The sequence below is a fragment of the Ictidomys tridecemlineatus genome, chromosome 14 (assembly GCF_052094955.1).
Source record: "Ictidomys tridecemlineatus isolate mIctTri1 chromosome 14, mIctTri1.hap1, whole genome shotgun sequence".
Lineage (NCBI taxonomy): Eukaryota > Metazoa > Chordata > Mammalia > Rodentia > Sciuridae > Ictidomys > Ictidomys tridecemlineatus.
The window spans coordinates 63,944,174-64,016,262 of NC_135490.1; the positions used below are offsets into that span (position 1 = coordinate 63,944,174).

The following is a 72,089-nucleotide window of genomic DNA, read 5'->3' on the forward strand; positions in this document are numbered from 1 at the left end:
TTAAATTTGAACCACATATTTTAGAGGAAAGCCTCATCTTCACCACGGTATGGAATGTAATCTCCCATCGAACAGCATGGTCCAGTGCTGCCTGAGAATCTGGGCTAAGCACTGTGTGTCCTGGGCTCACTAGGTCACTTCTGGTCATCATTACTGGGGGGTGGATGTGGGAACATGTATAGATTGGGACCTGGAAGATAATGTAGCTTTCCATCTCTGTTTAAGACAAGCGAGTGGCCAATGAGCCAGGTGGCCCTTGTGACTCTCAAAGCATCTAAACAAAATCCTCACCATGTACTGTCTTAACCTGAAAAATTTAGTGGCTTTCTGACTTGTCTTGAACATTTAGCTTGAACATTGCTTAAACTCTGATGTTTTAAGGCAGCTCAATGAGAGATTCTTAGAACCTAGCATCAGGAAGACCAAAAACCAAGTTCTAAGAGGTGAAAGAAACTCAGGCAGCTACTGTCTCTCCCAGAACAGTGGCTTCTCTTCTGTAAATGTGTCTGCTTTTCTCTCTGTATTGAGGGAAGGAGGTGATTCACAAAGAGGGGAATGGCCAGCAGAGTTAGAGGTTGCAGAGGTATCCTTTAGAACCCAGCAGGCTTTGAATGGAGCTACTGGGCTCAGTGTCAAGGAGAAGCTCAGGCAAGATAGCTTCAGTGGGTTGGGGAGGCAAGGAACTCTCCTGGAAAGGCTTGAGAAATGTCTGATAGGTTGCCAGATGGCTTTTTTTTATTTTAATATTTTTAGTTGTAGATGGACACAATACCTTTATTTTGTTTTAGTTGTTTTTTTTTTTTTTTTTTTTTTTTTTAATATGGTGCTGGGGATCAAACCCAGTGCCTCTCCTGTGCTAGGCAAATGCTGTACCACTGAGACACAGTCCAAGCCCCAGATGGCTTTTTGATACTTGATTATATTTTATCATTCTCTAGCTAACCAAAATTTTTTAAAAGGACTTTAGAGAGATATAAGACCTTTCCTGGGGTTATGTATCTAGTATGTGGCAAAGACAGGAGTCAAATGCAGGAATGTCTGCCCTTGAGCTCTTTATCATGGTGGTTTTACTATCACTTTCTTTAGGACCACACATGTGCAGTCACTTAGCCAGTCTTCTTGATATATTTGAGTCGAGAGTGCAGAGTACCACAGGTACTCCACAGAGGAACCAGATTCCAGGTTTTTTCCGCCTCACAAAAAAAAAGCACAGCACAAAGAAGGAGTTTTTATTCTTAATCCAGCTATTTAGCTGGACTTGCTACAGATGTAATTGTCTCTTTGGTCCCAGGACCCACTTGAAGTAAATCTACTATTTTGGTGGCTTACTGTCCCTTATCAGAGAATGCACAATGATAGAGTATTTTGCTATTTCACTTATACATTCTATCTGTAGCTTCCAGAATAAAAGAATAATAGAGACAATTAGTTCTGCTAAATGCATTTTGGAGCCATGTGTTAACTTATCTATGAATTTTCTCCTTAGATGTTTAAATAATCCCCCCTGCAATTTAGGTTTCATCAAACAAAGGAGATCTGGTTTAAGATAATTCTCTTGGTAAGAAAGCAATTGCTGCTGCAATCTGCCATTCACCTAGAGCCACTGATCCCAGGATAAACATTCATTTATCAAAGAATTCAAAATAAAACAACATATGCTGTCGTTTGAAGCACATTGATGGGTAGAATTCCATATTCTTTGAGGTTCTCCTATGTAAGCCTTGCTTCATTTACTTCAGTGAAAATTACTGTAAAATATTAGTTTCATCTTCTTTTACCATTATTTTTAATTCAAACTACAAGCTGGTTAACATTTTAGAAGGTTAGTCCATTACCTTAACCTCATTGTAGTGTCATGTTATTTGAAATTGTCTTTTCAAAGCACTAATGGACATTGAAAAATAGTCTCTTTTTGTAAACCTCTGGAGCCATTCATTCTGCATTATGTTAGTAAGGTGCTTGTGGGGAATCCAGGCATCTGACGGTAACTTTGGCCTTGTATGGTGACCTTCTTGTAGCAACCATATAATCATCTTCTGAAAGCGATAGTCCAGGTGTGAAAGGGTGGTGGCCATGAAGAAATGCTCTTCATTAGAGTTGTTATTGGATTTCAAATCTGCACGTCGCAAGCAAAATGACCATGAGATGATAATTAAGTGGTCCCTTTATTATCTCAGACAGGAAAAAAAAATTGCAATTCTGGTGATTGCAGAGCCTCTGCATTAGAGATTAAAAAAAAAATACAACATAAAACACTTGCATGAGCACAGATTCTGTTCTTTCATTTTTTAAATGTAGATGATATTTTTTCTTGAATAATGAGTGTCTTGTAGGACAAGAGGCTCTTGACTGAAGGGTGGTGTTGAAATACTTGCTACCTAACAGCAGTATGAGCAGATTGCACAAAGGAGACCACTGTTTCATCACTGAAGTTCAAAACCAAGGTTTCTCTCCAGGAGGGGTGTTTGGAGCCTCTAAAAATTGCAACAGATGGGTATCTCAATTTTAAATTCTTTTGATAATGATTAAGGATTTTTTTTTTGCTTAAAAATGATGAAAATAAAAGTTTCAGTGACAGTCTTTGAAGATGACAGGAAAAGATCTATCAGAAAATTATAAATTTTTTGTGAGATTCATTTTAAAGCAAGTGGTTTTTGCTTCTCTGTACTATGTGATGTGAATTTTTTGCATTTTAATATAAGTTTTCACTTGGGTTCACCTAAAAATCAGAACGAAACTATAGTTGTTAGCAAGGGTATGTCCAACATTTTTGTAATCGGACTGCACCCAAAGCTTGAAAAAAAAAATTTTAAATCTCCAGTGCAAAAAATAGAGATGATTTCAACAAAACTATAATTGTTAGGTTCTATCTTTTCTCTCTCAATGATTTCAATAGATATCACCACTAAAAATAAACAAGACCAATGGCCAACTCATAGGTTACGATAATGGTGATCATATCTACCTGCCAGTTGTTTTTTTTTTTCTGGATGTAATTATACAAAATTCCATAAACAATATTATGAAGAGATTTTTGTTAATTTCTAACAAATTCTTGAGTTGTTTCTCCTATGTCACTGTCACTAAGTCATTTTGAAAACTTTGCTTTGGAGCCTTAAAGTGTTTCCAGGGATCTGGCTCCCTGACTCAGGCAAAGGCTCTCTTGAATTGTTGAACACTTCATCTTGAATTGTGCTCAATGTGTTGGACTAATGTGATGTACATTGTCTCTCTTAGAAAAGTTGTTATTTTGGTTTTACACTAATGGTTTACTAATTCAATAGCCATGTATCAAATAAATTAATTAAATATCTTTATTGAATCTCAAAAAAAAAAAAAAAAAAAAAAAAAACCTCTGAAAGCCTTCTCAGGGCTAGCAGCACTGAGCAGCCACCAGCAGCGCGTCCTTCCGCAGAGGTTTCCTTCTCTCTGTTCTCAGATCATCGCCTTCCTGTGGGGCTTCTCGCGCTGCCGCTGCCTGGCGCGAGCTGCTCCTGCACTTGCTTCAACGTCTCAACTGCTGTTACACAGACGGGCTCCATGACACCGGAGCCATGTTACTTCTTGTGGTGCTTCTCACCGGACTTGGTGGGCTGCACGCAGGCCGCAGTGAGTGCACACACTTGTCCCCCTCTCCCAGCCTGGGCTTCTGAGTGTGGACTGTGTTCATTTAGCGGTGGGGGGGGGGGGAGGTGTCTCCCTTCCCATCCCAGATCCAGGCCAGATCTTATTGCTTTATGATCTCCCATGCGATTTCTCCTTGCCACTTGCTTCTACCAAAAAGTGAAACCAGAAAGGCTGCCTCTGGTGGAGAATACTTTCACTTCTCTGGGACAGCGTTCTTATGTGCAAAATGGACAAAACTGTGCCTCCCTCACCCACCTTCCCATACAAAATTCTGCTAATCACCATGAAGAAACTCAATGATTTTCTGGTTTGGAAATTGCAGATTATTCCTATATCTGAAAATCTACATGCTTTCCTGCAAATGACCTCCCTTTTTTAATCAGTTTGTTTTCTCATTTCTGCTCCTGTCACAACACTAATTTGGTACTAAGTACTTTAGCTAGCTGAATTGTGTGTGTGTGTGTGTGTGTGTGTGTGTGTGTGTGTGTGTGTGTGTGTGAGAGAGAGAGAGAGAGAGAGAGAGAGAATAAAACTTGAGATATTGACAAGAAAGGGTTTAGAAATTTGGAGATAAAAAGGACTAGAAAAATGGTAAAAAGGAAGAGATGTGTAGATTATTTAATGTAAAGAAAGAAATGCAGAAATAGACTTAGGAATAAATAATGTAAAATCACAGGTACTAAAATAAAATCACTTCTTTTTATTTTTAGAGTCGCACAAAAGCTTTCTTCACACCACTGTTCCTGAAAGGATTTCATCAACAGATGCAAAACACGATCGAGAAAATAGAGTAATTGCGGATTATATAATTATTATATCATATTATTATATATTCAAATTTTATTAATATTTTAGTTACACATTAGGATGCATTTGATATAATTATAAAAGCATGGAATATAATTTACTTGAATTATAAGAGGTCTCAGTAATATACGAAGTATTTCTACTTTTCCTTCCCTCTCCTCTTTCTCCTGTTCCCTTCCCTCAATTCTACTGACCTGGGAATAATATTTTTAAACCTTAGATTTTGTTAAGTTGCCTTTTTAATGTGACACCACTGCTGCAGGAGGCAGAGATGACAGCTTAGAATAGTTTCACAGCAGAACATTTCAATGTGTGTGAATATGCATGAGACTTTATTTCTTTGAAGATGAAGGACTTTAGGGATAAGAATCCAAAAATATGGAAATTAAGTGGATAACAAAACTGAATTTCCCCCAAGACAGGATTAAGGTAATGTGAGTGAAGTGAATCATGAAATTTGTCTTTGGCATGGGTGAACTGGTGGATTCTAAGTCAAAAGATAACAGTTGACATCAGGTAAGTGTTCCCCCAGAAATGTAATGATGCAAAATAATGGGTGCTTTATTACTGGTACAGACTCCTGAAGCCTCAGATATACACATAGAGAAGCAAATAAAATGGTTACATATTATTGTTAATTCTGTCAATCTTTTAAAATATAAGTACTAGAGTAGGGAGGATAGGAAGGGGAACAAAATAGAATAGACATTATGACTGATGTATGTACATTCCATGTATGTATTATATATGTCAAAATACATTCTGCTGTTATGTATGACTAAAAAAAATAAAAATAAATCGTATGGTAAAAAAATATAAGTACTAAAAAGTACATAATTTAACATATATTATTTATAAATCTAACTGAAATTTTTGGATACTCTTGTTATAGATTGCTTATATCATTACAATAGAAGGAAAACCATATTTTGTTCATCTTAAAAAGCAGTAAGTAATTATTTCATCTTTTCAAATTTTAATTCTTTGTTTTCATGATTGTAAAACTTAGTTATGATTAGAATCATTTCAATTCAAATATATAGATACCTATTGTAAATTGGGTATTGAGCAAAGTACTAGGCAGAAAAAAGAATAAAATATGATACATAGTCAAATGTATAGTTCAAGGAGATACATTAATAGAGAAAAAATTTTATTATAGTATTTTATTATGATAAATGTATAAGTCGTATTGTTTGGAAATCAAAGAAATCTTATTAGAAAGAGGTAAGAGATAACTTGTGCATTGAGAGAAGATATATAGCTATATATATATATGTGAAGAATAGCAGTAGGAATGGGGTGCGGGAGTGGTGCTGGCATTCCATAAAGAGAGAAAATCATTTTCAAAATAAGTACATGTGAGACAGAGTAGTGGTGTTGTTGTTTTTGATATGCAAAAAGTCAATGTGAATTACTAAATAATAAATTTTTCTGAAGGATAGAGGTAACAGATTCTGAAAAATAAGGTTGGAGTCTGTTTGAGGATATTGGGAGACAAAAATAGCTTTACTCATGTACTTGTATAGTCAAATTGAGTCTTATAGGGGTGAAAAACCAAAGGTCGGGTGACTGATAACGTAACTAATAGTTTAGGTGAGTGATGATGGTGCATCACCAATTATAGCACTGCAAAAAAATATTCAGTGAACCTCAAGACAGATTTGATAGAATGATTGAGAAACAGTGGGGAACCTCAGATATAATTTAGTTGTTGCTCAAGTAAATGGATAGCTTATGATGTAACCAAGTGAGGGATATGAACAGAGGATATGAACAAGGGAGATATTTGTATGAGGAAAGAGTGAGCTTTAGTGCTTATAACATATCCAAGTGGATTTTTTCCTACTGGACAGATAAATATAGGCATAGGGATATAGATTTACCAGTAAGTGATAATTTGGCTATATTGAAATTTTTGATGAGAGTTATGTCTATGAACAGATTAGTGGCTAAAGTCTAAGCCTAGAGAAAGACCAATATTTCTGTGAAAGGTAGAAAAAAATGTAGCTAATATGGAAGATGAAACTGGAGCAGCCAGTGAAGTAGGAAGAGAAGCAGAAGAATGAAGTGAATGTAAATTAAATGATTGGACTGAGTGGTCCTGATTTTCAAATAGAAGTCAGAAGTTGAATATGGCAGTGCATTTTAAATCTTTTGGATTTGACCTATACATGGCTATGAATATTTTACAGAGCAGTTTCAGGGTGACTAATAATTGACAAAGTGGAGTATATGTATTAGACTACTGATTTAGTCAGCTTTTTCACTGTTGTAACCAAAAGACATGACAAGGACAATTTTAAGGGGAGACGTTTATTAGGGGGTTCACGTGTCAGAGGTCTCAGTAATACACAATTGGCTCTATTCTGGTGCGGGGAGGGCGTGCTGAGGTGAGGCAGAACATCAAGGCAGAAGACTGTGGGGAAGGAAAACAGGTCAGACACGACAATTAGGAAGGGGGGAGGAGGAGATAGATAGATAGATATGGGGAGAATGCTATACTCACCATGGACAAATTATATATACTAAAGCCATGAACCCAAAAACCTACCACCTACACACCCTACCTACCTACAGTTAACACACAGTTAATCCCTATTATGGCATTATTCCACTGATTGAGTGTAAGACTCTCATAACCCAATCATTTCACCTCTAAGCTTTCTTGCATTGTTTCATACATGAGCTTTTTGGGGACACCTCACATCCAAACCATAACAATTATTCTTTTGATAAAATTTGTTAAGAATTGAAAAATATAGGGCAAAGGGTCAAGGGAGAGTTATTTAGGATGGTAATGACTTGAAAATGCCATATTCAACTTCTGACAATAGATGTTTTTTTAAAGATAGAGTGAGAGAGGGAGAGAGAATTTTTTAATATTTATTTTTAGTTATTGGCGGACAAAACATCTTTGTTTTGTATGTGGTGCTGAGGATTGAACCCAGGCCACACGCATGCCAGGCGAGCGCGCTACCGCTTGAGCCACATCCCCAGCACCTAAAGAACTGCTTTAAATAAAAAGAAGTAATCCTCTGGAAGTGAAGGAGTGAGGACTGGCACATGGAGTGTTTCTGGAATGATTGATAGGAGTGGTGTTGAGTTTTTGAATGATTACTGAGAGGAATAAAAGAAAATTTAACCAATATCTAAATGAATTTTGTGCATAGCTAAGCTTAGTTTATATGAATTTGTAGTGAAAGAAAACAAATCTTTTAAAATGCTACATTTCAATTTTGAGATTCAAGAGTAACATATGAAATCAATGAATGATAAAGACATAGATTCGAAAGTTCTATGCTAGAAATGGGGCCTACATGATTTTTCTTTTATATGTTTAGTGATTTGTTTTTTCATGGACTTGCATTTTAGTATTATAACGCTAGTTGGAAATATTTGGAGAACAGTCTATAAACAGTTGATTGGTCATACTTTGAATTCCTCAACCCATAGACAATTTGCGTATGAAGAGTATGTTTTGTACTTTTTCTGTTTCATTTGAGCTTGTTTTTATTTTTGCCTAGATCGTTTTTATCTCCATCATCTCTTATTTATTCTTATGACAAAAATGGCACCGAACATTCTGAGCCTTTGTTAGCTCAGGTAAGTCTTAGGATTTTTTAATATGAATAAATATAAATGTCATACTGGGAAGTAAATTTTAAAAATGAATTTATCCACTTGTTTTACTTTATGTATTTTTGTTTTTCAGATGAACTGCAATTATAATGGATATGTTGCAGGTTTTATAAATTCTCTTGTGACACTCAACACTTGTTCAGGACTCAGGTTGTTCATAATTTAAAGATATTCAATTTGCCACTCTTTCAATTACAAATTAATTCTTCATATATGTTTTCTCACTCTATAATCACTTTTATATTTCAATTCCCTAAGGATGAATCAGAATAACTAATAAAACCACATTGGGACCCTAGCAGCTTTGCTTCCTGATGAGAGGCTTTGTTGATACCAAAAGGATCTGCTGCTTATTGACTTTGATGAGTCTGGAGTTTAGGGAGTGTTGATCTCTCCATAACTTTTTTAGTTTGCCCAAATTCTGTTTTTGTCCTTTTAAAATTTTTTAAAAATTCTAATTTGTTATATATGATAGCAGAATATATTACAATTCATATCACACATATAGAGCACAATTTTTCATATCTCTGGTTGTACACAAAGTATATTCTCACCATTCATGTCTTCTTACATGTACTTAGGGTCATGATGTCCATCTCATTCCAACATCTTTTCTACCCCCATTCCCCCTCCCTTCTCCTCCCACCCCTTTGCCCTATCTAGAATTTGTCTAATCTTCCCATGCCCTCCCTCCCAACCTCACTATGAATTATTCTCCTTATATCAGAGAAAACATTTGGCTTTTGGTTTTTTCGGATTGGCTAAAACTTCACTTAGCATTATATTCTCTAACTCCATCCATTTACCTGCAAATGCCTTGATTTTATTCTCTTTTATTTCTGAGTAATATTCCATTGTGTATATATGCTAAATTTTCTTTATCCATTCATCTACTGAAGGGCATCTAGGTTGGTTCCACAGTTTACCTATTGTGAATTGTGCTGCTATAAACATTGATGTGGCTGTATACTTCTCTAAGATTTCATCTCACTCCAGTCAGAATGGCAGCTATTAAGAATACAAACAACAATAAGTGTTGAGGAGGATGTGGGGGAAAAGGCACACTTGTGCATTGCTGGTGGAACTGCAAAATGGTGCCACCAATATGGAAAACAGTATGGAGATTCCTTGGAAAACTGGGAATAGAACCACCTTTGACCCAGCTATATCCCACTCCTCAGTCTATACCTATTTCTTAATTTTCTACAATAATTGCCAATTGTACAACGCCTTAGACCAATAGACAGTTTGGCTCTGCATGCAATCATTTTTAGACATGTAGTTCCTTCAGTTCAGCACACATGAACATTAGGTATCAGAGTTAGTGTTTCGGAGAAAAGGGACACAAGACTAACAGACCCTGCAGATATGCTCTGAAAATCTACACACTAGAAAGGGTGTCCCTTGCCTGTGTAAGAACACAAATCCATGCCACTGTGTGCTTTTGGTAAAATAATTAAAAAATATTTGTAACAGAAAGCAAAATACATTGTGATATAGTAGTCTGTTTCTGATATGAAACCTCAAAGACCAAAGGAATAAAGTTGAAAAACAAAGGTAACATTTAAATCTTAAAAAAAAAATCGAAAAACAAATCTGGCCAAAATTTCTCATTAGAATTATAGTTTTGGGTAGAATAATTTCAGACTTTCTTTGAATTATTTTAACATTCAGGGGAATAATGCAATTCAAAGATGTTTCGTATGGAATTGAACCAATTGATGCTCTATCAGGATTTATACACATGATTTATGAAGAAAAAAGTAATCAAATTAATATTCCTCACTCGGGAAAAAGAGTCATTTACGCTGAGTCTGATGAGTCACCGCATGAAGGAAAAAAAGCTATACCCGTAAGTGTTAACTCTTTTATTTCCACTTATTTCATATAATTTTGTTACAAAGTGCTTTCAGAGCTGAATTTGTGACTTGCAAAAATTATTAGAGAATGAATTTGTGTTCATTGGTATGCTTGAAAAAAGGGAGATGTGAATATAGGACTGAAAACATTAATTTTCATTCATGGGCTTATACATAAGTAATATAAAATATGCTGTTTCCTCCATTATAGATAATTTAGATAAAAACAGAAGTCTTTGTTTCAAGAGAATTCAAAATGGAAAATTTTAGTGATTTACATAAGGTACATGTAAAACAAAGTGATGAACTTTTCCTCCACAGAGACCTATAAACTTGCCACAAATAACACAAGAGGCTGTAGTGAACTGCCACTGATGGTAAACTTTAGTAATTTTTTTCTAAACTAAAAGTAGTTTCTTAAAAATTGGTAGTAGAAAATGTGCCCACATTGATGGTTAATAGGATAATTATCACAAGGATAAGAAAAATAATTCTCTACATTATAGACCTATATTTTCATTTTAATTATTACAAAAGTAAGATGCCTAAATATATAGCTTGGAAAGTCTAACTGAAAACTCTTGCTATCACAACACTTTTTGAACTGTAATCCTCTGAATAATACATAAATTTTCCATTTGTAAACTGAGCCTGACATTATAGTTAGCAGTTACACATTATAACCTCTGGATATAATTTCAGTGCAATGTAAAGTTTCATAATTTTCTCAAGACTCATGTTGTGTGTTTTTCAGAAAGATGAATATGCCTCATCATTATTCCCTCGGTATCTTGAATTGCATATTGTTGTGGATAAAAATCTGGTATGTCTTATTTTATACATTATTATTTTCAAATTATTTGACATTTATCTTTAACTTAAGTTCAGTGATAACTGTGAAAAATTTCATCCATTTATTTTGCATTTTAATTAATTCATTTAAAAAATATATGTAAGCAGTTTTTGTTAATCTACTTTGAATATATAGATAGGATCTGTTACTTTTGCAAGATAAGCATCTTATTTCCTGAAGCTTGTTGGCTACTTTTTTTATTGATTCTTTTAAGTTATACATGACTATATGATTCATTTTGATGTTAAGTATAAAAGCATGAAATATAATTTGTTCTGATTCAGTTCCCAGGGCTTCCCTTTTTCCTCCCCTCCCCCCTTCTTATGTTCCCTTCCCTTTTTTCTACTGATCTGTTATTTCAAATTGGGTGTTTTTTTTTTTTTTTTTTGTACTGTGGATTGAACAGAGGGGGCACTCGAACACTGAGCCATATCCCCATCATTATTTTGTATTTTATTTGGAGACAGGGTCTCACTGAGTTTCTTAGTGCCTTGCTTTTGCTGAGGCTGGCTTTGAACTTGTAATCTTCCTGCCTCAGCCTCTGGAGTCTTAGGGCTCCCAGCACTCTTTTTAAAAATAATTGGCTACTTTTCTTTTGTCAGAGGATTATACCCTCCAGGAACAGATATGTTACAACTCCCTCAAAACTCTCAACCCCTACCTAATAGTAATATTTAACTGCATTAGTCTAATTGGAAGAGAAGTCTACACAACAAATATGCCACTTATTTCAAGCAAAGGGAGAAAACAAGTTATCTGTTTTCTTCTTAGTTCTAGATATATTAAAGGAAAAGCAAAACAAATGAACAAAATTCTCATATTGAGAATTCATGACTATACTTCAAATCTTATATAGATTTAGATTTTGATTATATATTAATCCATGAGGTTACATTTTTCCAAGATTGGTAAGAACTGAGGGCGTCTGATGGAAGAAAATTGTATTTTTTTTCTTGAAAATAAAAGAATAAATATTTTTTTTAAAAAAAGTTCGTGTATGACCTTGAGAGAAGCTGGCCAAGGAATCCCAGGTGAATTTCTGGCCCATAACTGATGACATTAATGATTTTTAAAAAATGCAGCTTTTAAGAAGGATACCTCATGATTCCTACAGATTAGTATCAGCAATATATGAACTCATAATCCATAAGGAAATAATTTACCTTGAAAAGTGGTTAGCAAAACAAAAAAACAATGGATTTTTTTTTTTTTTAGTACCAGGGATTGAATCCAGAGGCATTTAACCATTGAGCCACATCATAAAGCCCTATTTTTATTTTTTATTTTGAGACAGAATCTTGTTAAGTAAGATTAGAGCCTTGCTAAATTGCTAAAACTTGCCTTGACTTATGATCCACCTACCTCAGCCTCTCATGCTTCTGGGATTACATGCGTGAACCACCAAGCCCAGAAAAACAGTGGACTTAGATCCACAAAACAATCAGATATTAAAAATTGAAGATAAAGCTTATCAAATCTTTTCTTTCCCTATCTCTCCTATCTCCCTATCAATCCACTTCCTCTATTTTACTGAAGTCTGTTTTATTTCCATAGAATTCCCTCACTTTCTCTCCCTTAGATTGTTCTAGCTTTCACAAATGAGAGAAAACATTTGAGCTGGGATCAGGCCACAAGCCTATAATCCCAGCAGCTTGGGAGGCTGAGATGGGAGGATTGTGAGTTCAAAGCCAGCCCTAGCTATGATGAGGCGCTAAGCAACTCAGTGAGACCTTGTCTCTTAATAAAACACAAAATAGAGGTGGGGATGTGGCTCAGTGGTCAAGTGCCCCTGAGTTAATCCCTGGTACCAAAAAAAGAAAAAAATAGAAAGAAAAAGAAAACATTTGACCCTTGAGTTCTGGGTCTGGCTTATTTCATTTAGCATGGTGTTTCATCCATTTACTAGAAGATGCCATAAATTTTCTTCTTTATGACAGAATAGAACTCCAATGTGTATATATGCACCACATTTTCTTTCTTTTCTGTTGGTGACAGAAGCCTCTGTGTGGTGTAGCTCATGGGCTTTTTATCTGTCATCACTGATGAAGATGGAATGTCAGCTGTGGTTGTCTGAGCCCCCATGCAGGTTGTGTTGGGTGCTTGGTCAGGGCTAACACTCCCTGGGAGTGATGAGCTCTCAGCTCTGGTGCTTCCTATTCCCCTTGTCTGCTGTGATGGGGAGGGGGTTCAGTAACTTTCAGATAGTAGTTATCTCTGCAAGTTTCTTTTAGACTGTTCATTGAGATATGCCATCTCAGAGGTATTCCTGCTGGTTTTATTTGTTGCTGACTGAAGGTGGGGAGGAGCTGTATTGATTTAATTTCTTCTAGGGTTGCTGGCTAGCTGTGGTCACTGCAAAATGGTTGCCGTGCCCAGCATAGCTTTCAGAACCCAATTTGAGTTAAGCTGCTTGATCTTCTTCACTGTATTTGCTTATCCTATCATGTTTTAACTTGGTCTGCTTTTCTTTTGAACTGTTGTTAAGGGAGTTAGCTTATGTGCTTTTCCTCTTCTTCTTTCTTTCTTTGTTACTCCTTTTATCTGATCCCAACCTGGTCTAGATTCAGGGTTCAGGAATTTTGTTCTTATTTTCTTCTCTGGTAACCAAACTTCAAGTCTCAAACTGTCCAGTCATAACCCCACTAGGTAGTTGTTCTTTCACTGCTTCCTTTCTGGACTGTGAGGGGTTGGGGTTTGCTACTTAGATCTGCTCTGCCATCTTCCTCAATTCTTAAAAAAACAAACAAACAAACAAAAAACAACTCCACCCTTTCTTGTAATCAAGTGGGGTTGAGGGTCATCAGTAGAATCCCTCTTGTTTCTGTGTACTGGCCTTTCCTGGATGCTTGGTTGGTCTAGCCCAAGGTGGTTTGGCCTCTCCCTGAATACTCAGTCTTCACCAAGGAACCCAGAATTGAAGTAAAATGAAGAGTCAGACAACACTGGGACTGTGGAGTTGCGGGGAATGAGTCTAAGATTTAAATCCTGGGGTGCAGTCAAAGTTCAAGAGCTGGAGCTAAGATAAATGGAGACGTTCCATGGAAGGTGGGGGAAAGATAGGCAGCTGCCCAGCTTCTGGAACAGGATTCCTACAGGATCTCCAGCTCTGTGGTCCATGGTCAGTTGTTTTTGCAACTTGTCCAGCCCAAGCCCAGGTTTTTCCCAACTCTATAGTTGATGTGTTGTTCAAAATGAATTGGGGGAGGGGATCTAGAAAGGGTAGTCTGTGCCTACAAACGTCTCCCTGGAGAAAGGGTAGTCCAAATACCTCACCCACAATCATTGTCTTGTGGTCAGGAACTGAGGAACTCTAGCCCCAGGCTCCTGAGTTATGCTTATGGCCAGGAATGTGGCAATTTTGTGTCACACACTGAAGTCCATGGCCTGCTGAGACCAGCTCAGCATTGGTTATGTCCAAAGTCCATATTGCTATGGTTCTTACTGCTGAGGTATTGTAGTGGCCTAAGACCACTATAATTGGCCACATGTGATGCCAACCATAACAGCCATAATTAACCATAACCATGTGTTAGTATGTTTATAGTATGTGTTCTCTTACTGCAGTGGATTTATGCTAGAAAGTATTATCAAAAAGATTATTATTATTATTATTATTAATATTATCAAAAGATTCATGTCTTTTGGGAATTAAACTTCTTAATAACCCATGATCAGAGAAAAGAGTAGAAACTAGAAAAAATATGTGTCCAGTATTAATATCAATTTCATAAGCTCAGTTAAAGCCTTCACTGGCCATTAAGTGAATACTGGGAAAATAGGAATAGTGAGAATAAATAATCAAGACATTATGTCAAGACAGTAAAAAGAAAAGAACAAGTTAAACCAAAAGAAAGTAGAATACAGGAAATAAGGTTAGGGAGCACAAGTTATGGATATAGAAAAAAGAGACATCATTTGAAATCTGAAGTTTGGTACAGTAGAAAACTAATAAGATTGATAAACCTATGGTGAGATTAGTCAAGAAATTTATCCTTTTCTATTAAAAAAATGGGAAATAAAAATGGGAAAATGAGTACAGATCCTGTAGTCTATGAAGAATGTCAAGGTTTATGATTAGCATTTCTTTTTTGGTGGGGAAAACTTGAAGATTTAGAAATGATGAGAAGAGTCCTTGAAAATTACAGTTTACAAGGGCTGATAGTGAGACAGGATCTCACTGAGTTGTTTAGCACCTTGCTCTGGTGAGGTTGGCTTTGAACTTGTGATCCTCATGCCTCAATCTCTGGAGCCACTGGGATTACAGGTGTGCATCACTGCGCCTGGCTCTTCTCTCACTTTTATTATACTAAAACCAAACACTGTGGTCTCTTACCTGGCTTCCTCATCTTCTTGTGAAGCTAGATTGGTACATGAATAGCTGTTTGAATTCATGTCTGTATGAGAATGTAATAGACCTAGCACCTTGTTTACCATCTTGTTCCCAATGTTAAGAGCATTGAACATTGCTACAATTATGTTATTGAATTTTTTGTTATTAATTATGTATCATTATTTTCTAGATTACAGTTGGAAGGGATGTGATATATTAATTACATCCACCAGTTTAAAAAAAATTTTATGGGTACATTATACATAAAGAAGAATTCACTGTGTTGTATTATAAGTGAACATAAACATAAACTCATTTTTAAAAATAATTTATCTTTTTCAGTTTGATTACATGGGCTCTGACGTAAAGACTGTAACACAGAAGGTCATTCATGTCATTGGCCTTGTTAACACTGTAAGTTTTAAAAAGTTATTTCATTTATATATTTTTTAAAAATATAGGTAATATGAATTAATGTGTATAGTAGCTTGTTGTGCCCTTGAAGACTTTCTGTAACCAAAATATCATATTAAATATGCTTTTATAAAAGTTCAATTGAATGTTCAAATTTACTTAAAATTTCTCATTTGTCTTTGACCCTTAGATGCTTGCCCAGTTAAAACTGACTGTCATACTATCTTCTATTGAAATCTGGTCATATAAAAACAAAATTTCTACTGTAGGAGCTCCTGAGAATGTGTTATTTAGATTTTTAAATTGGAAACATGACAACTTTAAATTTCATAATAACATTTCATATTTATTTGCGTAAGTACAGTGTTTTACATTTCATAAGACTAAAGGGATAAGCCAAGGTTACCTTATATGTTAATAAGGAAAATAAGCATGTTTCACATATATATATTGTTCTACTAATTTGATGGATGTCATGGGATATGAAAAAACATAAGCTAAAGCCCTTGTCATCAAATTAATATGAGATAAACTTAAAATTTTTATTGAAAAATATGAAACTACCAAATGTACAATATTTGTAAAGTACTGTAATGGACACTTGAAATTTTGATGAGAAGGGAGTCACTACATGTTATTAGTGCCACAATAAAATTAAAAAACTGAGCAATAATGAAAAAAGTAAAATCACATAAAAGGAAATGAAATAACTAAAAGAGCTTAAGCATGAGCGATACAATTTCTTTGATTTCCTTTGGCTTATAAACATTTACTACCTGTTATCATATCTCTCTATTCTTGTCACTTATCTAATTAATTCTTATATTTTTATTTTCTAATGAAATGAATATATTAAATTATCATACTATCTAATCTCTAATATAAAAATATCTATTCATCTTTAGTGAATAATTAAAAATTAGGTCAGAGAAAATTGAATTTTTAGGCTGCAAGTATAAAGTGAACCAGAATGAACACTATAACATTAGTGCAATGACATTTTGCATAAATTATTATCATCCTTTATATTTCTAGATGTTTCAAAATTGATATATGTTCTTAACGTTGAAACTTGGAAAAAAAGTTTATTAAGCGTAATTGAGGGTAGCATGTTGTTTGACAACAGTAAATATTCAATAATATTTACTATTATCTTTAGTAATACTACTTTAAATACACTTATGAGTAAACTTATTGTTTTTTAGCTTTGTGAAACATTCTGCCTCTGTAGGTATTACATTTCCAGGAAAAGTATGTGAAAATAATTTTGATGCAGGAATTGCTCTGGTATGTAATCATTATCTAATTTGCTTCCACTATTTTTATGTTCAAAATTTCCTAAGTATTTTAAATCTTGAATAAATATATTGCTAATATTTTACAAATTCTTGTATAGCTTTTATATTAGTACTTGGGAACACTAAGATTAAACTTTAAACATAGCTTTAAAAAGATAATATTGGAAAGTCCATCTGCTCCTCAATATCAGATTTTTTTTTTTTTTAAAAAAGCATATTTGGTCTTTAAGTCAAATTTTCAAATTTTAACTTTTTGAACATTGGTATGCTAGTCCTCAATATTAATTATATAACCACTGCAATTTTAGGTTCATCCTTTAATTTTGATTTTCTAGTTTAATTATTGGTATACATTATATACTATTTATTTTAAAAAATTAGTATTTTTAATAGGTAATTAGTATATTATTGCATTATGTTTGGGAGGAGCAGAAAGTTGTACTAAAGATCTACTATTGAATATTACTATTTTGTGAGGTTATGTTTTACTATGTTTAAAGAATAATCTGACACTTCCTAGACAGTTGTTTTTATTTCTCCATCTTTGCTCTTGGTTATCTCTCAAACCAGTATTTGAGAAGTAACCATCAGCACTTGTTTGGATTATTGGTGCCATTGAAAATAATGTTTTTAATTGTTTTGAGGTCTGATTTCTAAAAATTTGTTATTAGTTATGCATGATAGTAGAATGTAGTTTTGCATATCATACATGCATGGAATATAACTTCCCATTCTTGTGATTGTACTTTATGTGAAGTTACACTGATTGTGTATTCACATATGAACATAGGACAGCTAGGTTACATTCATTCTACTGTGTTTCTCATTTTGACCCCCCTTAATTCCTCCTATTTCCCCCATCCAATTCAGTGAACTGTCACTCCTACCTCTCACCACCTATTGTGATTCAGCATTCTCATATCAGAGAGAATATTTGGCTTTTGGCATTTTGGGATTGGTTTACATCACTTAGCATGATAATCTTCATTTCCATCCATTTATCAGCAGATGCCATAATTTCATTCTTCTTTGAGGCTGAGTAATGTTTCATTGTATATATGTACCACATTTTCCTTATCCATTCATTTGTTCAAGGAACCTAGATTGATTCCATAGCTTGGCTATTGTGAATTGAGCTGCTATAAACATTGATGTGGCTGCATCAGTGTACTATACTGTTTTTAAGTCCTTTGGATATAAACTGAGGAGTGGGATAGCTGGGTCAAATTGTGGTTCTATTCCAGGTTTTGTGAGGAATCTCCAAACTGCTTTCCATGTTGGCTGCACCAATTTTCAGTCCCACCACCAATGTATGAGTGCACCTTTTCCCCACATCCTCACCAACATTGATTGTTACTTGTATTTTTTCTTTGAGTGACACATTTATTATTTTAATTAGGTATATATGACAACAGAATGCATTTTGATTCATTATACACAAATGCAGCACAACTTTTCATTTTTCTGCTTGTATAAGATATAGTGTCGTACCATATGTGCAGTCATACATGTACCTAGGGTAATAAAGTTCATCTCATTCCACCATCTTTTCTGCCCCTATGCAAGCTCCCCAACCCTCCACTTTGACTAATCACAGTTTCTCCATTTTCCCATGTCCCCCGCCTCCCATTATGGATCAGCATCCACTTATCAGAGAGAACATTTGGCCTTTGATTGTCTGCATTGTCTAACTTCACTTAGCATGGTATTCTCCAACTCCATCCACTTACCTGCACGTGCCATAATTTTATTCTCTTTTAATGCTGAGTGATATCTCATTGAGTATATACACCATAGTTTCCTTATCCATTCATCAATTGAAGGGCACATAGGTTGCTTCCATAGTTTAACTATTGTGAATTGAGCTGCTATAAACATTCGTTTGGTTACTATAGTGTGCTGATTTTAAGTACCTGGGTTGTATAAATGGAAAAGGTTAGCTGCTTCAAATGGTGGTTCCATTCCAAGTTTCCTAAGGAATCTCCATACTGCTTTCCAGATTGATTGCACCAAATTGCAATCATATATGCATATAGGGTAATAATGTCCAATTTATTCTATTATCATTCTTATCTCTGCTCCCTTTATTCCCTACTGTCTAGTCTCAAATACCTCTATTCTATCCACCCCCACACCATTGTGCCTCTGCATATCAGAGAAAACATTCGGTCTTTGGTTCTTTGGCCCGGCTTATTTCACTTAGCATATATTCTCCAGTTCCATCCATTTTCTGGCAAATGCCATAATTTCATTCTTTTTAAAAGTGGAGTACTATTCCATTGTGTATACCTCTGAGTTCTTGATTATTTATTTTGCTGTGAAGAAGCTTTTTAATTTTATAAAATCTCATTTATTAATTCTCAATTTTACTTCTTTTGCCTTAGGAGTGTTGTTGAGGAATTTGGTTCCTAAGCTGATATGATGGAGATTTCGGCCTAGTTTTTCTTTTATTACGTGTAGTTTCTCTAGGTCCTTGATCCATTTTGAGAAGAGTTTTGTTCACTGTGAGAGACAGGGTTCTTTTTTTTTTATTTATTGGTTGTTCACAACGTTACAAAGCTCTTGACATATCATATTTCATACATTAGATTGAAGTGGGTTATGAACTCCCAATTTTTACCCCAAATGCAGATTGCAGAATTGCGTCGGTTACACATCCACAATTTTACATAATGCCCTATTAGTAACTGTTGTATTCTGCTACCTTACCTATCCCCTACTATCCCCCCTCCCCTTCCCTCACATCTTCTCTCTCTACCCCATCTACTGTAATTCATTTCTCTCCTTGTTTATTTTCCCATTCCTCTCACAATCTCTTATATGTAATTTTGTATAACAATGAGGGTCTCTGAAGAGAGCAGGGAGGAAAAGCAGGAAGAAAAGATTAACATTAAACAGAGTCATGAGATGGGAGGGAAAGGGAGAGAAAAGGAAAACAGGGTTCTAATTTTATTTTATTACACAAGGATTTCTAGTTTCCCCAGCACCATTTGTTGAAAAGGCTATCTTTTTTCCAATGTATGTGTATGGCACTTTTGTCTAGTATGAGATAACTGTATTTATGTGGTTCTGTCTGTGAGTCTTATCTTCTATGCCATTGTATAATTTAAAGTCTGGTATTTGGATGCTTCCTGCTTTACTTGCTGAAGATTGCTTTGGCTATTCTGGGTATCTTATATTCCAAATGAATTTCATGACTGCTTTTTCTGTTTCTCTGAAGAATGTCATCAGAACCTCAATAGTAATTGCATTAAATGTGTATAGATAGTACTTTTGGTAGCATGGCCATTTTGACAATATTAATTCTGCCTATTCAAAATCATGGGAGATCTTTCCATCTTCTAAGGCCTTCTTGGATTTTTTCTTTAGTGTTCTGTAGTTTTTATTGTAGAGGTTTTTCACCTCTTTTGTTAGATTGATTCCCATATATTTTATTTTCTTTGAGGCTATTGAGAATGGGATAATTTTCCATCAGTTGATTCATCACTGATATATTGGAATGGAATGATTTATGAGTGTTAATTTTATATCCTGATACATTGCTGAATTTATTTTGAGTTCTAGAAGCTTTCTGGTGGAGATTTATGGTGTTCTACATGTAGGGAATTACATAGTCAGCAAATAAGGATAATTTGAGTTTTTCTTTTCATCTTTCTTCTAATTGCTCTGGTAGGATTTTCAGTACTGTGTTGAACAGAAGTGGTGAAAGAGGGTCCCCCTGTCTTGTTCCAGTTTGCAGAGGAAATGCTTCCAATTTTTCTCCTTCTAGAATGGTGTTTGCCTTGGGTTTATAATATATAGCTTTTACCATGTTAAGGTATGGTCCTATCATCCCTAATTTTTCTAGTGTTGTGGTCATGAATGGATGCTGTAGTTTGTCAAATGCTTTTCCTGCATCTATTTATTGAATCATGTAATTCTTGTCATTAAGTCTATTGATGTTTACATTTATTGACTTCTGTATGTTGAACCAACCTTGCATGCTTGAGATGAACCCCATTTGAGTATGGTGCACTATCTTCTTAATATATTTTTGTATGCAATTTGCCAGTATTGTATTAAGAATTTTTGTATCTAGGTACATTGGGGATAATGGTCTGAAGTTTTCTTTCCTGATGCATATTTGTCTGGTTTTGGTATCATGGTGATCAAATGAACTTGGAAGTGTTCCTTACTTTTCCGTTTCATGGAATAATTTCAGTAGGATGGTGTTAGTTCTCTTTAAAGGTCAGGTAGAACTCAGGTGAGAATCCCTCTGGTCCTAGGCTTTTGTTTGCTGGTAGGCTTTGATGACATGTTGAATTTCATTGCTTAAAATTGATTAAATTTTCTTTGTCTTCCTGATTCAATTTGTGTAGGTCATATGTCTCTAAAAATTTGTTAATGTCTTCCAAGATTTTCTAATTTATTAGAGTGTATATTTTCAAAATAGTCTGATTATTTTTTGATATTTCAGTGGTTTCTTTTTCATTATAAATTTCAGTAAGTTTTCTCTCACATTATTAGGTTGGTTAAGGTTTTACCAATTTTATTAACATTTATAACATTTTGTTTCATTAATTTTTTGTTTCAGTTTCTTTATTTCTTCTCTGATTTTCATTATTTGCTGTCTTCTGCTGCTTTGGGTGTTGATTAGTTCTACTTTTTCTAGGACTTTGAGATATAATGTTAGGTTATTTATTTGGTGACTTTCTATTCGTTTAGTGAATGAGCTCAATACAATGAACTTTCCTCTTAGACCTGCCTTCATAGTGTCCCAGAGATTTTGATATACTGTATCACTATTTTCATTTATATTTAAGTAAAATTTCATCCCTGATTTCTTCTGCTATTCATTGGTCATTGAATATGGTATCATTTTGTCTCCAGGTATTGGAGTAGGTTCTATTGTTTATTTTATTGGTGGTTTCAGATTTCAATTCATAAGATCTGATAATAATGAAGGTATTCTCTCTCTCTCTCTCTCTCTCTCTCTCTCTCTCTCTCTCTCTCTCTTTTGGTGTACTTGCTAAGAGTTTCTTTGTGGCCTAAGATATGGTCTATTTTATGGAGATCAATTTGTTACTTAGATGGTTTTCAGTCACTGATGGATGAAATTTTCTATATGTATCTGTTATGTTGTGTCTAAATTATTAATTGTATTTTGGGGTTCTATAGCTTCTTCTTTTTTTTTAGTTTTTCTTTAGAGAATCTATCCAGTGGTGAGGGAGTTTTGTTAAAGTCATCCAGTTTTATTGTGTTGTTGTCTATTTGATTCTTGAAATTGAGAAAGGTTTGTTTGATGTATGTAGAATCTCCATTGTTTGGGGCATAAATATTTACAATTGTTATGTCTGGTTGATGTATAATTCCCTGAAGCAGTATAAATGTCTTTCTTTGTCTCTTCTGTTTAACTTTGGCTTGAAGTCCACTTTATCTGATATGAGGATAATAAACCCTGTTTGTTTACAAAATCCATGTGAATGATATGTTTTTCCCATCATTTTAGCTTCAGTCTGGATGTCATTATCTATGGAGATGAGTCTTTTGGAGACAGCATATTGTTGCACCTCAGTTTTTAATCCAATCTGCTAGCCTATGTCTTTTGATTGATGTGTTTGGACTATTTATATTCAATATTTTTATTGAGAAAATATTTTTATTCTATGTCATTTTGAGTTATTTTTGGTTTTTAGTTTGAATTAGTTTCTTCTTTGATTGACTATTCTTCTAGTGTACTTCCTCCCTTTGGTAGTTTTCACTTTTATGTTTCATTTCTTCATGTAATATTTTATTAGGTATGTTTTGTAATGCAGGCTTTCTAGTTGTGAATTCTTTTAACTTTTGTTTATCACAGAAGGTTTTTATTGCTTCATCAATTCTGTAGCTTAATTTTGCTTGGTGTAATATTCTTGGCTGGCTTTCATTTTCATTCAGAGATTGGGTGTATATTATTACAAGATGACCTCTTAGATTTGAGGTCTTGGAATAATATATACCAATTTCATTCCTTATACCATCTGTTACTTAGCAGATCAGTTTAACTATGTCCATTCTAAACACCTTTCTTTGACATTTCTTTCAGTGTGGTGTCAGTGGATTCTGTTATTAGAGCATCTTGATTTGTTAGGGATGATTTGTTCTTTTGCTTTTTCATGTTGTTTGTATGTCTACCCATCTATGAATGTGGACTTGACATAGTAGTGTTTCTGCCTTTTGGACTTATAGTGTCCCTGATAGTTTCCAGTACCTCACCATTTAGGGTGGGTACAAATAATAGCAACAACCAATGCAAACAATATGCAGCATTAATCCAAATAGTTCCTGCTATGACATCTACAATGTTAATTGTCACAATGAACAGAAATTACATGATCAGTTATTGCCTACAATGATCAGTTATTGCCTACAATAAAACAGTAAGTTTGCAAAAGAGTTTACAATTTCAAATGGTGGACAGGGAGACAGTAGAAGAGATGTAGGTTGTAATGTTTATGAGGAAGAAGGAGAGAAGATAGAAGTAAAAAATTAAAGCTACAATGAAAGGAAGAATAGTAGAGATTGGTAGCAGAAAAGAAGAAAGAAAGAGAATGAAGGGAAACAGATTAGTGAGAGAAAAAATATACATAAGTTAAAAATTTTAAAAATTAAAAATAAAAATAAAATAATCAAACATCTTTGTCTTCAAAATACTGGTCAATGGAAAATAACTGGCTTCAAATAGGCTAGAAATGAGAAAAAACAAATATGCATATGTACAAAGGTCCATGAATCATTAAGATCATAATTAAATAGAGAAAAGAAAAAAAGGAAAAAAAAGATCTCAATGAAAAATTAAGGAATTTTTGTTTTTGGACTTCAGAATATTATCAGCTTCCCTTCTCAACAGTGTTACATGGGCTTGTCTGGATCTGAAGCTTGCCTCCACCCTTGGGGGCCGGGGTTGCTAGAGTGAGAGAGGTAATCTCCAAGGTGAAACTCCTGGAGGTGGTTTAGGCTTAGGTAGGCTCCAGGCACTTTGATGAATGCCAGTTGGTCTGGAGATTTTAAATCAGTGCACCTCTAGGACCCAGAAATTGCTGGTCCACCCTGGAAGACTGCACCATAGGGATCTCCCCTAGGTTCCACTCATATGGTGAAGGAGTGAATTCTTAGGCCACTCTGTTATCTGTGGATCTCATGTTTCTTGGTCTCTGGTTCAGTCTTCTGTCCCTGCTCTTTCCAATTCCCAGCCAGGCATGCCTCTCCCAAGTCATTCCTGCAAGCAGCCATATTGGAGTGGAAGGGCAAATGCAGGTGGGTTTCCACAACCAGTATTCTATGTAAACCCCTTTCCATGTTTGAGTTTTTTCTCCTGGTTACATAAGTACACTGTATGTCCTGCAGTATGATTTTGCCAGGCCTGTATTTCAGACCAAACTCAGGTTTGCTAGGATTTGGCTCCCCTCGTTTCCAGCCCCAATTCCTTGGCTGCAAAATGGTTCTTTCCTGTGTCCTCTGCACACAGTTGGGAGAAAAGCAGGTTCTTTCCTGCACAAGGATATTGTGCATCATGCCTTTCAGTTCAGTTTGGCTGTGTCTTTGATCTCTAAACTCTTCATATCCAGACATGATTCTGGCTTCCTAAAAATGTGGATTCCTTTAATTCTCCCTTATCCCCTCACTTTGCTTGTGGAGGGACTGCTCTGGCTATTGCTTCCCACTGTGGCGTGGATGTGGCACTGGAGGTTTCTTCCTTATTTAATTATATCCAACCTCCTGAGTCCTTAATATTCTTTATGCTGAGTATTAAATTACAGTAAAGTTCTCTGCTCCCTTTTTTGTTTACCCACCTTGTTGAGAAGCTGCCTATCTGTTTTTTGGTTTCGCACCATGGAGCAACCAACTTGTTCCACCTTGAAAGCCCCATTGGATGTGTTTTATTTATTTTTTTCTTGTCTGATTGCTCTTGTTTGTATTTCCAACACTATGCTGAAGAGAACTGGTGAATGTGGATATCCCTGCCTTGTATCTGATATCAGAGGAAAAGTTTTCAGTTTTTGTCATTGATTATGATGTTACTTGTGGGTTTTTCAAAAGTTGCCAGTGGAGGCAGAAGTGGTGTCTCCAGCTACTGCTACTTTTAAAATCTAGGATTGGATGGGTTATGATAGAACTAGAAGGCACTATATCTGTGAAACTATTGTTCCTGAATTTAGCTGAAATTACTGGAATAAACTTCTACTTTAGAGGCAAAATGCTGCTGCTAGTTGGAAAAGACTGACAAAAGCAACAGTATATGAGAAGAAAACAATCTCTTCTTCCTTCCAACTGTCAATAATTTGGTGACAAAAACATAGGAAACATAATCTTCAGTATCTTTATCTCATCAAATATAGAGTATAGAAGGGTGAATTTGGAATCTGCTTTGCTCTCTTTTCTAGTGCTTGTAACTAATTTTATGTATTTTATATATTATTTTTTTTCCTTGAGATTCCTTGGGATCCTAGCTAATTTGTATTTTTTACCAATCAAAAGTGAACAATATTTTCTTTTTTTGGAGAGTAGAAGAAATGGAGTGTGCAAGGTTTGGTAAAAAAAAATATTTCCTGTACTCTATTTTTTTCTTAAGTAATTTTAATCAGAAGCTTGGATGGGAAAGGAGGGCTTGCATGGGTTCAACAGCTTTCCAGAATATGAAATAACTAACTCTCCTTTGAGGGTAGATGGAAATGTTTAATGCATTAATAAAATCTTGGAGTAGAATTACACAAGATGTGAATACAATGAGGCAAGGATGATTGAGACCCATTTTAGAAGCTGCCTATCGGAGAGGGAATGTAAAACTGATTATTAAAATGAAATTTTAAAGTAATGCCAATGTGATATTTGAGGTCATTGGATTTTCTGGGATCACTTATGTTGTCAGTAATTAATAGTGTTTTGAAATTAAATTTAATTATTGTTTTGACTCATTCATTACCATTGGGTGGCCAGCACCTCACCATGGAACTCTTGCCTGCTCAGAGGAATAAAACCTCTGAAGAAGTTAAAATCTAAAATAATTAGTAAAGAACAAAAGACAGAGTCAGAATTAAAGTTTTAAAGGATGGAGCACCTGATAGGTTCAGCCCACACAGGAGCTGGAGCTGGACAACTAAAAAATGGCTCCTGTGGCTGATTTAAGACAGTACATCAAAGGCAGGGATATGATTTTAGGGGCAGAGTCTTGCTTAGTGGTGTCTGGCAGTCAGCATATTGATTGGCATCTTGGCAGGTCATACCCATCTCTGAGAGGCTGTGGGCTGCAGCAGGTCACCCCATCTCCCATGTTGTGTGGGACCTGGGGCAGGGCTGAATATGACTTACAATGTAGCTGGGTGGTCTTGTCCAGAGGAAATTTCCACTGGACATTCCCAGACACAAGATTCCCCTATTCACTAGGCTGTGGTGCTAGTGTAGTCCACACATAGCCCATGGATGGCTCTCAACAATTCAGGTTGAATAAGTCTACCTGAAAAGTTTATATAACCCTACTATAACTTACATCTACACAGGGGCCTTGAATATGTTAATAAGTTTAAAAATGAGCTTTAAATATACTGATTTTTTATTATAGTTAATATTGCTTTATTTTATAACATCATAATTCTTAATAAAAGTTTTTTTTTCTTCATGTTTTTAGTATTCAGAGGGTTTATCCTGGGAGTCATTTGCTGTCACTATTGTTCAGTTGCTCGGAGTTACTATTGGATTGGATTATGATAATAGTGCGCACTGCTATTGCTCAGGAGAAACATGCACAATGACACCAAAAGCAGTGTAAGATAATGTTCTTTGTTATATGTCTTTTTAGTATTATATTTGTACTAATCAAATTAAAGTGATTTGCAATGATAGAACACTATCCAAAATGACTTTAGAATTAAATTTCTTTTCAAATGTGAATAGAACACTTACCAAAATAGGCCATGTGCTGTCAGGATTCTCTACGCCTGGGGAAACTCTTCATCTTTCCTGTTTGCTGGAATCTGGATTGTACTTTTTTCTTGTGACCAGTTCAAGGACACCCTCTATAATCAAACAATGTAAATTTTGAAATTGTAATTATTGTGAAAGATCCATATACTGAAAACTATAATTCATTGGTGAAAGTATTTGAAGAACACAAATAAATGGAAACACAGTCTTTGCTCATTAAAATTCTCATTAAAATGTCTTTATATCCAAACAGTCTACAGATTTAATTCAATCCATATTAAAATTCCAATGACATTTTGTTTTTTATTTGTGGCTGAGTAGTATTTTCATATACATATGACATAGTTTCTTAATTTATGTATCCATTGAACACAAGTTGATCCTGGATATTCTTGGTTATTATGAATAATGCTGCAGTAAACATGTGAGTGCAGATATCTCTTCAGCAAACTAATTTCATTTCCTTTGGATGTAAACCCAGTAGTGAGATTTCTGTGTCATATGGTAGTTCTATTTTTAACTTTTTGGGGAACCTCTGTACTATTTACAATAATGGTTACACTAGTTTTAGTTTTCACCAACAGAGTACAACAGTACATCCAACCCAACATTCTCATTTATACTGTTTGCCTTTTGTGTTTTCTTCTTGATATTTATTTTATTATTATTTTGATATAAACATAGTGTTTGTACAAATTTATGAGGTACATTATGATGTTTTGTTTTCTCCCTATATTGGGCATTGTTCAACTTTGAGTAATTGGCATATCCTTCATCTTAGACTTTTCTTGTTTATTTATGGTGAATGCATACAAAAATCCTCTCTTCTAAGTGTTGAGATATATTAATCCATTGTTTTTCATTATATTCACCATTCCATGCCAGAGAAGATGAGAACTTATTCTTTCTATCAAACTGTAAAATTGTATTCATTAATGAGCCTTTTACTACCTCCCCTTTCCTCTATACTTCCAATATCTGCTAACCACTATTCTACTCTGAACTTCTGTGACATATTTTTTGTATTCTACTAAAAAATAAGATGACATGATGTTTGCCTTTCAATGCCTCACTCATTTAACATAATGTCCTACATTGTAAAAGAATTTCATGCTTTCTATAGCTGAATAATATTCCATTGCAAAAATATGCTATATTTTCTTTACAACTTCATCTATTGATTAATATTTAGATTGATTCTATATTATGGGAAGTGGAGAATAGTGATTTAATAAACATGGGAGTACAGGTATTATTATTATTGCTATCATCATTATTATTTTCATTGGTACATTATGGTCATACAGAGTAGTGGAATTCATTATGCCCTGTTCATATGTATACATGCACATGACATAATTTGATCCATCTCAACCTAGTATCTTTCCTTTCACAACCCATGATCCACTTACTCTACTGATCTTGCTTTTTGTTTTTCAAACTTGTATTAATACATGATGGTAGAATGCATTTATGCATTATATCACACATAGATGTGATATAATTTCTTATTTTTATGAGTATATATGTTGCAGAATCATTTTGGTCATGTAGTCACATATACACATAAAGTAATAATGTCTGTTTCATTCTACTCTCTTTAGTATCCCCACATCCCCTCTTCTCCTGATCCTATCACTTCCCTCTACCTAATAATCTAAGGTAATGATATTTTTCCCTAGTGCCCACCACCTTATTGTGAATTAGCATCCACATATTAGAGAAAACATTTGGCCTTTGGTTTTGTGGGATTGGCTTATTTCATTTAGTATGATATTCTCCAACTCCTACCATTTACTGGCAAATTCCATAATTTCACTCTTCTTTAGAGCTGAGTAATATTCCATTGAGTATATATACCACATTTTCTTTATACATTCATCTATTGAGGGACACATAGGATGGTTCAATAGTTTAGTTATTGTGATCAAGCTGGTATAAACATTGATGTGGTGGTAGTATGCTGATTTTAAGTCCTTTGGGTATAAACCAAGGAGTGGGATAGCTGGGTCAAATGGTGGTTCCATTCCCAGTTTTGTGAGGCATCTTCATACTGCTTTCCATATTGGCTGCACCAATTTGCAATCCTACCAGCAATGTATGAGTGTACCCTTTTCCTCATGCCCTTGCCAACATTTATTGTTTCCTGTATTCTTGATGATTGCCTTTCTCACAAGAGTGAGATGAAATCTTACAGTAGTTTTGATTTGCATTTCTCTAATTGCTGAAGAGGTTGAACACTTTTTTTATATATCTGTTGATCAATTGTATTTCTTCTCCTGTGAAGTGTTCTGTTCAGTTCCTTAGTCCATTTATTGATTGGGTTATTTTTGTGTGTGTGTTTTTTGAGTTCTTTATATATCTAGAGATTAATCCTTTATCAGAGGTGCATGTGGTAAAGATTGTCTCACAGTCTGTAGGCTCTCTCCTCACATTATTGATTGTGTCCTTTGCTGAAAATTAATTTGAATTCATTCCATTTATTAATTCTTGATTCTACTTCTTGCACTTTAGAAATCTTGTTAAAGAAGTCAAATCCTAGGCCAACATGGTGAAGATATTTTTTCTTCTATTATGTCCATGGTCTCTGTTCTAGTGCCTAAGTCTTTGGTCAACTTTGAGTTGATTTATGTGCAAGGTGAGAGATAGAGGTTTAATTTTATTTTTGCTACATATGGATTTCCAGTTTTGCCAGCATCATTAGTTGAATAGGCTATCTTTTCTCCAGTGAATGTTTTTGGCACCCTTGTCTGTTATGAGATAACTGTATTTATGTGGGTTTCTCTCTGTGTCCTCTATTCTGTACCATTGGTCTCCAAGTCTGTTTGGTACCAGTACCATGTCATTTTTGTTATTATAGTTCTGAGGTATAGTTTGAGTTCTGGTGTTGTGATGTCTCCTGACTCACTTTTCTTGCTAAGGATTGCTTTAGATATTCAGGGTCTCTTGTTTTTCCAAATTTTGTGATTGCTTTTTCTATTTCTATATGAAGTATGTCTTTGGGATTTTAATAGAAATTGCATTAAATCTGTATAACACTTTTTGTAGTATGGTCATTTTGACATTAATTCTGCCTATTCAGGAGTAGAGGAGATCTTTCCATCTTCTGAGGTTTTTTTTCAATTTCTTTCTTTAGTGTTCTGTTGTTTATGTTGTAGAGGTCTTTCACCTCTTTCATTGATTACCAAGTATTTTTTTTTGAGGTTGAGTAAATGGTGTAGTTTTACTCATACATTTTCAGAGGGTTTGTCACTGATATACAGAAATGCCTTTGATTTATGGGTGTTAATTTTATATTCTGTTACTTTGCTGAGTTCATTTATTAGTTCTAGAAGTTTTCTGGTGGAATTTTTTTTGCATTCCTCGGATGAACTCCCCTTACTCATGGTGCACTGTCTTTTTGATATGTTTTTGTATTTGATTTCCCAGAGTTATATTGAGAATTTTTGCATCTATGTTCATCAGAGATATTGGTCTGAAATTTTCTTTCTTTTATGTGTCTTTGTCTGGTTTTGGTATCAGAGTGATATTAGCCTCATAGAATGTGTTTAGAAGGGTTCCCTCCTTTTCTATTTCATGGAATACTTTGAGGAGTATTGGTGTTAATTTTTCTTCAAAAGCCTAATAGAACTTGGCTGAGAATCCATCTGTTTCTGGGATTTTCTTGGTTGGTAGGTTTCTGATGGTGTTTTCTACTTCATTACTTGAAATTGATCTGTTTAAATCATCTATGACCTCCTCATTCAGTTTGGGTAGGTTATCTGTCTCTAGAAATTTGTTGATGTCTTTGAGATTTTCTATTTTATTAGAGTATAAATTTTCAAAATTATTTCTAATTATCTTCTGTACTTCAAGCATTTCTGTTGTGACATTTCCTTCTTCATCTTGTATTTTAGTAATTTGAGTTTTCTTTCCTTTTCTCTTTGTTATCATGGCCAGGGGTTTACCTATTTTATTTATTTTTTTCAAAGAACTAACTTTTTGTTTTGTCAATTTTTTCAATTGTTTCTTTTGTTTCAATTTCATTGCTTTTAGCTCTGATTTTAATTATTTCCTATCTTCTATTGCTTTTGGTGTTGATTTGTTCTTCTTTTTCTAGGGCTTTGAGATGAAGTGTTAGGTCAAAAAGTGACTTTTTATTCTTTTAATGAATGCACTCAGTGCAAAAACTTTCCTCTTAGTACGGCCTTCATAGTGTCCCAGAGATTTTGATATGCTGATCTTCCTTCTATTATGAACACCATGCTGATGTCTTTTGACACAGTAATTTAGTTTACTTTGAGTATATACCCAGTAATGAGATTTCTGAATCTCATGGTCATTCTATTTTTTGTTTTCTGAGGAACCACAGTGTTTTCTGTAGTAGTTGTACTAATGTACAATCTCACCCATAGTGGATAAGCAGTTATTCTAATTGATCTGTCATTCTAGTTGTGCCAGGATTACCTTGTGCTTTCACTTGGATTTACATTTGGTCTTGGGAAAGAGGGAAGGTATCTGAGCTACGTTTTGTTGCCAGGTTGTGATTCTGAAAATATTAAACCTGGATCATCTTTTATTTAGTGGGGAGATATAAGATACCCTGGTACTACACCCTTCCTCTTGTCCTATGAGTCAAAACATGTTTATCTATCAATTGATTTTTCTGAATTCTTCATAGATTCTTATATTATTTTCAGAGTTTATACTTACCAAGGAGAAGCAGGGAAAATAAGTCTATGCCATGTTTTCTCAATGATAAATCTATAACCAATTTTTATTTGAAAATTTAAAATTATGAAGGGCAAAAAATATGCTCTTAATTTTTACACTAACATTCTTATATTTACACAAACAGCAAAAATGTAATTAAATATATAAAATATATTAAATATTAAGGCCAAAAGTTAAAAATTCAATTGTTTGGCACTAGAAAGAGAAATAAGAATGATGTAGTTCATGTATTTAAAAACTCCAAGGCCATAGGATATTTTATTTATATACATATGTTAAAATTTATATATTTAAATATATTTAAAGGATTTTCACATTTATGGATTTTGATATTTGAGTCTAGAATACAGGGAGACCCAGGATAAATCCCTTACAGATACTGGGGGATCACCAACACTAGTTCTTATTTATGACAGAAAATAATTTTTAGTATATATATATATATATATATAATATATATATGTTAGTTCTGCCTATCCATGAACAGGGTATATTTTTCCATCTTCTAAGATCTTTTTCTATTTCTCTCTTTAGGGTTCTGTAGTTTTCATTGTATAAATATTTCACCTCTTTTGTTGGGTTGATTCCCAAGTATTTTATTTTTTTGAGGATATTGTGAATGGGGTGTTTTTCCTCATTTCCATTTCAGAAGTTTTGTTGCTGATATACAGAAATGCATTTGATTTCTGCATGTTGATTTTATATCCTGCCACTTTACTGAATTCATTTATTAGTTCTAGTAGTTTCTTTGTAGACCCTTTTGTGTCTTCTAGGTATTGGATCATGTCATCTGCAAATAATGATAATTTAAGTTCTTCTTTTCCTATTTCTATGCCTTTAATTTCTTTTGTCTGTCTAATTGCTCTGGCCAGTGTTTTGAGAACTATATTGAATAGAAGTGGTGATAGAAGGCATCCCTGACTTGTTCCAGATTTTAGAAGGAATGCCTTCAATTTTTCTCCATTCAGAATGGTGCTAGCCTGAGGCTTAGCATAGATAGCTTTTACAATGTTGAGGTAAGTTCCTGTTATCCCTAGTTTTTCTAATGTTTTGAACATAAAGGGATGCTGTACTTTGTCGAATGCTTTTTCTGAGTCTAATGAGATGATCATATGGTTCTTATCTTTAAGTCTATTGATGTGGTGAATAACATTTATTAATTTCCATATATTGAACCATCCTTGCATCCCAGGGATGAATCCTACTTGATCATGGTGCACAATTTTTTTGATGTGTTTTTGTATCTGATTTGCCAGAATTTTATTGAGGATTTTTGCATCTAGGTTCATTAGAGATATTGGTCTGTAGTTTTCTTTCTTTGAGGTGTCTTTGTCTGGTATTGGAATCAGGGTGATTTTGGCCTCATAGAATGAATTTGGAAGAGCTCCCTTTTTTTCTATTTCCTGAAATAACTTGAAAAGTATTGGTATTAATTCTTCTTTAAAGGTTTTGTTAAACTCTGCTGTATACCCATCTGGTCCTGGGCTTTTCTTGGTTGGTAGTCTTTAGATTGCTTCTTCTATTTCATCCATTGTTATCAGTCTGTTCAAATTGTGTGTATCCTCCTGACTCAGTCTGGGCAAATCATATGACTTAAGAAATTTATCAATATCTTCACTATGTTCTATTTTATTGGAATATAGGGTTTCAAAATACTTTCTAATTATCTTCTGTATTTCTGTAGTGTCTGTTGTGATATTGCCTTTTTCATCCCGTATGTTAGTAATTTGAGTTCTCTCTCTTCTTCTCTTCATTAGCATGGCTAAGGGTCTGTTGATCTTATTTATTTTTTCAAAGAACCAACTATTAGTTTTGTCAATTTTTTCAATAGTTTCTTTTGTTTCAATTTCGTTGATTTCCACTCTGATTTTATTATTTCTTGCCTTCTGCTACATTTGCTGTTGTTTTGCTCTTCCTTTTCTAGGGCTTTGAGATGAAGTGTGAGCTCATTGATTTTTTGGTTTTTTTTTTTTTTTTTTTTTTGAGGAATGACCACCAGGCGATGAATTTCCCTCTTAAAATTGCTTTCATTGTGTCCCATAGATTCTGATATGTTGTGTCTGTATTTTCATTTATCTCTAAGAATTTTTTGATTTCCTCCTTTATGTCTTCTGTAACCCATTGATCATTCAGTAACATATTGTTCATTTTTCATGTTTTGTAGGATTTTTCCTTCCTTCTTTTATCAATGATTTCCAGTTTTATTCCATTATGATCAGATAAAATGCATGGTATTATCTCCACCCCTTTATATTTACTGAGGGTTGCCCTATGGCATAATATATGGTCTATTTTTGAGAAGGATCCATGTGCTGCTGAGAAAGAACTATATCCCCTTGATGATGGTTGATATATTCTATATATGTCAGTTAAATCTAGGTTATTGATTGTGATATTGAGTTCTATAGTTTCTTTATTCAACTTTTGTTTGGAGGATCTGTCCAATGGTGAGAGGTGTGTTGAAGTCACCCATAGTTATTGTGTTGTGGTCTATTTGATTCTTGAACTTGAGGAGAGTTTGTTTTATGAACCTCGCAGCACCATTATTTGGTGCATAAATATTGATAATTGTTATGTCTTGTTGGTGAATGGTTCCTTTTAGCAGTATATAATGTCCTTCCTTATCCCTTTTGATTAACTTAGTCTTTAAGTCAATTTTATTTGATATGAGGATGGCCACCCCTGCTTGCTTACGAGGACCTTATGTGTGGTATATTTTTTCCCAACCTTTCACCTTCAGCCTATATATGTCTTTTCCAATCAGATGTGTCTCCTGGAGGCCGCATATTGTTGGATTTGTTTTTTTAATCCATGTTACCAGCCTATGTCGCTTTATTGGAGAGTTTAAGCCATTAATGTTTAGAGTTACTATTTATATATGGTTTGTACTTCCAGCCATGTTTGATTATTTATCTTTTTTCTTAATTTAGTTTGTTTCTCCATAATTAGCTTTCCTCCCACCCTCTGTCTTTACTGAGGCACTTCCCACTGTTGGTTTTTGTTATTGTTTTTCATTTCTTCCTCATGTAGTGTTTTGTTCAAGTGCTTTGTAATGCTGGTTGTCTGGCTGCAAATTCTTTTAACTTTTGTTTATCATGAAAGGTTATTATTTCATTGTTGTACTTGAAGCTTAATTTTGCCGAATTCAAAATTCTTGGTTGGCATCCATTGTCTTTCAGTGTTTGAAATACTTTGATCCTGGATCTTCTTGCTTTCAGCGTCTGTGATGATGAAAAATCCATTGTTAACCTTATTGGTTCACCCCTGAATGTAATCTGTCTCCTTTCTCTTGTAGCTTTTAATATTTTATCTTTGTTCTGTATATTGAATATCTTCATAACAATGTGTCTTGGCGTTGGTCTACTGTGATTTTGTATGCTCGGTGTCCTGTGTGCATCTACAATTTGTATATCCATTTCCTTTTTTATTTCTGGAAAGTTTTCTATAATTATTTCATTCAGCAGGTTGCTCATTCCCTTGGTTTGAACCTCTATACCTTCCTCTATCCCAATGAGTCTTAAGTTTGTTTTTTTTTATGTTATCCCATATCTCTTTGATGTTTTTCTCATGATTTTTTACCAGCCTTTCTGAGTTGGCTGGGTTCTTTTCAAGCTGATATATTTTGTCTTCAGTGTCTGATGTTCTGGCTTCTACTTGCTCCACTCTGTTAGTGATACTCTCATTTGAGTTTTTAATTTGGTTTATTGTTTCCTTCATTTCTAGAATTATTATTTGATTTTTTAATAATCTCTATCTCCTGATAAAGATGCTTATTTGCTTCTTTTATCTGTTTATGTAATTCATTTTCAATGTGTTCTTTCACTGTTTGAATTTGCGGTCTCATATCCTCTTTAAGGTTCCATTCCATCTGTCTAAGGTATTCCTTGAGTTCTTTATTTGACCATTTTTCTGATGTCTCTAGGTCCTCCTGAATATTTAGGCTGTCCTGCATTGTTTGTACTCCATTTCTTCCTTGCTTTTTCATGCTACTCATGTTACTTCTTGTTCTGTTTGACTGCTGAGGTACTGTTTACTCCTATAAATTTATTTTATGTTCTCATCACCAGTTTCAATGAAGTTATTTTCTCCGCTGCATTCTGGTGACGTCAATTCTCTGCCATGGTGGTATCCCATGCAAATGGTGACAGTTAGTTCCTTTTGCCAGTGACCAATGCAACGGGTTGGTCCTGACTGGCTCTCCCAAGCTCTGTCTCAATCCTGTGGCCACTGCCTATGAGGGCTTGGTTGGTATTAACCTCTGCAGGTTCAGAAGGGCTGACCAGTTGTTTCAGTGGGATCATTTAGTGCTGAGTCACAGCGGTTAGTCTGTGAGACGCAGGCGAACAGGAGCTTGAATTCAGCTGATCTGGGCTCTGTGTATGTTCTGAAAGGCCCAGACTGTTCGCCCCAGATTCACGTCAGCTCAGCATTTCCTAGTGATTATGAGCAAACAGCATTTAGATGGTTTACGACTCCCTATGCCCGCACAGCTGAAGAGGTCAGAGACTTGATCTCTCCGTGCCTGCCGCCATGTTGGATCTGGATATAAAATTTTAAATTTCATATATTTTTTCATTATAAAATATTCTTTTCCTTTTTTTCCTTAGGCATTCAAAATTTTCAGCCAATAAAATTAGAAAAACAACTCTTGCTCATGGGGCATATAAAAAGATATAGCTGGTTGGATTTGGCCCACAAGCCAATTGGTCAACTATGGCAACTTAGCACAACTGCTTTCTGCATCTCAAACCTCAGTGACTTCCTTTTATTGTTCAGGGAGCTTTTAGTATTCTCCAGGAGTGATGTGCTACAGAAGGGAGGAAAATTAGTTCTTGCCTTCATGCTTCTTCAGGAAAGGCTCTTGGCTCAACAGCAAGCACAGAGTGAGCCAGGTCCAACCAGTGCAGTCAGGTGTGTGGAAGTTTCTCTTAGGTTCAGAGTGGAAGGAAGAATGTAACCTGACGTCAAGTAAGAGAGCATGATGAACTTCAACTGTTTTTCCACAACAGATCTGATACATCCTATTTTGCCTTTCAGCAAAGATGCCCTGAGGAATGCCCTTCTAAAATTACAGCTTGTTACTGAAAGAAAAGGCTTTAAAATGGAGGGTGAGTGAAGAGGGAAAGGAATATTGAGCAGATCTTTGGAGCCACGTAGGCAATTTGATAAGGGATTTTCTAGAGACACACTGCTTAATCTTTTCTACTTGCTTCTTTTCACAGTCTATCAAGAAAGTTTTCCTATCCTGAAAACTTGTAGAAGTAAGTTGGAAGCATAGACCTCCTACCCTGCTGGGGCCACCAGTCGTGCATGCAAAAGATCTGAGGCCAGCCAGCAAGCTGCCTGATGGACTGGAAATGAAGCCAGGTTCTTCCTATGGAGTCTAGGTTTTCTTTAAGGGAGAAAATTTCCCTGGCTTTGTCAGCAAGCTGCTGTAGTTCACTGTGGCCAATTCTTGACAGATATGAACTCAAATGAAGTTTTTCAGCAAAAGAAAATGAAACAGAAAATGAGTTTCAATCATAGCTTATGATACATCCAAAGTTGGTTTGTGCCTTGATATTTTGCCAGAATCTGTCATTTGACTTTGATTGAGACTTTAGAGAGTAGAATAGCTCCATACTGACTTTGGTGTCATTTCTGCTCTCTCTGAATTTGTGTGCAATCAATGATTGTGTGATTGTCTAGGTTAACAATATATTTAATGTTATTCAGATGCACATGGAATATGCTTTGAATTTTTTATTCATATGTAAACATTCACTTTCATAAAAAAGAAAGCATTTAAGATGTAACCTGGAATGAAAAATCTCTTAATGTGTTTATATGTTGAAATTCTATCAACCAAATGCTGAGAGAATTATTTGTTAATGCTGTTCATTCGATACAAACACTATCAATTACTTTCAAACTTTTGAACAAGCAGGGAAATGGATTGATGGTTATACAAATTTAAGTATTATAGATTAGTTGGATAACATTAGGAAGGATTCTTATACATGTTTTGAGGCAGAAAATCTTATAAACATTTAAATAGTAATACTGCAAAGCAGGATAGTGATGATTATATTATATTGTATTACAATGTTTATATAATTGATTCATGTTATAACCTTCAAAGCATTTAAAAATCTTAAAAAACTTTGTAATTTTTTGTCATTTAATTACTTTTAGGTCATGAAATCTTTTAAGACTAAATACTGTTTGGAATTCTTTCACATTTTGTGAAGAACATTTCAAAGAAGATTGTCATCTTTATGAACACAAAACTTCATGAGATGAAAAACTCAAAAGTCATGTTCTATGATTGCCACAATAGATCTTATTTGATCCAAACATAATAAAAAGTTTTAAAAGTATGTAGAAAAGAATAAAGTGCGACAGCAATAAGAGATGCTCACAAAATCTTGCTTCTTTCTTAACTAGTCTTGATTGAAAGTGAACATCAATTTAGCAGCTGCTAAAACATCTAATGATAAAAATGTAATATTTAAAAAATAATATTCCAAATCTCATAAATTCATTATCTGAGAAAGTATTTTGACTTTAGTCGAAAGTTGATTTTTAACACTTGGCCATTTGGTATTGGGCCAAAATACTTGTGGTTTCATTTATGGACTTCAGTATTCTCTTCTGTATTTCAGAGGCTGAAAGCCTGAAAACTGTATTTCTAAGACATCCACTGATGGGAGATGAGAACATAAAACAAGGAGAGATTCTGCTTGTTAGATTTTGCTCTTAGCTATCATTACTAATGAGAACATGGGGCACATGGCCTGTTGATTCTTGCAGCAACAACAGCAACTGGGAGCTGCTGCAACCATCCACAGTGATGGCAGGAGGGGATCACAGGCTGCAGAAGTGTCAGCAATGAATCTTGCAGTGTCTGTGCAGAGAGGGTTAGTGGGTGTGGGGCGGGAGAGCAGGGCTGCTTTTTTAAATTTCATATAGAAAATGAGTGGAAAATAAAGTTGTAAATTAAGATGGGCTAGACATTAGAGATCCTGTAAACTGTTCCAAAATGTTGATGTTTCTGCTGTAATGGCGATATTTGTTAGGTCTATGTGGAGGGCCACCTATTATAGATAGCATCTTCACTCGACCTTGAGCCAAGAAGGTCTCAATGTGGCATTGCTCTGTGACTCCTCCCACTTTGCAGCAGGCAGAGATCCCTGCCTACCCTAGGTTGGGGAGTCTGCTTTCTTTTTTTTTAATGTAAATTTTAAAAATTTATATATGACAGCAGAATGCATTACAATTCTTATTACATATATAGAGCACAATTTTTCATATCTCTGGTTGTATACATAGTGTATTCACACCAATTCATGTCTTCATACCTATACTTTGGAGAGTAATGATCATCATATTCCACCATCATTAATTACCCCATGCCCCCTCCTTCCCCTCCAATCCCTCTGCCCTATCTAAAGTTCATCTATTCCTCCCATGCTCCAGCTCCCTATCCCACTATTGCAGGTAAATGGGTGGAGTTAGAGAAGATAATGCTAAGTGAAGTTAGCCAATCCCGTAAAACCTAATGCCCATGTTTTCTTTGATATAAGGAGGAAGTCTGCTTTCTTATAGCTCCGGACTTGGGCATAACCCATTAGGCTTGGACAGCCTACCTCCTACCTTATTTGGCAAAAGAACATTCCATCGAAATCCTTTTGAAGACTTTTTTATATAAATAAAGAAAATGTGGGTTCTCATTTCTTCTCGGGGCTCTCATTCCTTCCAGTGTAGAAGAAGCAGGACCCCTAAGGTTGCAGAGTGGTCCCGCCCTTGCTTTTCAAAATTATTTCTGTGTTGTGTGATTTTTTTGCGATATTTATCAGTCAGCACATTTCACACAAAGGAAACCTAAATTTCATAGCCTGTGTGGAATGTGGGAGAGAAGTATAGGAATTGAGAAGAATAAGAATAGAGGGATTTAGCTGTTTTTTTTTTTGTTAGATGCAAAATGATTTGAACATCCAATGGGGTAATTCTTTTCTCCTATGTAACATATTTTTTCACCTTTATTTTTCTTATTCATAGAGAGAAGACAAAATGTTATAAAAGAGGTCACATTCCTAGCATTCTTAGAAAGAACAGATAAGTCTATTTTGAGCTCTTGTTAGAGAACTTGGAAGCACAAATATGAATGCCCCTATTATTGATCTTAACATTTGTATACATTTTAAAAAGCATTATTTAATTTATGCTTCAAGTAGACCAATGAGGTACGTTTAATTGTTATCCTGATTTTATAAATGAAGGAATGAACGATCATTCTGCTAGATGATTTTCTCAGACAAGTTAAGGGAGTGCCAGTATTCATTCTTGGATTATCTGACTTCTGGTTTCTATTTTCTCACTAATTTAGTTTTCTCATGAGGAAGGTGTACTTTTCCTTCTCTAAAGTTTAACATAGATTACTTTCTCTGTCAAGTCTGTTGTGCTACTAAGATTTCACAGATTCATAAATATACAGGTTGAAACCAGACATAGGAAACTGCTCTTTCTTTGTTTCTTTTTAAAAAAATTGGTTCTTTTTAGTCATACATGACATTAGAGTCCATTTTGTTATAATTATACAAGCATGGAATGTATCTTATTCTAATTAGGATCCCAATCTTGTGGATATACACAATGTTGAGATTCACTGTGGTGTCTATAAATCTACATAGGAAAGTTATGTCCAATTCATTCCACTGTCTTTCATTTTTCTCTTTCTTCCCTTCCCTTCAGTCCCCTCTGTTCCCCTTTCTACTCATAGTGGGTTAGCTTCCATATATCGGAGAAAACAGATGATCTTTGGTGGTTTGGGATTGGCATATTTCACTTTGCATGATAATCTCCAGATCTGTCCACTTATAGATAATGCCATAAAGTCATTCTTCATTATGATTGAGTAATATCCTATTGTGTATATATGCCATATTTTCTTTCTTTATTAATCTGTTGAAGGATACCTAGGTTGGCTCCATAGCTTAGCTCTAGTGAATTGTGCTGCTGTAAACATTGATGTGGCTGTGTCACTATAGCATGCTGACTTTAAAATCCTGGGTACATACACCGAGGAGTGGGATAACTGGGTCAAATTGTTCCATTTCTAGTTTTTTGAGAAATTTTTGTACTGCTTTCCAGAGTGGTCGCACCAATTTTTAGTCCCCCACCTACAGTAAGTGTATCCTTTTCCACACATCCTTGCCAACATTTATTGTTACTTGTATTCTTGATAATTGCCATTCTGGCTGGAGTGTGCTTAGACCAGAATTCCTGAATCTACTAGAAGAAAATGTAGGCCCAAAACTCCATCATGTCAGCTTAGCAATGGACTCCCTCAAATAAGATCCTAAAGCACAGAATTAAAATAAAAGCATCAATAAGTTGGGAGGCATCAAACTAAAACGCTTCTTCACAATAGACAATCATGAGCACGAAGAGTGAGCCTACAGAATGGGAGAAAATCTTTGCCACCTATACCTCAGATAAAGCATTCATCTCTAGGACATAGAAAGAGCACAAAAGACTTAATATCAAAAAAACAAATAATCCATTCAATAAATGGGCAAAGGAACTACACAGGCACTTCTTAAAAGAAGAAATGTGTACAGTCAAAAAATAAATGAAAAAAATGTTCAACATCTCTAGCAACTAGAGAAATGCAAACCAAAACTACACTGAAATTTCATTCTCACTCCTCGGTTTCTTTTTGTTTTTTTTTTCTTCCTCCTCCCCGCCCCTCTTCCTTTTCCTCCTCCTCCTCCTCCTCTTCCTACTCCTCCTTCTGGTACTGGCAATTTAATGCAGGAGCAGTTTATTGATTTTTCTTTTTTTTTTCCAAGACAGAATCTTGCTATGGTGCTTAGGGCCTTGCTAACTTGCTAAGGCTGGCCTCAAACTTGCAATCCTCCTAGCTCTGTCTCCCAAGTAGCTGGGATTACAGGTATGCATTTCTGCACCCGGTTAGTTATTGATTTTTATTCATTAAAATATTTCTTCAAATTAGTTAATTTTAAATAAACATATTAGGGAATATATATAAATATATATGTATATATATATATATTTGTATGTTTCTACATATCTAAAAGATCTTTCACATGTGCAAAACAAAAGGGCTATTTAAAAACTCTTTGCACATAGACTTCTCCCTCAGAAGTTGATACGTGGTTGTACTGTTTTCTGGTATTTATTTTTGTTGAGAAATACAAAGTGAACTGGATATTGTTTAATTTTTATATCATTTTTAAAAGTTTATATTTTTTTCTGGATGGAAGTTTTAAATGCTATTTTTTAAAACTTTTTGCATAAAGCTGAAAATGTCTGTCTGCATATTAATGTCTTTTCACTAATCTCTGTTGTGGAGACTTTTTTTTAAGCTGTAGATGAAGACAATACCTTTATTTTGTTTATTTATTTTTACGTGGTGCTGAGGATCAAACCCAGTGCCTCACACATGCAAGGTAAGAGTTCTATTGCTGAACTACAACCCCAGTCCCTGTCGTGTAGACTTTACTCTGCATGGACATTATGTTTGTCTAGATTTACTAAAGAATAGTCTGAGACCAAGAGAATACGTTCAGGCTTCATAATCCCAGAAAGGCAAAGTTGAGAGTAAGGCAAAAAGGTGGGCAAATATGGTGTGTGAGTTACTGAGCTGGCCGTAGACTCATAAAATATGTAACTGATTCATCAATTGTGAATATCTCTTCTAGAGAGGTGCTACGGAACCCCTGTACCTTAGAACTATCCTTCTGGGCAGAAAGAGAGGAACTTGCCTGCTGATCCTTAAAGACTCTTGTCTTTTGTAGCTCAATGTTCCCCCTAGTTGGGTGTTTGCTTTCCATCATTTCCAGATTCTGATATTTTGCCTCTTCCAAAAGGCACTGGAAGAACACATTCTGTGCTCTCCAGCAAGGTGCTGGAGATCAGAAGTGTGGAAAGAAGGGTCAACACTTTTAGGGTCTATGGGACTTGGTCTGGCTAAGAGCAGCGCTGGCTTCAAGCACAATGGGTCTGATGCCACACTCATCATGAGGGGCCCCTTCAAGGCAATAGTGGTGTCAGGAGATAAGACCCCAAAGTAAAGGCCCCCATTCAACAAGTGGCCAAAGGACTGAGGGGCCATTGGCTCCAAACAGAGGGGGGCATAGACCAGATTGAATATAATCATAAACCATATTTACTTTGGGTTCAAAATTTTTTCTTTACTTTTTATTTACAATCTTAATTTTAATTAATTTTTTTCTTAGTCCTTTTTGTTTAGAACTTGGGGGCATTATTTAAATTTGCTTGAATAACTATTTAATTGCTTCCCCAGTGGTGTTTCTCTTTTTTACTGCCTATGAAGACATCTTAACTCTAATATAGCATTTTTAGTCTCTTTGAAGTCTTCATTTCTTCTAGAAAATCCTGTCACTTTTTGTGGGTCACAATCTGTTTTCCCCTAAATTAATTTTCTAAAGTTTTTTTTAACTTAGTTCTAATAGTAAACAATTTTTGAAGTAGTTTTTTAATCTAAATTTTTATTTTCATTTTTTTTTCATCTCAGCATTCCCATCCCATGGATTTTCTTTTTAATTTTTTTTGTGATGCTGGGGATTGAACCCAGGGCCTTGTGCATGCAAGGTAAGCAGCCTACCAACTGAGCTATATCCCCAGCCTATATTTTTATTAGAGCAGTATAATTTTACTTAGTATTTGGTTCATTTTGACAAAATCACACATGCAAGGCAATTTGCATTTTCCAACCCCTCTTCTTCCCCTCTTCCCTCCCCCAATTCTTCCTCTACTAAACTTCTTTTCTTCTACTTATACATAAAACTGAAATTCCCTTTGGTATCTTTATATGTGAATATAGAAAAGTTTGTTGAATCCATTTCATTTTTCTTCCCCTTTTCCTTCCTCCTTCATTCTCTTTCTCCTTCTTTGGCTCTTCTGGTCTTCCCTCTATCTTTATGATATATAATCTCCTCCAAATACCTTCTGTTCCTTATTTTGCTCTGGCTTTCACATATGAGAGAAAATATCTAATCCTTGATTTTATAGTCTGTATATAATGATCAATGTTGGTGAATAAGGTACCTTGTTACACTGTTGATGCAAATTAGTAAACCACTCTGGAAGGCAGTATGGAGATTCCCCAAAAAACTAGGAATGGAACCACCAATTGACTCAGCTATCCTGCTCCTCAGTATATATCCAAGAAATTTAAACATTGACATACTGCAGTGATGCAGCCACATCATTGTTTATAGCAGCGCAATTCACAAGTCAAATTACAGAATCAACCCAGATGCCTGTTAATAGATGAATGGATTAAGGAAATGTGGATATATATGTACATGTTTTAGTCATCTTTTTCACCACTGTGACTAAAGGATCTGACCAGAACATTTATAAAGGAGGAAAAGTTTATTTGAGGGCTCACGTTTTCAGAGGTCTCAATCCATAGACAGTAGGTTCCATTCCTCGGGGCTCAAGGTGAGGCAGAACATCATGGCAGAAGAGTGTGGCAGAGGGAAGCAGCTCACATGTGATCAGGAAGCAGAAATACTCCACTTGTCAGATAGAAATATATACCCCAAAGGCACTCCCCCAATGCCTCAGCTCCTCCAGCCACACTCCACCTGCCTTCAGTTACTACTCAATCTCACCAGGTGATTAATTCACCAAATGGATTAAGGCTGTCACCACCCAACTATTTCCCCTCTGAACTCTCTGGCATTGTCTCACACATGAGCTTTTAGGGGACACCTCACATCCAAATCAGAACAACACACAATGGAGTCCATACATTGATGGTGATTTTTTTATCTTCTTCACTCCAACAAGAGTCAACCCATCCCGATAACGTTTGTGAATTGTCTTTGGGCCCATTTTCTGTCTCTACTATGTTCTGGTTAAACTGTATCTGGAACAACAAATTTCAGTGTTTGCAGGCTTTCCTGTACTGCTGCTTATCTAGACTGATGTAGAATTTCTCTGATTTCTCTGTCCCAAGCTGTCACACAAGCTCCCTGTCTCCCTCACACACAGTTCCTCAAGATGCATGATTAGAAGCATTCCTTAAGTTTCCATCTTCTCCTTTAGTGCTTTACTAGAGCCCATCTCCCCAAGACACCATTCTCAAGCCTCTTCTTCCTCCTGACATGTTTTCTGTATGCTCCAGTCCTTAGTCAGATAGAGAGAGAGAAAGGATCCATCCAAAAATGTAGGTGCAATGAATAGCTAGGTACCTGGTATTCTTGTGTTTTCTTAGCCAGGGGCCCCCCAAACAGGATAGAGGACTCTAACTACCTTCTTTTAAGAGAATAGGATGACCTGGTTACTGTTAGCATACTATGGGAAAGGTATTTTTCAGTTCAGTGCCATTCGGTTTATAGTTAATGGAAATTTCTATCATGTTCTGGAAGTAGAATAGAAACTGTCAGTTCTAGTTTTCAGTGTTAAGCTTTCATCTTTTTCTATGTTTCTGTGGGCATTTTGGGAGGACATTGTGAGAGACTGTGTCAGAGGCTGTGGCTCCAGGGCACTTTCAGGTGGATTTCCTTTGAGTCTACCATGGACCCCAGCCAACACCCCCATATCCATGCCCACTCTTACTTAGATTAGATATCTTCTCACCATTGATAAACCCTTTCCTCCTGGTTTCTACACAGGTACATACATTTTTTAACTTAACTTTTCATCACTATGACTAAATACCTGACAAGGAAAAGTTTATTTTGGATCAGGTTTTCAGAGGTCCAGTTCATGACTGACTTCATAGCTCTGGGACCCAGGTAAGGCAGGACATCATGGCAGAAAGGGCATAGTGGAGGAAAGCAGCTCAGCACACAACAACAAGAAAGTAGGAGAGAGCTCTGTTCATGAGGGACAAACTATAAACCCCAGAGGCAGACCCCAGTGACCCACCTCCTCCAGCCACACCCGACCTATCTACAGTTACTACCCAGTTAATCCATATTAATGGATTAATGAACTGATTAGGTTAAGGCTCTCACAACCCAATCATTTTACCTCTAAACTTTCTTACATTTTCTTACACATGAGCTTTTGGGGAACACCTGATATCTAAACCATAACATACCTCTTCTTCCTGTGCTGTCCCAAACTCAGGTCATACCTCAAGTTTCTCTTTTTGCATGAAGCTCTTCTGAGGACAACAGGCTCAGATGCCCTCTCTTAAATTCCTAGGCTTCTTGGATTTGTACTGTGCATCTTACCAGGTAGTGATAAAGGTTCTAGTCCTGTGAGAGGGATTGAATTTCTTTCACTATACTATAGGCTTTTCCAGGGAAGAGGTTGGGTTTTATTTATCTGTGTCTTATTTATCTTCTTACAGTTCTAGACATGTAGAGGATGAAATATTTTTGTGATAGTTGCTTATGGGTACTATCTAGAAGCCATATTGATGCTCACATTTGCTCCAAAATATTCAATATTTCCATGTCAATGATTCTTTGGGGGTAAAGGGAGAGCAAATCATCTGTAGGACAAGTTCTATTGCCTACGCATGGATCAATGCATATGAATGAACTCTTCACTGGAAAACATGTAGCATCATAATGTGCAGATGAATGTTGTGATTGAGAGCATAGATTCTGGCAATAGGTGATTTGGGTGGAAGCGTGTATCTGATATTGCCTAGCTGTATGATCTTTCTGTTTATTTCCTTGTTTGCATAGGGGACACATACAATAAATGCTCCATAATGTTTTGTAAGGATTGAATAATTTTTTCCATTTATTTGTGAATATTTAGCAGTGCTGATGCATGATTTGTATTATGTAAGCTTGTTTTTTGTCTTTCAAAAAACACTCATATTTGGATGTTTTCTTCCTACTGCCAAGGGTCTCTAAGAAAACACATAAACTTCCTCCTCTCCCCTCAATGACATGACCATCTTTACCTAGGACTTGCTTCTCCAGGGATTCTCCAGGGATTCTGTCAATAGGAAGCCTATCCACATTTCATTCAGAGTTCTTTAGATCTTTCCTTTAGGCATTCTGACACATGGAATAGGCATAGTGCAACATGGCAAGACTTGGTGGAGAGCTCTCAGGCAATATTTTGTTAGGTAACATCTTTTATTTTTCCACTTGGCAAGAATTCCCTATTAGCCTGCTGTGGGATGGATTCTGTGCCAAGCCTAGGAGACCTCAGAGACCTCTGACTTTGCTGTGCATGTGGGTTATGGTTTTGGTCTCCCACATCCCCCTTTGCATACATCTGGGAGCAGCATGATAAAGAGCAACCTTCCCTCTAATGTGGATCATTTCTAGAAGGTAGGCAGACATGGCATTAAATTGGATAACATAACCTCTTCATTATTTCTCTGTTAGTTCTTCCAGTTATTTTGGGTAGAAAACTTTAGTCTGATGCTGCCAACATTTCTCTAGCCCTGGCCAATTTTCCTTCTGAAAAATGGAAGAGAAGGCCTGAGGTTTGGCTCATTAGGCAGGTAACTGTATGTAACTAGCAAATAATAACCTTAGTTCATTTTCATTATGTATACCTTTAAGGGTTATATCCTAATTATGGTGAGTGATCCTCAAATAGCTTTCTATTTCTGGAATAAATATGTTGCCTCTAAATTATGATACATATTTATATATGTTAAACACAACTACATCTAAACACATTAATATATAATGCATATGTGTTAAAAAGGAGTCCAGTAGAAAAAGAATATCCAGCGAGTGATAATGCATATGCAGGCAAAGATGGCAAAACCCCATGAAGGAGTGCTCAAATAACCATTTGGGAAACAATGAGAGGTAGAAGGAACTTTGGAAATGATCTTGGTTTTGTTCTTTATTAACAGTGTGATCTTAGCACATTATTCAATGGACTCTTCCAATGGGAGCTAATGGTATTTCTCTTTCAAAGTTATTGTGAAACTTAAATGGTTTGTTCTACATTGCAACAACATGGAAATCTTAGTGTTCTCTTCTCTACTTTTCACTTGGCCCTGATTCTACGGTGTGTACATCTTCTCTGCCAGTGGTGACCTCTACTCTCTGCTGCTTCCCTCCCTAAGAAGAACCTACTAAAGGTTTATGCCTAATCAACAGTAAATTATCAGATGTCTTTAAGAAACTTCCTGAGAAAGAATCTCTACTGAGCACAAGGATAAGAGAGCCATGCCTGCTCCATAGTCCTGGGTCTGGGTATTTTACCCCTGTTTCTAGTCCAATTTAAGACTATGAGGTCAGCAGCATATTTCTTCCAGGTTTCAGAGTGATAAGGAGGTCACACTGGCCAAAATATCTACCTGATGACATTGTTATCATGCAGTTTGGGGAGCTACTTCACTCAGACCCCAGTCCTATAGGACTGGTTTAGAGTTGACTGGTTTAGAGTTTAGTCTTGCAGGAGTGTAGGGAGTATTATTGTAAGGAGGCATCCTTAAAGACAAAGAAAAATAAGGATGAAGTGAGACATCTCTGTGTCCTAGGACAGAAAGAACAGATGACTTCTCGTCTCCTCTTACCTTCCTGATGCAGCTGGTACATGCTCAAATACTCAAAGGGGAGATAGAACTTTGGGTAGGATAGCAGAAAGGTTCTGTGTCTTTCTTGGTTGGAAACTTTGATTCCTGGCTCTCAGTTTCCATCTCTCTCTCTCTCCTTTCATCTTTTTGGAAAAGAATACCTACCACCAAAGAGCATCTTCTGGGAAATTATGAAGCTCAGTGTAGAATGTATGAGCTGGTCTTATTTCCATGATGGTGACAAAATACCTGAGATCATCAACTTATAAAGAGGAAAGATATTTTTTGGCTTTCAGTTTCAGAGGCTTCAGACTAAAGCCACTTGACCCCATTGCTTTGGACCTGTGGTGGCACATTTCATTATGGTGGAAGTGTGTGGCTGGGAAGCTCTGTTCACCTCATGGTGGCTGGGCAGTAAAGAGAGAGATGAAGGGACTGGGGTCCCCATTATACCATTTAAGGTAATGCTCCCCAATGACCTGACTTCCTTCTACAAGAATCCACCTCTTCAAGCTTCCATTACCTCCAGTGGTGCCACCGACTGGAGGTGAAAGCCTTCAATACCTTGGTTGGGAGATACATATCCAAACCACAGCCACTTATAAGAGAGAAACTGCCTGTCAAATACCTCTTCTGTATTCAAGGGGGAAATGTTAAGAGTATCTCCATGAGTCCTTATCATTTATCTGACACAACTTTTTTCAGGCAGTGGGGACTACCAGTGAGGTTTCAGAATAGAACCTGTGTTGAGGGGTCAAGAGTGTGAATTTTACCGATTCATTAATTCACGTACACACTCACTTTCAAATCAGTCCTCCTATAATGCAGAAGGTATGGTGCTTCATATGGTCCCCTTTGCTAGAGTGAATGCCTGAGGTAGAACTTGTAGCTCCTGATGTTTTCATGATAGAAGCAAATGCTATCTTGGACTCTTTCCAATGGAATCAGAAAACAAAGACTTTTTCTCAGGTTTGGTGTTGACACTCTACCTCCTGGAGAAGCTCACCATGAATGTTACAGTTTATTGGCACTCATGCTTATTTGGAGCACTCGGCATGTGTTGTCATGTGGAGTCTTATATTTTCCATTGCTATTCTTGCCCTTCCATAGTTATGAAAGTTCCCCAAAGAGAAAGTGAATAGGTATTTATTGGGTAATTCCAGGTTCCATGCTTTATTCATTAATCTGTATCAGGTAGTTTAATTCATATTCTGAGTCAGAGGTGTGTTTTCTATATTTTCCAGCTGAGAAAATAAAGGCTTTAAGGAATTGTGTTTTCTGAGATCACATTGACATGGGCCAAGTCTAGTGGAACAAAGCACCTAGCATGGAATTTTACATGCAGAAGAGCTTATTAAAAAACCATTGATTTGCCTCTAAAAACAATGCAAAATAAGTTAACTTTTGGATGGGTTGTAGCCACATGGCTGCACACATGTGAGTTTTCTCCCTTTACTTCTGAGTTCAAATCCTCCTTTTCTTTCTTCCTGAGGAAGATGATAGTTTGGTACAATACTGAGATCACCTGCATCAGCATTTGTTTTTCTTTTTTTTGAGACAGGGTCTTGCCAAGTTGCTGAGGTTGGTCTCAAACTTGTGATCCTCCTGCCTCAGCCTCCCAAGTTGCTGAGATTGTAGGTGTGAGCCACCATACAGAAGAAGAAGTAGTATTCTTTGGGGAAAGTTTCTAAGGAAGTATAATACTACTCACCTATACATAATGGCACTACTCTCTTCAGGAAGCTCCTACAGATCAGTTATTGGGGACAATTGCCTGTCCATCTGGGCAAATAGTGCACTTGCTGTCTGAGACCATTCAGGCTACTATAACAGAATATCATAGACTGGGTGATTTACAAAAAAAAAAAAAAAACAGAGCTTTATTTCTCACAGTTCTGAAAGCTGAAAGTCCAAGATCCAAGTGGTGGTAGATTTAGTGTACAAGGAAGACCTGCTTCTTAGTATTTATATGATACCTTCTGACCATAACCTCCTTGGTGAAGGGTCAAAGCAGCTCTCTCCTGTGTCTTCATGAGGGAGCCATCCTTATAACCTGGTCACCTCCCAAGAGCTCCACCTCCTAACACCATCACATTGATAATTAATAATTTAGTTTTTTTTAAATTGTAGATGTACACAATAGCTTTATTTTATTTATTTATTTTTATGTGGTGCTGAGTATCAAACCCAGGGCCTCACACATACTAGGCAAGTGCTCTACCACTGAGTCATAAAGACAGCCCAATAATTAGGTTTTAACATCTGAATTTCAGGGAGACACAAACACATTCAGAACAAAGCACATATCAAATACTTCAGGAGTCTTGATTTGTTATTTTATACAAAACCTTAATCATTTCCCTGCCAGTGACATTTCCAGGAATTAAACATTTCCCCACTTTTAGACTTTTTTTAAAATCTTCAAAGGCATAATAATTTTGGGTTGGCTATGTGGAATACGAGGTTCTGGTATAAACCTTAAGATACTCAAAATGCTGGTGATGACTCCATTTGACTTCATATTCATCAGTTAGGCAAAAGCCACATAGCTTCTTTGTGTCTAGCTTTGTAGGTAACAAGGGACTGTGGAGTACAGAACAAGTCAAAGCCATGGATTCTAATTTCTCAGAGTTGAAATATCATATAAGCATTTGTACTCTCAAGGTTGCAATGATGTGGAAATATACTTCATGAATATAGACTCCCATGTATGGAAATTTTAAAGTAGTTGCTAATGTTATTTATATTATTATATTAGATTTGCATTATTATATTTAGCTTTAGAAACCAAAAATCCTGAATGAACTATCTTAAATAAAGAAAATTTATTACAATACATCTGGGTGAGTCAGGTGCCAGGTGTGATATCAGGGCCAGATGCTGCTTCTCAGTGATGCTCTTGGCTCATCTGCCTTCATTGTGTTGGATCATCCTCAGGCTGGGGCATGGTGGCTGGGGCACTTCCAGGTCTTGCTTCTAAACATGACAAAAAGGGGTATTGCTTCCTTCATCTCATTCTTGGGAGTGAGAGATTCCTTCTCAGGGGTGCTCCAGCATACTTTTCATTATGTATTGTTGGCAAAAGTTAAAGTGTGTGTCTTGTATCTAGCCAATCACTGGCAAGAGGATGGAGTTAACAAGAATTGGTTTAAACCAGTTGGACTATCCTTGGGAACAGAATCTCTTTCCCCTGAATTACAAGAACATATACTTAATTCAAATAGCAAGAAAACAAAGAGAAATAGATACTGGGTGGGTAACTAATAGTATACAGTCAATATACATTATTCAATCCCTTGGTATCCATAAACCCCTTACCCAGGGATACCGAAATCCAAGGATGCTCAAGTCCCTTACATAAAATGATGTAGTATTAGCATAGAATATACACATCCTCCAATGTCCTGGGTTTTTTTTTGTTTCTTTTTTTGGTACAGAGGATTGAACCCAGGGTACTTAACCACTGAGCCACATCCCCAGCCCTTTTTATTTTTTATTTTTAGACAGGTCTTGCTAAGTTGCTTAGGGCCTTGCTAAGTTGCTGAGTTTGGCCTTGAACTTGTGACCTTCCTGCTTCAGCATCTACATTTGTTTGAATCTGTAGATGCAGGACCCTTAAATAAGAAGGGCTGACTGTATATAGCATACAACACTATATGTATAACACGTGGCTATATTGTCATCTGTAAACTGCCTAGGACAATAGCAGAGAAGAGGATTAATTAAAAGCATCAAGGATATTGAATATGGACATATTTCCCAGAGGAAATATTCCTATGACAATAATAAAAATCTGTTAAATTGGATGGTTCCAGAGCTCAAAGATGTTTGGTGGCCCTAGGGACATGTAGAGAGGACAAGGTAGAGGTTTCTGACTGTCACTTTGCATATCAGTTCATAAATAAATGATGGATACAATCCTCAAGCAGGGGACTCTGAAGCCAAGTGCTGTTTCGACCTTGCTTCTGAGAATTCCATCAAACGCCACACTCGCTGTTCATTTGTCTCATAGCCTAGAAAAACAAGAACCAGAGAAGAGGCTACAACCTTTTCCAATTACCATTTTATATTCTCAAAGTAAATATAAATGGGGGCTAGAAGAGATAATAAAAATATTTTTAAAGAGGCCAAAACAGCTACCTTTTTTCACAGTTTGGTCCCCAAATGGCAGAGTACAAAACAGTCTGTTGGGGCTGGGGATGTGGCTCAAGCGATAGCGCGCTCGCCTGGCATGCGTGCAGCCCGGGTTCAATCCTCAGCACCACATACCAACAAAGATGTGTCCGCCCAGAACTTAAAAATAAATATTAAAAATTCTCTCTCTCTCTCTCTCTCTCTCTCTCTCTCTCTCTCTCTCTCTCTCTCTCTCTCACTCTCTCTTTTAAAAAAAACAGTCTATTGCCTGAGGAAACTACTATAAACCTATTTTAGAGTTTTGTGATTCAAAAGGTGCTCCAAGGTACTTATGAGATACTCCAAATGATATTAAAGTCCACAGTGAAGTTAGTGATTTCTTCATTCCCTCACCTCTTTTTTTTCCATTGCCAAAGCCTAGAATAATAATTCCTCATTCAGTTGGTTACTAATCTTACTAGAATGGATGATATGATGGGATCTATATGTTTGTCTCTAAATTATGTAAAATTTGTTCATATTTTATGGCATTTTATACTCTTAAATGAACCTTTTGCAGGTTGGGGTTGTGGCTCAGTGGTAGAGCACTGGCCTTGTACATGTGAGGTGCTAGGTTCAATCCTTAGCACCGCATAAAAATAAATAGATAAAATAAAGGTATTGTGTCTAACTACAACTAAAAAAATATTTTAGAAAAGAAACTTTTGTTTCATACTAGGTTTTATAAAGCTGTCTGAGGTAAGATAACTATCCCGTAGCTGTGCACCACGGAACATGCCTGTTAACCCAGTTACTCATGAGACTGAAGCAGGTGGATTGCAAGTTCAAGACCATCCTCAGCAACTGAACAAGGTCCAAAGCAATTTAACAAGACCCTGTTTCAAGATAAAAAATGAAAAGGGCTGGAGATGTGGCTCCGTGGCAAAACACCCCTGGGTTCAATCCTCAGTACTGGTAAAAAAAAGAAAAGAAAACCATGCCAGCTTTCTCTATGAACCACATATATAAAGGTTAGTGAGTTCCTTGTGCTCCATAGCATAGAATTCAGGGAGGTAAGTGGCTTCTTAGGGACATGTAACTGGATGGTTGTCAGGGAAAAACAGAGCTGAGTCTAACCTCTGCCCTCGATCTTGATACACTACCCCCTACAGGTAGCATGTCTCATTTGACCCCCACTGTAAGGAGAATGTGTCCTCCCAGTTTTAATGATGAGGAGAATGATTATTTGGGAGCTGAGGAATAGGAGAGGCTAAGGATATGGAGTTAAAAATTTTTGTGAGCTCTTTGGACCCTCCAAATGGTCTGAGAATAGAAATTTTCCCTTAACTACCTCTAGGTTAGGGGATAGCTGAATCAAACCATTTTACATAGCTTCTAGTTTTTTTTTAACCATTTGTTACATTTTTATAAGTGGTGCCAAGTTAAGACATTTCAGTAAGTTTTAAAGGTGTAAAAAGGAGTCTTTAAGAGTGAGTCAAATACTGGGCACCGTGGCACATGCCTTTAATCCCAGAGGCTAGGGAGGCTGAGACAGGAGGATTGAAAGTTCAAAGCCAGCCTCAGCAAAAGTGAGATGCTAAGCAATTCTGTGAGACCCTAAATAAATACAAAATAAAATACAATAGGGCTGAGGATGTGGTTCAGTGGTCACCCTGAGTTCAATCCCTGGTAATAAAAAAAAAAAGAGAGAGACAAAGGAAATTTGTTTCCTCAAGTGCTGAGTTTGTGGCTCTCTGCAAGAGAATACTAATATACAAAAAATATCTATTGTATTGTCACTATTAATGAACAATCTGAAATTGAAATAAATACAACTATTTAATTTATTAATGCATCCAAAAATAAGAGAAATAAATTTACAAAAGAAATGTTAATACTTTGACAATGAAATCTACATGACATCCTTGGGAAAAAAAAAAGAAAGACATCCTATGTTTGTCAATTGCAAAACTTAATATTGCTAAAGTGGCAAAAATTCTTAAAATGTCAGGGAAAAACAGAGCTGAGTCTACAGAACTGACAAAATGCCTTTCAAAAATATCAGCTGACTTTTTAATGGAAATTGACATGTAATCCTCAGTTTTATATGAATACACAAAAAACCTAGACTATCTAAAAATATTTTTGAAAAAATAAGAACAAAATCGGAGGACTCATACTTCCACATTTCTAACTTAATGGAAAATGACAGTAATGAATAGTGCTGCCCTTGCATAAAGACAGATAAGTAGAAAAATAATTGAGAGTCCAGAAATAAACTCATATATTGATGGTAAATTGATTTTTGGCAAGTATGTGTAGAAGAAAATATATGAGCAAATCTTTTTTTTTTTTTTTTTTTTTTTTTTAGATAGAGTCTCACTATGTTGCTCAGGCTGGGCTTGAACTTGCCATCCTCCAGTCTTAGCCTCCCAAGTAGCTGGCATTACAGGCATGCAACACTGTGCCTCGTTAATGAGCAAATCTTGATTGGCTTGAAGGCACTTGTTTCTTAGATATGATACTAAAAACCCAAACAAACAAGATAAATTTGATTTTATCAAAATTAAAAACTTTTATTCTTTAAAGGACACATTCAAGACAACCCACAATAAAAGAGAATATATTTGAAAATCATGTATCTTGTAAGTGGCTAGTATTCAGAATATATAAAAAACACAACAATAAAAAGAAAAATATCCCAATCAAAAATTGGCAAAGGATCTGAATAGATATTTCTCCAAAAAAAAAGAGAATAGCTAATGAACACATAAAAAGATGCTCCACTTCATTAGTCATTATGGAGAGGCTAATCAAAACCATAGTTAGATACCATTTCACACCCACTAGGATGGCTATAACCAAAAAGATAACAATAACATGTTAGTGAGAACATGGAAAAATTGGGACCCTTGAGTATTGCTATAGGAATATAAAATTATGTAGTCACTTTGGAAAACAGCTGGGCAGTTCCTCAATTAGTTAAATAAAGACTTACTATATTGAGCAATAATTCCCCTTCTAAGAATATCCTCAATAGAATTGAAAACAAGCATTCACACAAAAACTTGTCCACATGTATCCATATCAGCATTATTAGCCAAAAAGAGGAAGCAATCCAAATGTCCATCAACTGATGAGTAAATAAACAAAATGTGTTATACAGACAATGGAATATTGTATTCAAACACATTTAAAAAAATGAAGTACTAATAAATGCTACAAAATGGATAAACCTTTACATCATTACTTACTTAAGAGAAGCAAGACTTAAAATACATTAATATGATATAATTTTATTTATATTAAATTCCAGAATAGGAAAACATCCTTGATTATGACACTTTGTAAATATACTAAACCATTGGATAGTACCCTTCAAAGTGTGACTTTCACAGTATGTGAATAATGTATCAATATAGATATTAATTAAAATTATCATGAAAACACTATGTATCAGAATTTATAAAATATAATTAAAGTTGTGATCAGAGGCATATTCATCAACTTAGATATTTGTATCTATACAGATATAATGATTAAATTAAATAGATGAAGTCTGTAGCTCAAAAAGCTAGAGAACAAACAGCAAAGTAAATTAAAAGTAAATGGAAAAAAGAAATCATAAAATCAAAGCAAACAGTAATGAGATAGAAAATGGGAAAATCGTAGAAAGAATAAATTAAAACTATGTATTTGAATAGAACAATAAAACATATAACACACGAGTTAACCTAAAAAAGGGAGAGGATGCATTAATATTCAAATAAGAAATAAATAAGAGACAAATAATCATTGAGGGGACTAATTCACTACTTTATGCTAATAAGTTTTAAAATGCAGATGTAATAGAAAATTCCCCAGGAAAACTCAACTTCCCAAGGAAAACTCAACTTCCCAAAACCAATTTCAATAGAGATAGAATGTTAAAATGGACTAAATTTCATTAAAAAAATGAAAAAAGAAAAAAATTTGGGGGCAAGGTGGTGCACACCTATAACCCCAGAGGTTTGGGAGGCTGAGGCAGGAGGATTACAAATTCAAAGTGAGTCTCAGCAATTTAGCTAGGCCCTAGGCAACTTTAGGAAATCCTGTCTCAAAATAAAATATAAAAAAAGCTGTGGATGTGGCTCAATGGTAAAACATCCATGGGTTCAATCCCCAATACCCAAAACAAACCAACCAAAACTAACAATAAAACAACATCAAGAACTACTTCATTAAAAAAAATCACCTTTCAAAGGTGATTGCCTTTAGAGACCAGTTTTAACATTATATCTTTTTTTCCCCAGAGCTTAAAAAGGATTACTTTCAAATTGTTTTTGTGAAGCCATACAATATCACTACTAAATGTATTAAAGATATTACAAAAGGAGGAAACTGTAGACCAATCCCAAAATGAATAGATAGGCAAAAATCTAGAATTCAATACCATGTTAAGGAAAAAATACATCATAACCAGATGGCATTATTTTATGAATGCAAAGATGGTTCAATATTTAGAACTGTCTTTATATAATTCACATATTAAATAACATAGGAAAATAATGTTCATGTATGTCCATGGATGGGTATAGGCCTTTGTATTAGTCAGCTTTCTCTTGCTGGGACAAAGTACTTGAGGTAAACAATTTATATAAGGAGGAAGTTTTATTTGGGTTGACAGTTTCAGAGGTTTCAGTTCACAGTTGGTTGCCCTGTTGCTTTTTGGGCCTGTGGAAAGGCAGTACACCATGGCAGGGAGCACATGGTGGAACCCTGCTCACCTTATGGTAGCAGAAAGCAGAGAGAGAAAGGAAGGTCCAGGCTCCCAATGTCCCCTTCAATAGTGCACCCCCAGTGACCTCACTTCCTCCCACTGGAACCATCTCAAAGGTTTTACCACCTTGAAATAACACTATAGGCTGGTGGCCAAGCCTTTAGCATAATGGGCTTTGGGGGAAATATTTAAAATCTGAATGATAATACCCTTCAATAAAATCTTCCTTATAAAAATTTATTGTACCTTATTGTTCCTCACAAGACTTAGAAAAGCAGGAGAGAGATTCTGTGTCGGTTTGTCTGCAAATCTTTTACATTAAGGCAAAGATCAAAAACATGTTTAACCACTAGCAATCAAGCCACAGGCCTTAGTTCATGTTTCCTCAACTGTACAATGAACTATTCTCATGAAAAATGTCTAAAGAAATTATATTCTGTTCTATTGCTTGGGTAAAAATGAATACGTTTGTGTCCAACTGAAATATAATTGTCATATAATATAATTAAAATAATTTCAAATGGGCTTGAAGAAAATAATGTGAAAAGCTATTGGTTGTACATGTTATGAAACGTTTTTTCTTAAACTTTGTCATGGTAAATTATAACCATTTTCACTTGTATTCCACTGTATACAGTGGAAAAAAGTCTTTATTTTTACGTTTGACCAGTTAATCTTTATTCTTACATTTAATTTCTTACTGCCCAATGAACATGTTTTATAGGGAGAAAACTCTGAAGCCAGTTGTGTCATGCCTTGCACAATTGTGGTGAAATCTAGAAAAGATTGTGTGTCATCCTTCTGTTTCTTCTTGAACAGAGGGCAAAGAGGGCACTGGGCATTTCTCACGAACTTTCTAGTAAACAGAAGATACTTATTCTGTTTTTTTAAAATAAAGTAAAACAAATATTACTCTTCTATATCCCTTCTGCCTATACTTAGTAATTAATTTTATGATAAAATTCTAATGAAATGTAAATTATTTCAGCAAAATTATGCTTTTCTTTTCATCTGTTTGTGTAAAACTGTTAATAATGAGTCCATCACTAATATCCAGTGTAAAGTTTAACACAGTTTGATAGTAAATAATGTGAAATTTTTCAAGTAAAAAAAGACATTATAAAAAGGAAATTGATGGACATTTGTTTAACACATGTGTAAGTGTGTGTGTTTGTACATTTATATTATTTGTACACATACATACATATTCCTGAACCTTAAGTAGCATCTTACTATGATAAAACACCAGAGGCTTTTCCACTGAGGTCAGGAACAACTGAAGAATACTAAGCATCTCCACTGCTATATAGTATGTACTAAAAATATTTGCCAAGTGAGAGGCAATAAAGGAGATTGTCAAATTGTACTACATGAAAAAATCCTGGCAAAATGTGCAATAACTAATGATAAATTGGGAGAAAATATTTGCAACGCATTTTAAAGAAACCAAACTACTCACACTAAGAATTCTTAGAAATCGAATGGGATAAAAGATCCTAAACCATTTGAAAAATGAGTCCAATAATGAAGATAATTCACAGAAAACATATAGAAGTGACTCCTAAACTTATAAAGGAACACAATTTCACTTTAAAAAAGAAGACTGTAAATTAGAACCACATGGATAGAACATTTCTCATGGTTCTGAAAAAAATTCAAAAGTTTCACAGACTATTGATAGCAAGACTGTGGAGAAACAGGTGTCTTATACAGAGCTGGTGCGCATGCGGAAGGGGAGAGCGTCTGGGGATGGGAAATTAGGAGGCAGGAAATAGAAGAGCATGCATCTAACCCTTGGCCAGCAATCTCACTTCTAGGACTTCTCTCTCGGGAAAAAAAAAAATCTTCACTCTTTTTATACTTAAAAGAATATACACAGGAAGTTATTTATTGGTCGCATTTGTCATGATAAAATATTGGAAACAAACTAAATGCTGATCTATAGGAGACCGAATCAACTTTAGTATATCCATGTAATGAGTGGGGTGGGGGGCTGTTGCCTTGGTAGTACAAAGGAGAAAGATTGCTCTGAATTGACAATAAGTAATTTTCAGAATATATTGTTAACAGAAAAAGGCAAAATGTGCAAGTTGTATATATTTAATAATCGTTTGTGCAAAAAAAAAGGGAACTCAAAACGTGTGTGTGTGTGTGTTTACATATTTATTTTTGCAAGGAAGAAATGGAAGGATACATTTGATCCTTATACAAGAGTGAATTTAAGTGAAGAATATGCTGATTTTCATTGTTCTGTCTTTCATTTTTGCTTTTCGGGTTTGAAATTTTTAAGAAGTAATGTTGACAACGAAAAGAACAAAATCACAATAGAACCCAGGGCTAAGGCAGGGAGAGGTACGGGGATATGTCAAGGGAGAGGAGGTGTCCTCAAGTTTTGTCTTGCTGATTGACGAGAGCAGTGTTGCGTAGACTATTTGTGTGGGTTTAAGGAGAAGGTATTTTTAAAATTAATCACCAGAGGGTCTGCCACCATCCCTGGCTTCTCTGTCCCTCCAGCCTCCCTCTTTCTCTCTCTGGTTTCGTCCAACAAAAATATTTATTGAGCATCTTCCATGTTTCAGGCTCCATGTTAAGCCCAGAGTTCACAGATGCGAAAGACACAATCCCTGTCTTTAAGGGGATCATAATCTTGGGAGAAAACTGACAAGAAACAAGAGATGCATAATTCTCTCTGGTTGGGCTGTGAGAGATCTAATTAAGAGTGTTTCCAGAGAGGAAGCAGGATCCTATGTCCCTCCATCCAGCTTGACCAGGGTGGTCTTTGGGCCATCCCCGATCCCTCGCATCGTGGGCGGAATGTAATTCACTACCTGAGAAGCAAGAGGGTACTCAAGTCAGGCTGGCGAGCAGGAATGTCCAGAAGACCCTTCACCTGACTTGACAGGTGTCTGTCTCATTGTGTCTGAAGTCTCTTTGCGAACACCTCTCCCGTGGCCTCTTTGGACTTGTGAGGCTCTCTCTGACACTGCCACTGTGCTGGCCCTTCCTCACCTGCTCAGCGTTGGGGATCTGAATTGCCTGTGGGGCCTCCCTGGCCAATCAAAACTGGGGCCTGGAGGTGACTGATGGCAGTGTGTAGCCAAGAGCCTTCCACCACCTTCTGGGAATGCCACCTCCTACGTCTATTAGCCACGGAGAGGAAGAGCCCAGGAGCAAGCAGAGATGAAGCTCTCACCGTCCTGCTGCTTCCCCCTTTCAGTTGAATATGAAAAGAAACTTCCCCTCCCTTTCTGCTGGTCTGCAGTTTCTTTCTCAAGAGAAACAGTCTAGGGCAGAGGGAAACAGCCTGGCCCTTGCTTTGCAAACCAAAATACACTGCTATTTCTACTGGAGAGCCCCTTGGTGTTACAAACTGATAGAAAGTCAAATGAGAGTGGATTCCTGCTGATAATCATTTTGAGAAACTTTTAGCTGTGTTTTTAACTCTAAGCTTTGGCTCAAAGCATCCTTTGGTTTTAAGTCAGTCTTCCCAGTGGATGTGTTTTTTTTTTTTTTTCTTGGACAGGTAACTGCAACGCCAGATTATTCCATGCGGTGGCAGATTTGCCTGGAAAAAGAGCTCTTTAGTTACTGCCTACTCCCTGCTCAGAGGCGGAGTTTCTCAGAATTACATTCCTTCACAAATGTAATTTATATTGATTGCTTTTGTTAATGCATCAGAGAGAATGTATGCTCATGACACATTCTTGGTGATGTTTATTGCCTTTTCTATTTAGAAAAAGAAACTAAAACAAATAAGGCTTTCACTGTTTCAATGGTCTCTTATTATGATGGATCAATCAAAATAATGTTAGAATGGGGGGAGGAGGATGTGGAAGGGAGAGATGGGAGAAACAGTTGGACAGATAGCTATAATTGAAGAGCCTTCCGCACAATTGTTTCTCTCACTGTGACATAGTTAATATTTCATTATTGTCTTGTTTTAAGCAATTCAGAAAGTTGGGAATGGCTTTTCTGTCATTGCTTTTTGTTGGTAAAGTGTTGCTCAGTAGTCGGTGTGGCCCTCCCCAAGCTCACACAATTAGAGCTTCTACTGTGGTCAAGAATCGTTGATGTTTTCACTAGTCTGCTGACTGGTTCTTTTCCAGTTTCTGATAACTGTTGTTAGCAATGCTTTTTATAAAACAAACAAGCAAACACACACACACACACACACACTTAACCACATTTCATATTTGAGAAGAAGAAATGAGGAAGTAAGGAGATGCTGGGACTCCCTTCTTCTCACCTTTTACTTTCAGCCTAAAATGTATTAGAAACTGCAAAGAAATAAGACACAAATTTGAAAACTATTATTATCATCATTAAAACATTTTTTTTTTGGTTGGCACATACTGTATGCCAGATACTTTTCTAACATTTGGTGCTTTAGTTTTTTTTTTTCTGATTTAAGTTTTTTTTTTATATTAAGGAAATAAATGATTAGATAACATTCTGAATACATTGTTTATTTCCCCAATTCTAATCTGAGAACTTTATTTTTTAATCCAACTAAACCCATTAAAAAGTTCAAAACACTTTCTACTTTGAAAAATTCAGATGTCTATCAATAGAATAGTTGAATAGGTAATTTTTATGTTTTGCATTTTCTTTTTTTTATTTTTCAAAATCTCTTTATTTTATTTATTTTTTTTATTGTTGGTCGTTCAAAACATTACATCTATATTTCACAGTTTGATTCAAAAGGGTTATGAACTCCCATTTTTACCCCGTATACAGATTGCTGAATCACATCAGTTACATCAATTACATTTCCATTGATTTACATATTGCCATTCTAGTGTCTGATGAATTCTGCTCTCTATCCTATTCTCTACTATCCCCCCTCCCCTCCCCTCCCCTCCCCTTTTCTCTCTCAACCCCCTCTACTGTAAAACACTTCTTCCACTTGTATTATTCTTTCCTTACCCCTCACTTCCTCTTGTATGTAATTTTGTATAACCCTGAGGATCACCATCCCTTTCCATGCAATTTCCCTTCTCTCTCCCTTTCCCTCCCCCCTCTCATCCCTATTAATGTTGATCTTCTTCTCCTGCTCTTCGTCCCTACTCTGTCCTTAGTTACTCCCCTTATATCAAAGAAGTCATTTGGCATTTGTTTTTTAAGGATTGGCTAGCTTCACTTAGCATAATCTGCTCTAATGCCATCCATTTCCCTCCGAATTCTATGATTTTGTCGTTTCTTAATGCAGAGTAATACTCCATTGTGTATAAATGCCACATTTTTTATCCATTCATCTATTGAAGGGCATCTAGGTTGGTTGGTTCCACAATCTTGCTATCGTGAATTGTGCTGCTATGAACATCGATGTAGCAGTGTCCCTGTAGCATGCTCTTATTAGGTCTTTGGGGAATAGACCAAGAAGGGGAATAGCTGGGTCAAATGGTGGTTCCATTCCCAGCTTTCCAAGAAATCTCCATACTGCTTTCCAAATTGGCTGCACCAATTTGCAGTCCCACCAACAATGAACCAGTGTACCCTTTTCCCCACATCCTCGCCAACACTTGTTGTTATTTGACTTCATAATGGCTGCCATTCTTACTGGAGTGAGATGGTATCTTAGGGTGGTTTTGATTTGCATTTCTCTGACTGCTAGCGATGTTAAGCATTTTTTCATGTACTTATTGATTGATTGTATGTCCTCCTCTGAGAAGTGTCTGTTCAGGTCCTTGGCCCATTTGTTGATTGGGTTATTTGTTGTCTTTTTGTCTGATTTTTTGAGTTCCTTGTATACTCTGGATATTAGGGCTCTATCTGAAGTGTGAGGAGTAAAGATTTGTTCCCAGGATGTAGGCTCCCTATTTACCTCTCTTATTGTTTCTTTTGCTGAGAGAAAACTTTTTAGTTTGAGTAAGTCTCATTTGTTAATTCTAGTTGTTAACTCTTGTGCTATGGGTGTCCTATTGAGGAATTTGGAGCCTGACCCCATGGTATGTAGATCATAGCCAACTTTTTCTTCTATCAGACGCCATGTCTCTGTTTTGATATCAAGCTCCTTGATCCATTTTGAGTTAACTTTTGTGCATGGCGAGAGAAAGAGATTCAGTTTCATTTTGATGCAAATGGATTTCCAGTTTTCCCAGCACCATTTGTTGAAGATGCTATCCTTCCTCCATTGCATGCTTTTAGCCCCTTTATCAAATATAAGATAGTTGTAGTTTTGTGGATTGGTTTCTGTGTCCTCTATTCTGTACCATTGGTCCACCTGCCTGTTTTGGTACCAGTACCATGCTGTTTTTGTTACTATTGCTCTGTAGTATAGTTTGAAGTCTGGTATCGCTATCCCACCTGATTCACACTTCCTGCTTAGCATTGTTTTTGCTATTCTGGGTCTTTTATTATTCCATATGAATTTCATGATTGTTTTATGTATTTCTACAAGAAATGCTGTTGGGATTTTGATTGGCATTGCATTGAACTTATAGAGAACTTTTGGTAATATGGCCATTTTGATGATGTTAGTTCAGCCTATCCATGAGCAGGGTATATTATTCCATATTCTAAGGTCTTCTTCTATATCTTTCTTTAGGGTTCTGTAGTTTTCATTGTATAAGTCTTTCACCTCTTTTGTTAGGTTGATTCCCAAGTATTTTATTTTTGGGGGGGATATTGTGAATGGAGTAGTTGTCCTCATTTCCATTTCAGAGGATTTGTTGCTGATATACAGGAATGCATTTGATTCATGCGTGTTGATCTTATATCCTGCCACTTTGCTGAATTCATTTATTAGCTCTAATAGTTTCTTTGTAGACCCTTTTGGGTCTGCTAGGTAAAGAATCATGTCATCTGCAAATAGTGATAATTTAAGTTCTTCTTTTCCTATTTTTATGCCTTTAATTTCTTTCGTCTGTCTAATTGCTCTGGCCAGTGTTTCGAGGACTATGTTGAACAGAAGTGGTGAGAGAGGGCATCCCTGTCTTGTACCAGATCTTAGAGGGAATACCTTCAATTTTTCTCCATTCAGAATGATGCTGGCCTGTGGCTTATCATAGATTGCTTTTACAATGTTGAGGTATGATCCTGTTATCCCTAATTTTTCTAGAGTTTTGAACATAAAGGGATGCTGTACTTTGTCGAATGCTTTTTCTGCATCTATCGAGATGATCATATGGTTCTTATTTTTAAGTCTACTGATGTGGTGAATAACATTTATTGATTTCCGTATATTGAACCAGCCTTGCATCCCAGGGATGAATCCTACTTGATCATGGTGTATGATTTTTTTGGTATGTTTTTGTATCCGATTCGCCAAAATTTTATTGAGGATTTTTGCGTCTAGGTTCGTTAGAGATATTGGTCTGCAGTTTTCTTTCTTTGAAGTGTCTTTGTCTGGTTTAGGGATCAGAGAGATATTGGCCTCGTAGAATGAATTTGGAAGTTCTCCCTCTTTTTCTATTTCCTGAAATAGTTTGAAGAGTATTGGTGTTAGTTCCTCTTTAAAAGTTTTGTAAAACTCTGCTGTATACCCATCTGGTCCTGGGCTTTTCTTAGTTGGTAATCTTTTGATGGTTTCTTCTATTTCCTCTATTGTTATTGGTCTGTTTAGGTTGTCTATATCCTCCTGACTCAATCTGGGCAGATCATAAGACTTAAGAAATTTATCTATGCCTTCACTATCTTCTATTTTATTGGAGTATAAGGATTCAAAATAATTTCTGATTATGTTCTGTATTTCTGAAGTGTCTGTTGTGATATTACCTTTTTCATCCCGTATGCTAGTAATTTGGGTTCTCTCTCTTCTTCTCTTCGTTAGCATGGCTAAGGGTCTGTCGATTTTATTTATTTTTTCAAAGAACCAACTATTAGTTTTGTCAATTTTTTCAATTGTTTCTTTTGTTTTGATTTCATTAATTTCAGCTCTGATTTTAATTATTTCTTGCCTTCTACTTCTTTTGCTGTTGTTTTGCTCTTCTTTTTCTAGGATTTTGAGATGAAGTATGAGATCATTTATTTGTTGGTTTTTTCTTTTTTAAGGAATGAACTCCAGGCAATGAATTTTCCTCTTAGAACTGCTTTCAATGTGTCCCATAGATTCTGATATGTTGTGTCTGTGTTTTCATTTATCTCTAAGAAGTTTTTAATTTTCTCCTTGATGTCTTCTAAAACCCATTGATCATTCAGTAACCTATTGTTCATTCTCCAAGTGATACTTGATTTTTCCTTCCTTCTTTTATCATTGATTTTCAGTTTCATTCCATTATGATCAGATAAGATGCATGGTATTATCTCTACTCCTTTATATTGTCTAAGAGTTGCCCTGTGACATAGTATATGGTCTATTTTTGAGAAGGTTCCATGTGCTGCTGAGAAAAAAGTGTAGCTACTTGATGTTGGGTGGTATAGTCTATATATGTCAATTAAGTCTAGGTTATTAATTGTGTTATTGAGTTCTATAGTTTCCTTATTTAAGTTTTGGTTGGAATATTTGTCCAGTGGTGAGAGAGGTGTGTTGAAGTCTCCCATGATTATTGTATGGTGGTCTATTAGACTCTTGAACTTGAGAAGAGTTTGCTTGATGAACATAGCTGCACCATTATTTGGAGCATATATATTTATGATTGTTATGTCTTATTGGTGTATGGTTCCCTTGAGCAGTATGACGTGTCCTTCTTTATCCCTTTTGATTAACTTTGGCTTGAAATCTATTTTATTAGATATGAGTATGGACACTCCTGCTTGTTTCCGCAGTCCATATGAATGGTATGATTTTTCCCAACCTTTCACTTTCAGTCTATGTATATCTTTTTCTATCAGATGCGTCTCCTGTAGGCAGCATATTGTTGGGTCTTGTTTTGTGATCCATTTTACTAGCCTGTGTCTCTTAATTGGTGAGTTTAAGCCATTAACATTTAGAGTTATTATTGAGATATGGTTTGTTCTTCCAGCCATATTTGTTTATTAATGTTACTAAACCTGATTTGTTTTCCTCTTTGATTACTTTCCCCCTTTAACTGTCCTACCTCCCGCTGTTGATTTTCAATGTTATTTTCCATTTCCTCTTCCTGTAATGTTTTGCCAAGGATTTTTTGAAGAGATGGTTTTCTAGCTGCAAATTCTTTTAACTTTTGTTTATCGTGGAAGGTTTTAATTTCATCTTCCATCCTGAAGCTTAATTTCGCCGGATACATGATTCTTGGTTGGAATCCATTTTCTTCAGTGTTTGAAATATGTTATTCCAGGATCTTCTAGCTTTCAGAATCTGTGTTGAGAGATCAGCTGTTATTCTGATTGGTTTACCCCTAAATGTAATCTGCTTCCTTTCTCTTGTAGCTTTTAAAATTCTCTCCTTATAATGTATGTTGGACATCTTCATTATAATGTGTCTAGGTGTGGATCTCTTATGATTTTGCACATTCGGCGTCCTGTAGGCTTCTAGGATTTGGGATTCTGTCTCATTCTTCAAGTCTGGGAAATTTTCTCATATTATTTCACTGAATAGATTGTTTATTCCTTTGGTTTGGAGCTCTGTGCCTTCCTGTATCCCAATGACTCTTAAGTTTGGTCTTTTAACGTTATCCCATAATTCCTGGATGTTCTGCTCATGGTTTCTTAGCAGTATTGCTGAGCTGTCTATGTTCTTTTCAAGTTGAAATACTTTGTCTTCATTGTCTGATGTTCTATCTTCTAAGTGATCTACTCTGCTGGTAGTATTCTCAATTGAGTTTTTAAGTTGGTTTATTGCTTCCTGCATTTCTAGGATTTCTGTTTGTTTGTTTTTTATTACCTCTATCTCTCTGTGAAATTGATCTTTTACTTCCTGGATTTGTTTATGTAGTTCCTTGTCAATGTGATCTTTCATTGTCTGATTTTGCTGTCTCATGTCTTCCTTGAGATTCCAGATCATCTGTAGCATGTATATCCTGAACTCTCTCTCTGACATTCCCTCTGTTGCAGCTATTACCTCTTCTAAAGTTGAGTTGACCGGCATTGCTTGTGGTCCTTTCTTTCCTTGTCTTTTCATGCTGCTCACGTTACTTTCTGCTTGGTGAAACTGTTGTGTTTATGAGATTTTTCCCCTAATTATTTATATTGCTCTTGTATAGTTGAAAAATCTCCCTTGCAGGGCCGTTAGTGGCTGTGCTCCTCCTCTAATTGGGGTGATCTGTCTACCGCACTGGCGGGCCGCTAGGCCTGCTCTGCCGGTTGTTTGCAGGTCTGCCCACCCTGTGGGTGTGGGTGGTGGCTCTGCTCTGCCCCCACTCCAATTGTGGCGATGTGACTACCGCCCCCTCGGGTCGTTGGGCCTGATCCGGATGCGGGCGGCTGCTCTCCTCTGCCCCTACTCCAATTGGAGTGTCTACCATGCTGGCAGGCCTCTAGGCCTGTTCCACTGGTGGGTCTCAGGTCTGCCTGACTCTGGCAGTAGGGGGAGTTGGGGGTCGAGAGTCCTTTGGTCCTTACGGTCACACCCACGGAGAGATTTTGAAGTTTCCCGGTTGTTCGCCAGGTGGACGGGGCTGTTAGCAGAGCCCAGAGGGCATGGCCATGTGCTGGGCCATGCGGGGACCCTTCTAGCTGAGTCGGGCCACCGAGAGCCGCCTGAAAAGTGGGGCAGCTGCTTCTGCGTGGCTAAGATCCGGGCGGGTGGTTTGGCTGTTCAAAGAGCGAGAGCAGGGCCTCCTGGGAGAGCTGGGATGGCAGGGGTGTTTGCTGGTTTGGGCTGCCACTCTGCTCCGGGCCGCCGCCGCTTTCAGAAGCTGCTGGTGGCTGCGGGATTGGACCTCTGCGCCCGCCAGGGGGGCCACCTATAGAGCTGGGCATTTGGCTGCTTGGTTAATAGCCGGGCAGTTGAGGCTGCTTGGTTAATAGCCTGGCGGGTGTGGCAGCCTCTTGCAGGGTGGGTGTGGCAGCTGCTCACGGGCCTCCCGTGAGATCCCGGTTGGCGGGGCCGTCTGCCGGTTCGGGCGGTGCGGGCCAAGCTGCTCCGGGTGCCGGCCGCTTGCAAAAGCGGCTGTTGGCTGCAGGACTTGACTTCTGCACCCGCCGCGGGGCCACCTGTAGAGCCAGGTAGCTGCGGCCGCGTGGTTAGGAACCGGGTGGGTGGGGCAGCTGCTCGCAGAGTGAGAGCTAGGCCTTCCCGGGGGAGCCTGGATGGCGGAGGCCGACTGCTGGTTCGGGTGGGGCGGGCCAAGTCGCTTCAGGTGTCGGCCGCTTGCAAAGGTGGCTGCTGGCTACAGGACTTAACTTCTGCACCCGCCGCGGGGCCACCTGTAGAGCCGGGTAGCTGTGGCCACGTGGTTAGGAACCGGGCAGGTGAGGCGGCTGCTCGCAGAGCGAGAGCTAGGCCTCCCGGGGGAGCCGCTTGCCGGAGCGGCTGATGGCTGCGGGACTAGATCTCTGTGCCCCGGTGGCCGTCCAAGATCCACTTCTCTGGGACAAACTGTCACTTTCAATAAACCTACCAGTTCACGGCAGCTCTCCTCTTAAGGGAATTGTGCTAGAAGTTCCTCCGTAGGTAGGCTGCAGCTGTTCTGATGGGTCTTTCTTATCCCGTTAAAGTGGAGACATTGGAATCGCTGCTTCCTCGCCGGCCGCCATGTTCTTCTATGGTGGTGCTTTAGTTTTTGAAATTATAAGTCCATTTATTTTATTTTGATGATCTGGATTTGAAATCTTATGCAAAGGCAATGGGTTTGCAAATAACAGACAATTAAACCATAAAATGAGAGCTTCCTTATAGATGCTTGTTCCCTACTCTCATATTCTTGGTCCCCAGCATCTGATCACCTGGTCACAACCTAAAGTTGGCTGGCAGGTGCCTAGCAGGAGTGGTTCTATTCCTGGAACTTTGAGCTATGTGACTCAGAGGTACTCTGAGACCAGAGGCAGATATCACCTGAGTGACTCATGGTCAATTATGCAAAGAGGGAAAGATGCAGCTCAGGGTGGAAACTTGTCTGGGAGCCTGTAGCAGGGGCAGGGAAACCTGCAGCTCTCCACAGGCAGAAGGTACCTGCCAGAGTGGGGGGTTTGGACTCTGGGCTGGATACAAGCCAGTGGCTCACGGCCCACTTAAAAACCAAGCAGCCCTGCCAAATATTGCTTCCCATAGGCTTTCCCTAGAAAGAATATCTGCAGAATAAAACTAGTAAATGCCACCTTTTCTCAAATAGCTCTGCCTAAAGATTCCAAAGTACTTCTTTGGATTATAGATATGTTGCTGATAAAAACCCTGGAGAACTAATAAGGAGCATTTTAGAGTTGGGGGATGTATGATATTAGAGTATCAAGTTTTTCTGGCCCCTAAAACCACCTGGTAGTAGGGCTAAAAAAAACTTGACCACTGCAGGCCTAGTGGCCTTGGCTGCTCCTACCTGGGGAGTTGACTCTGGCTGGAGAAAAACATATACCACACAGACTGGTCCCACCTGACTTTCATGACCTCTGAACTTCAATGGGCTTTAGGCAATCAGGTTATCCATGCCTAGTGAAGTCACTTTTCTACTTCCCTACACATCTAAGAAAATTTTTCTCTCTTCTCACATGATCAAACTTCTCTCCCATCCTATTTCACCAAGACTATTGAAGTAGCTGGAAGAGAACTTCCTAAGACTCTGAACCCTACATCAGCCCTTCAGGGCCTCCTGCCTATTGCCACATATGAGTTATCCATGCTCCTGTGTACACTATCTATGTACACATTCATTTCCTCTCACCATCCAGATTCGGGGCTCCAGAAATCCTCCTTCTTTCTCATAAATTTGTTGTCCTTTTTTTTCTTGGATTAAACTATTGGCACATAAATATGATTATTTCTGTCATTTAAAAAAAGTCAACAGAAACAAAATTTCTCTTGAGTTCACTTATTCCATAGCTTCCTCTCCAAAGTGGAATTCTTTCTGCAACACTTTCCCTTGGAAGTTCTCCAGTCAATCTAATTTGCCTCTACAATTCTACTGAGATGGCTCTTATTATGGTCCCTTTGGCCGCCATGTTTTAAAATCCAATGGTCAAGTCTCAGGTCTCAATTTGTGTGACCATCAGCACCCTTCGGCAAAGCTGGTCACTCCTTCTTCTTGGTGGTTGTACTTTTTTTTTTTCCAGTTAGTTTCTAGGAGACCCCACTCTTTGGCTTCTTCTATTCCTCATTCATGTCTCACTGTCCCTTGTTGCTTCTGCAACACACTCAGCCACCATTGAGTGATCTTATGAGTGCACTGGATTTAATTACCATGAAAATGTCAAAGACTCCCACCTTCTGTTTCCAGACCCCAGATCTCTCTGCCAAACTACACACTCAGGTACCCACCTGCTTTTCAGTGTTCCCCTTTGGCAGCCAATAGACCTGCAAACTCCAAGTTTACCAAACACAACTGCAATCTCCCTGCTTCCTGCTTGCTTCACTGAAGGCCTTTCCTATCTCTTTATGCAGCTCCATCCTTCCAGTGGCTCAAGATACCAATCAAAGTCACCACTGATGCCTCCCAGTCTCTAATCTATCAATCTAATTGGGAATTCTGTTGACCATCCCTTTAAATGTACCCAGAGCCCACAATGTCTTGGCATCTGCACTGAAACCAGCTGGGCCCAGGCCATCCTCATTATTCACCCTTGCCCCCTCCAGATCCAAATCTGCTGATGGCCCTATGGTAAAAGGACAAGGTCTGAATAATAGCATACAGGTCCTGTAGGAAAATCTGGCGGTATGTTACATCTCCCCCATTGTGTCCCTCCTGGAACTCACCTCCCTCTGCCCACACTGGCCAGCTGGCTCTTCTTCAAAGTCAAGGGCCTTTGTTCTTTTTCTCCCTCTACTTGGAACACTTTTCCTCTCTCAGATGTCTTCCTAGTTGACTCCTTCTTACCTTTCCCAAATATTTGCTCAGTCCTTACCTTTCCTTGGCTCCCTAATCACCTTGTCAGTGCTGGCCCTGAACCCCAACCTCTTTTGCACCCTTCACCCCCCTTATCCTGCTTCCTTTTTTAAAAAAATATAGCACTTATAACTACTCATGTATGGAGTTATCTGTTATGTGTATGGCTTCCTTTCCCCTACCCACCAGAACAAAGCTCTTCAAGACAAGCATTTTTGTCTGCTTTATCCAGCAATGCCATCCAGGTGTCCTACAGGAGTCATCAATAACTACTTTTGCTGAGTGAATACAGTTTAGTCAACTTTGCATTACTGTAATAAGACATCCGAAATGATCAACTTAGAAGGAGGAAAGGTTAATTTGGGGTCACAGTTTTGGAGGTTTCAGTTCCTGGGTGACTGGCTCTGTTGCTTATCATATAAGCACTTGTATGTGAGGTAATGCTTCATGGCAGAGGTGCATGGGGAAGTAAAGTCACTCACCTCTGGTGGCCAGCAAGTGAAGAGAGAGAGGAGGAGAACAAGGTGCACAGTCCCCTTCCACGGCATCCCCCAATGACCTAAAACCTCCCACTAGGCCCCATCTCTCAAATGTCCCACTACCTTCTAAAAGTGCCTTGCTGGGAACCACACTGTTAACACATGGGCCTTTGGGGAACATTCGAGATCCAAACTATAGTAGGAGGAATACAAGTTGATTGGCTCACGATCAGCTTCATCCCTTCTGGGAGGTAGACAGCAACATGCAGTCTCTTGCCTATCTTGTATCCTTTCTTTGTCAATCAGCTCCTTGTTGGTGACAGATGTCTAGGAGTGCTTCTTACTGGATGAGGGACTGGGCCCGACTGGCCCTGGCTGCCCATTGGCCCTCAGCAGTTGTTTGGGTTGGCTTAGGGGGATGGTGCAGACCCACAGGTCTAGTGGATGGTGGGAGTCTATAAACAATAACTGATTCCAAGTGCAGGCGTATTCAGGGACAACAGGAACATAGGAGGAGAGCTGGAGTTCTGATACCAGCTCAGGACTGTGTTTACAAGTGACATGGAGGTGCTGGAGGTCTGTTCTGTGAGGGTATCAGGGATGTGAGGCACTGAGCCAGTGACCTTCAGTGCCTCTACCTCCCATGGGTAGTGGTCTACCCCTTGTCCATTCCACACTGGCCCCGTCCTCATTACCAGCTCACTGTGCCTCAGACTAGGTTGACTGCACAATTCAGAACTTCTGGGAGTCTTAAGCAGCAGCATTCTGGCTCAGTGGCCCTTGTGGTCGAATGGAGAGGATTCTTTCATTTGTAGGAGTCAGTTCTACTTGAACGTGTAAATAGCAGCTGTTACTGTATGTTTAAGCCTCTAGATATTTACTCAGTAACTTCAAAAACGTGAGCCTTGACCAGAGTCCTGAAGTGCAAATGAGTT

The 72,089-nt window shown here is 36.8% G+C and overlaps 1 protein-coding gene across 3 annotated transcripts; it reads left to right on the forward strand.

The window, feature by feature from the left end:
- Nucleotides 1-3,357: 3,357 nt before the first annotated feature.
- LOC120884064 (disintegrin and metalloproteinase domain-containing protein 5-like) lies at nucleotides 3,358-37,887 on the forward strand. Of its 3 annotated transcripts, XM_078031242.1 has the most exons (13): nucleotides 3,359-3,609; nucleotides 4,338-4,417; nucleotides 5,327-5,382; nucleotides 7,962-8,040; nucleotides 8,150-8,226; nucleotides 9,751-9,928; nucleotides 10,690-10,758; nucleotides 15,461-15,532; nucleotides 15,723-15,886; nucleotides 16,738-16,819; nucleotides 26,474-26,610; nucleotides 36,520-36,590; nucleotides 36,705-37,887. In XM_078031242.1, the coding sequence occupies exons 1-13, from the start codon at nucleotides 3,555-3,557 to the stop codon at nucleotides 36,758-36,760; spliced, it is 1,176 nt and encodes a 391-aa protein (XP_077887368.1). In that variant the 5' UTR covers nucleotides 3,359-3,554; the 3' UTR covers nucleotides 36,761-37,887. The 3 variants fall into 3 exon arrangements, with proteins under 3 accessions (XP_077887369.1, XP_077887371.1, XP_077887368.1); XM_078031243.1 differs by lacking the exon at nucleotides 36,520-36,590 and having other exon boundaries at nucleotides 3,358-3,609; XM_078031245.1 differs by lacking the exon at nucleotides 26,474-26,610 and having other exon boundaries at nucleotides 3,358-3,609.
- The last annotated feature ends 34,202 nt before the right edge of the window (nucleotides 37,888-72,089 follow it).

Excerpts from the sequence above, each read along its gene's own strand:
- LOC120884064 (XM_078031242.1), top strand. The coding sequence starts at position 3,555 with ATGTTACTTCTTGTGGTGCTTCTCACCGGACTTGGTGGGCTGCACGCA. Across the intron at positions 8,041-8,149 it reads CTGAGCCTTTGTTAGCTCAG|ATGAACTGCAATTATAATGG; the intron begins GTAAGTCTTAGG and ends TTTGTTTTTCAG. Across the intron at positions 8,227-9,750 it reads AACACTTGTTCAGGACTCAG|GGGAATAATGCAATTCAAAG; the intron begins GTTGTTCATAAT and ends TTTAACATTCAG.